Source organism: Castanea sativa, chromosome 5, assembly GCF_040712315.1.
Source record: "Castanea sativa cultivar Marrone di Chiusa Pesio chromosome 5, ASM4071231v1".
Taxonomy (NCBI): Eukaryota; Viridiplantae; Streptophyta; class Magnoliopsida; order Fagales; family Fagaceae; genus Castanea; species Castanea sativa.
The window spans coordinates 15675892-15747980 of record NC_134017.1 but is presented as its reverse complement, the minus strand read 5'-3'; the positions used below and the strand labels follow the sequence as shown (position 1 = coordinate 15747980).

The window sequence follows — 72089 nt, the reverse complement described above, 5'->3', positions numbered from 1 at the left end:
GCTTATATAGGCTGGGAGGATGCCAGGAATGATCCTGTAAAAGCTGTTACCTTTGGAGATGGCAAACCCTTGCCAACTGATATCGTCTATGACTGTCTAAATATCCTTGAAGAGGAAAGTGTAGCCTTTCCTTGGCAGAAAGGTGATGTTCTTTTGCTGGATAATTGGGCTGCCCTTCATGCCCGAAGATCATTCGATCCACCTCGCCGTATACTTGCTTCACTTTGCAAGTAGTGTCGGTGCATCTTCACCCTGCAAGTGGTTTTATTGGTTGGTACGAAATTAGGTAATTTTAGGCTGCGTTATGGAGATGTATAAATGAAGTATTGCAATGGCGTACAAACTATGTTTGCAGTTTATGCCACGTTTGTAGAGAAGTATCAACAGTATCAGTATGCATAAACAAAACCTATTACAATAGCTCCACAATAGAAATTTGGTTGAAAATTTAACCTACCTGTCTAGACCCAAGCCATACATGAAACTAAATGCATACCCTTTTTTTGTTTTTTTTTGGTAAATGCGGAATAATATTAAAGATCAACTAGAAACAGTTTCACAAACATTAGGACAGAGCCTATTACGATACAATACTAGGCAATCAAAAAGTAAAAGGGAAGGGGGTTAACAACAGGGGGGGGGGGAATCAAAACATGCTCCACCATCAGAGGCAAACGCTCCCAATTTTGCTAACGCATCAGCGCAGAAGTTGGCCTCTCTAAAGCAGTGAGACACCTTAACCTGAGGTAGCTGTAGCAAGAGATCCCTACAATCATCAACAAGACCAAACAGAGCTCCATTAGTCCTGTTATTACATGAAACTAGGGAAATTGCTACTGTTGCATCAAGCTCAACTTCAACTGCCAAAGCTTGAATATCTAAACATAAAACTAGACCCTCTCTCAGACCCCCATAGCTTGACAGCTAGGCTTGACTCCGCAACAATCTGTTTTGCAAAACCTTTAACCCACTGCCCATTGTTGTCCCTAATAAGCCCACCACAGCTAGCAAGCCCATAAGCACCATTCATTGAGTCATCAGTGTTCAGCTTATACCACCCATTGGCAGGTTTAGTCCACTTCACTTCCTTTAAGCCCATATCTTTTTTTTCGGATTGGTTGGCAACACAATACATGAACTCGCGCACCTGCATTTCAACATTCCTCAATAGATTTGGGTTGCATGGTCTGGCCTTGAAAGCTTTCTGATTCCTCTAGATCCAGAGGTTCCATAATCCAAGGAGAAAGAAAATATTCCACTCATAGTCTTTGCCCACTGCTGGCCTGGAGCTTTTGGCATTAATCAGAAGCCAGCGGTCAAGTTCCAGAGAAAAGGAATGCCGGAGCTCAGGGGGGCAACCCGCCAAACTCCAGAACCTTTGGGCCAGTGGCGGAGCTAGGATTTCAACTCAGGGGGGGCAAGATTAAATGACACTTCGATACTCATTATTTTGATCATGTTTCTTCATAAGCTCAATTAACTACATGTGTGTGTATGTATTTCATATCATTAAAATAAAGAAAAAAAAATCAAATTATAGTAAATAAAAAAAATCTAAATACATAATGTTGAAATTAAAATAAATTGAGAAAATAAATTAACGTAGGAGTGTTAAGAATATAATAATATACCTATAAAGTTGTATTAATGTTTCAGTGCCTTGCATTCTTTTAAAAATTTTTGTAGAATTAAGCATATGTTTCTTATTTGTTTAAGTAGTTAAAATTAAGATTTATAGAAAGAGTAGTGAAAAAATTAGAAGAAAATATAAGTCATGTCAAGGATACAATAAAAATTCACAGCAATTTCACAACATTCCTCAACTTAGCACATCATCTCATACATGTGGGTCATTAGAAAAAAAATTAAATCATATATTGTGATTTACATCCTGAATGGAAAGAACACAAAGTAGATTTTTTTAATGCTCTATACACAAAAAGAAGGTGATTTCAATTTTTTCATCATTGACCTTTTTTATGTCTAAAAAATATCATTTTATAATTTGTAGTTTGTATTATATACTGTGACCCTGTGAGAAGCAAATAAATTCTATAATGGTGAATTTAACTATTTAAATGGCCCACTAGGAAAAGACAAAAACTAGTATAGTGATTGTTTTTTTCTCTAATAGTAACATGCTTTCTGATATGTGTAGGGGGCAATTTAGGCTTTCTAACGTCAAACTCTATTATTATATTATTATATAAGCTTCTCAAAAAAAAAAAAAAACTATTATATATATACAAATTTTGGGGCAGGTTAGGGGGGCAGCTGCCCCCTCTCGACCCCCCTTGGCTCCGCCCCTGCTTTGGGCTATCAAGTACTCCTTGAGGACATGCAATATGCTCTCTCGAACTTCAAGGCACGAGTCACATCCCTCCAACCCATCAATGCCTCTATCGCTAAGGACACTTTTCACAGGGAGGCTTTGGTGTAGACACTTCCATAGAAACATTTGAATTTTTGGGAGGTTTTTCAACTTCCATATCCACTTCCCTTCGAAGTCAGGGGCACCCTCTTCACCAACCGCCAAGAGATAGGCATTTTTTGGATCAAAGTTGCCTCTAAGATTTGACACCCACCTCCGCTGGTCTTCACTATCCGAGAATCTATGAAAGGGGGTTGCTAGAATTGCATTTTGATGGATTCAAGCAGCTCAAAGGACAGGTTACTAAGGTTCCAGTGCCCATCCACCACTATTTCTTAATCAAGAGACTTTCCTCCCCTCTAGTCAGGGGACCTTCTATCAAGGACCTCAAGCATCCTACATTGAGCCATTTGCTCTGCCAAAGGCTCAAACTACCATTGCTCCCTATGATCCATTTAGAACCCAAGTTGCAAATTGACTCACCTTTCTTAATAGCAATCCAGACCCGAGAGAGGGCCCCTTTCCTACTTGCTCCCCTCGCCTGATATTTCTTTCGCAACACTTCAGCCCAGCCAGCATCTCTACAATTTTGCATTCACCAACACAGCTTAGCAGCTAGGGTCTAATTCCTTCCCTTGGCCTCCTGGAGGCCTAATCCACCTTTGGCCTTAGGCTTTGTTACTGTTTTCTAGTTAACCATATGCATTTTCCTAACCGAATCAATGGATCCCTAAATAAAATTCCTATTGATTCTATCCAAGCTATTGAGAACACGAGAGGGGAGCATGCACCCTTGCATTATCTAAGAAGGGATAGCCGAGATGACTACTTGCGATAAAACAACTCTCCTTGCCATAGATAGCATATTCGCCTTCCATCCTTGAAGCTTAGCTTGGACTCTCTCAATGACAAAATTGAAATCTTGAGATGATGCACCTTGGTCCTTTAGAGAGAAGCCAAGGTACTTGCCAAGATTGGGTGTGGACTTAATACCAAGCACCTCACACATCTCACTTCAATACTCTGGACTGACATTAAGAGAGAAATATACCTTGGATTTAGAGAGGCTAACCTTCTACCCTGAGAGCTCACAAAAAGTATCCAAGGTTTCCCTTATATTACAACAATTTTTCATATCAGCTTTAGCAAAGAGGAGCAAATCGTCAGCGAAAAAGAGGTGGGAAAACTCGAGACCATTCCTCAAAGCTGTCATGGGACTCCACAACTTATCACTACACTTCTCCAAGATAAGGAACCCAAGCATCTCCATGCACATGATAAACAGATAAAGGGATAGTGGGTCCCCTTGTCTGATTCCTCTAAAGGGCAGAAAAGACTCAAGTTTCCCTCCATTTAGAAGCATAGAAATGGATGAAGTTGAAACACAGCTCATGATAAGCTTAATGAGGTGCAGGGGAAATCTATAGAGCTTTAGCATATCTTGTAGAAGGTGCCACTCCAATCTGTCATAGGCTTTCTCCAAGTCTATTTTAATTGCCATAAACCCCGCTTGCCCTTTCTTTAAACTCATAGTATGGATGAGCTCCTAGGCAATGATCATATTATCCATCCCCATTCTCCCAAGAACAAAAGCAGTTTAGAGAGGGGATATGAGGTTTGGGAGGAGAGCCCTTAATCTCTTAACTATCATTTTTGTGACAACCTTATAAATTGTGTTACACAAACTGATGGGTCTGAAGGAACCCAAGGTAGTAGCTCCAGGGCACTTCAGGATGAGGGTAATGAGGGTTTCATTAAGGTGTTCAGGCATGGTACCACATCTAAAAATCTCCTTAACTTCTTTAAAGACAAAATTCCCCACAATACTCTAATAAGCTTGGAAAAAACCCATATGAAAACCGTCAGGTCCAGGCGCTTTAAAAGGTTTCAAACTCTAAAACTTCCTGGATAGAAATCTCCCTTGACACCTGATCCCTCTCCTCTAGTGATATATGACTAATCCATGAAGGAATATCCCAAGTACCCTTGGGTGCACTAACAGCACTAGAGGTAAAAAGCTCCTGAAACCCATTTCGAATAAGGGAAGCAATCTCATCCTTATTGTAAATCCATACATCATGGCTATCTTTAAGGCTAGCAATTATATTCCTTTTCCTTCTGACCAAGGCCGAGGTATGGAAGAACTTAGTATTTCGATCCCCTTGAATAAGCTAGTTGTATTTGGACTTGATGGACCAGAATTCTTCTTCCTACTGTAATACATCAAAATACTCTCTCCTTAGCTTATTTTCAACCTCCAAAAGAAGCTCATTTGGATCATATGCAATACTAGCCTGAATGCCCCTCAATCTAGCTTCCACCCTGTTCTTTCTATAGAAAATGTTACCAAAAACATCCTTATTCCAAATTCAGACCTCCTTAGTGAATTTCTCTATATTCTTTTTAAGAACCATATCATCAACCCATGCATCACTCACCACCTTAAAGAATAGGGGGTAAGACATCCACATAGGTTGGAACCTGAAGGGCCTAGTCAGTCTGATCATAGGAGGATTTTCACACTTCAACAAAATGGGGCAATGGTCCAGGTGAGTACGAGCCAAATGGTGGACTGTTACCTTAGGGTACAGATCACTCCAAGCAGTGTTGGCAAACCCCCTATCCAACCTTTCTTGAATGTAATGCCCAATATCACGTTAATTAACCTAGGTAAATTTCGGACCATGAAATCCCAGATCAACCATTCCACATGCATCCAAACACTCTTTGAATACTTGAACACGCCTGGGATTAAGAGGATTTCCCCTAAGCTTATCGTGACTAGAAAAGAGCTCATTATAGTCTCCTATCATAAGCCAAGGTAGATGGTGGAGCGATGCAACTTTAGCTTAATTTCCCCATACCAATTTTCTTTCCTCAAACCTAGGACTAGCATAAATTGAAGAAAGTAACCGGGAAAGATTTGAGGCACGTACCTTGACCACAACATGTATTTCCTATTCTGTCTTTGCTAGTTGTGTGACTTCATAAAATCAGAATTCCACAAGAGTCAGATACCTCTTGAGTACCTAATAGTAGCTGCATGTATTGCCCCATCAAACAGGAGGCAATCAGTAATTTGCTTTGCCCTCTCCCCTCTTACTCGAGTCTCCGTAACAACCACCAAGGATGGAGCATGAGCATTAACTAAATCTAACAGAACATGTTGAAAACGAGGGTTCAGAGCCCCTTAAGAGTTCCACAGAAGACCATTCATTGGAATAGATTGGGGATAAGGGATGCCAGTCTCAATGGGACTCTGGGCTTCCATCTTGCTCAATACCTTCCATCCCATCTCCCTCATGATTTGCCTGGAGAACAACTCCCCTTTCCCCATGATTATTGCATGTTCCAGGACCCTCAAAGGGAATTCTCTTGAGCTTATCAATAAACTGAGTGGTGGGAGCGGCGCATACACTTGCATCACCATCCTGTTCCTCATATTCCCCTTACATCCCACTGCAACTATCTCTGAGTTCAAGGTTCTCTTTTCCACGGCATCTTCCAATCTATTTGATTCTCTCAAGCTTCGCTTCAGCGAGAGAGGTGATAGCACTATCCACCCGAAGATTTGCGCTTCTACTGCCGTTGGCCTGTCCGAGGGGAAGACCCACCATGGATTCATCCACTCCATCCATGACAAATCGCTCAGAGGGAGCGTCCCTAACTTTTGGCTTACTAGCATCAAAGGAAAAATGTGGCTCCATGCCACCATCTCGTCCTAATCGTACCACCCTCAAATCATTGTTGGGCTTGCTTTTATCTGAGCCATCATCTCTTTTGATAGGACCATAACCTTCCCCTGACGGAGTATTGCCCACTAATGTTTGCTTTTTGCTTCCATGAGGGCTACCCAAACTCTTTCCCTTTCCACTGGACTTTTGCACAATTGACTGACCAAGCGAATTCTCACCTTTAGGTAGCCTGTTCTCACTTATCTTGGAACTAGAGGTACTTGGGGTAGAGCTAGTTCCTATAGCAAAGGAGAGGGAGTAATCCGGGGCAAGATCTGTTGGGATATCCCGAGGAGAGTCAGCTGCTTCAGATGCCATGCCTTGTGAATAAAACCCACCATTCTCCAAAGCACCAGTTGTGAGGCCCTGTTTGCCTTTTTTCCTTTTGTCGTCAGTAAACCCGCGATGGGACTTTGAATCACTTCTGAGGGAGTAATGGTTGGCTCAAGGCATGTAGGCGTCTCTGCTTCCAATATTACTTAAGCCTAGCCTATGATTAGCCAAGGGATCAGAAGCACGTGAGGGTCCTGCTTTGGGCCCTACCTTCGTGCGTCTAACTAACATCCATGGTCCATAATCCTTAGTCACTACACCATCCGGATTTCCCTCCATTCGGGATCCGGGCCCACTGGCCCCACTGCCTATCCCTTCTCCTTGCGTGCCTTCCTCCTCCGGCCTCTGCATATGGCTGCTTGCCTGAACTGTGTATGGGCACCCCTCTTGCTGATGCCCAATACAGCCACAAGAAACACACAGAGAGTTAATACCCTCATACTAGATTTCTTGTATCACCCCTTCCAGCAGAACTCTTCTTACCAAAGGCTTATTGATGTCAACTTGAATACAAATCCTAGCATATCTGCCCCTCATCTTCGAGGCCGTATTCGCGTCAATCCTCAGAACTGGGCCAATGGCTTCGCTAATCTCTTTTAGAACACGAAGCTCATAATATTCAAAGGGGAGCTTAGGGAGACGGACCCACACTGCCACTAGGCTACATACAATTGAGGACAGCTTGAAATTTGGTTCCCACATTCTCATGGTTAGGTAATGACCACCTACAAACCATGGTCCCCCCTTGAGGACCTTATCATAGTCCTCAACAAGTCCAATCCGTATCAAGAAGAAGTCTTTCCCCATGTCTACACAGTCTAACCTGCCTGCTGGTTTCCACATGCTCATCACTCTGGACTGCAAGAAATGGAAGCCCACAGTTCTGCCATACACCTTCACGATCAGGGCATGGGTCCATTTAGCCCTAATGAGATTTCTAGTCTCCGGTTGGAGGTTAACAGCTATCAATCCCTAGCTTAGATCGCCTATATCCGTGGCAGGCACATGATCCTCTCTATTCACTGTTTCAAGGTTGAAAGCCTGCATAAAGACTCCTGGAATCTCACCCAGCAACTTGTCCTTGAAGGAGATCGGGGGTGTAAAAGCTTTAAAGACTGACTCCTTAATTTTCTTGGTACTTCATTGAAGCTCGGCATCTTCCTCTCTAGATTGTTCACGCTCGGAGAACTCACACTCCATTCTTTTCCCTTTTTTTGTTTGCCTCCACGAATTCTTCTCCTAGGATATATCAAATTATCACGGTGCTATCACCTCCTTACTTTTTGAAAAAATACTATTTTTGTGGTCAAATGCACCACCTCATGAGAATTATGGCAGATTTTAGAAAAATGTTTACATCTTAATGTCAAGCACGGATTATGCAAATTCACCACCAACTTGCTACCTTGAAGAAAGAAAACTCCTCTATATAACAGACTATTCTCATCAATTTACCAGTTTTGCCAACACTCTTGCTACTATTGATCAACCACTCAAAGATTTTCGGGTTTTTGGTTTCTTATTGGCTGGCCTCGAATTTGAATATGACTCCTTTGTGACTTAAGTGTCGCTGTGATTTAAGCCACAAAGCAATCATATTTGTAATTGAGGCCAGCCAATAAGAAAGAAAAGGCTCAAAGTCATTGAGCGGTTGATCAATAGGGGCAAGACTTGTAAATTGATGAAAATATTCTGCTTAGAAGAGTTTCCCTTGAAGTTGGTAGTGGATCTGCATTATGCTTACTTGACACTGAGATGTGAATGTTTTTTCTAATGTCTGCCATGCTTCTCATGAGGTGGTGCATTTGACCACTTGCTAGTATTTTTCAAAAAGTGAGATGATAGCACCAAGAATTATTTGATTCTAAAATCATCAAGAATTGATTTTCACCATCTGTTTGAGTAGTGATGGCTTGTGTTGGAATTGGTATTGATCCATAAAGGTAGCCATAAAGGTTTTGCACTTTCAAGTAGGGAACAAATTGAGCCTTCCATAGAAGATAGTTGTCTCTGTAGGTTTTTGATTGAGGGTGAATGGTGTTAAGATTGGTGAGAGAGATGTTTATGGAAGATGAAGAATTGGTGATGCTGATGTTATTGGAGGCAAAAGGAAGAAGTAGCCATATATCAAACAAACAAAAAAGAACGAAAGAAAGAAAAAAAGAAGAAGACGTACGTCAATTATTGGCTTGATGCCATGTAAAGATAATGACAAATGTAATATAATGTGCTGCCTTACCAAGAATGATGGTTAAGGTTACTGCATATATAACTCAACGTTGATTAATTTACAGCGGGAAAGACCAAACAATACAAATTTTCGGTCATGAGTTGTGATTGTAACAAATAATTTCTAAAAAAATACTATTTATATAATATAGGGTTATAGATTCCTAATCAAATTTGGTTATTTTTGCCAACCAATATACTTGAAATACAATGGGCTAGATACTTGGGAGTATGATGGGCCGATTGGGCGTGACTCAATGGGCTGGATTGGGCGTGACTTCAAGCAAATCCATCCGTGAAAAGTTGTAATGGTGTAGTGGCATTGATATATAGAAAATGGTGAGAAATTTAGGGGAAACCCAGCCCCAATCTCTCTCCGTCATTATCCGCTCTCTCTTTGCAATAAAGTGTTTTGAATTGAAAAACAAATTGGAGGAAGCTTATGTAGAGAATGGGGTTTGGGGGAAGGGGAAGGAGAATGGTGTTCGGTGTTTCCAGTCTTATTTCAAGATTTGATAAGCAAAAGATGGATTGCAAAATACCGACCATGAGTATGTGGAATGCTGTAAATCTTGAAGCCTCTTATTGAATGATGCTAGAGTACGTTTGGGGCTTCTTTCCAGTGTGTAAAGCGAGATATTTAGAGGTAGATAGGCGAATATAAGGATCATCCTATTGAACCGTTTCATTCATTGGTCTACTATTCGAACATGAGAGAAAGGTAGGGTCTGCAAGAGACAGTTGGAGAGAGAAACAAGATGACAGTTGAAGGTTTGCTTAATGAATGAGAAGGGTTAAGAAGAGAGAGGAGGGGGAGAAATAGAGAAGAGAGAGGAGATGGAGAATGGTGTTTGGCGTGTGGGATTGAGGAAGGAGTATCGGGTTTGATTTTCACAATTGTGGAAAAAATTTTGGGTTTTAGCTTCTTTTTTTAGCTTAAATTTTTGGGTTAGAAATAGTTTTTTTTTTTAATAATGCTAATGTGTAAAAATATGAGAGCTCTAAAAAAAGTCAAACATTGGTCAGAGGCTTCGGTTCTATAGCATATATAGATTAACTTGTTTATTTCTTAGTAGTTAGAGATTATAAATAGGCTTGTTATGTAAAAGAATAATCAGATTTTTTTAAAATGTAACTTTAACATATTTTCAAACATGGACAGAAATTTTGTTTCTCCGGTCTCTCTATTATTTCAATTCTAATTCTTAATTCTAATGTTGATTGTTAAATACTATTATAGGAGGAGAATATTAAAATAATAAAATACCATTACCATTTTTTATAGGCGAAAATCACATTTTCGTCCCTACATTTTTATGCGATTCTCACTTTGATCCCTATATTTTATTTTCACCACTTTTAGTCCCTGTTTAGAAAAACGCCTTCTATTTTCGTCCTTTCCGTCAGTGCCGTTAGGGCACTGACCTACGTGGCAAACGGAATCATTAAAATAATAATAATAAATTTTATTTTGTAATTAAAAAATGCCACCTCACCATTTAAATTTTAAAAAATAATTTATTAATTCTAACTAAATAAAAAAAATAAAAAACAGAATTAAAAATAAAAAATCACATTAATTGAGATCAAGTGTGTCTTGAACAAGAACAATAAAAACACAAACCAAGATCTAAGAACACAATATTAAAATCCAAAAATTACAAACCCAGAAAATAAGAATAGAAAATTAAACTATAGCATTTTTTTGCCGTTTCTTGTCAACCAAATGCAAATGCACAAACACAAACTGATTTCTAGCAAGAACAAAAACACAAACACAAACCCAACTGATTTCCAGCAAGAACAAAAACACAAACACAAACACAAACCCAACCACAGATCTTCCTTGTCAACCCAGAAAATAAGAAAGAAAAAACCCGAAATTTAAAAAAAAAAAAAAAAAAAAGGGTTGCGCGGCGTCGAACCCACAAATCCACAAATCACAAACCCACAAACACAAAACCAGCATGCCAAAGGGAACTAGGTAAACACCTTCAGAAACCAATCCCCAAACCTCACCTCCCAAAAAACCACCCAAAGCCCCCGTTTCAGACTCCCAAGACGACTCCTTAGACCCAGTTCAAGAAGATGAACCACCTCAAAACCCTAACTCTGATTGGACGGCGGCGGTGATGGGTTAAAGAGAGATCAGAGGGGCAAAATGCCTCTCCTCTCGTCTGAGCGCAGCCATGGCCATTTTGCTCTGTGAATAAACAACACCTCCCCTCTGTTTTCTCTTGTACCAAGCTGCAAAGCCACAGATCAAGAAACAATGCCATAGGAAGAAATTCTTCATGGAGCTCAACGGAAACCCTTTGCTTAACAAGAACCGCCGGTCGAAAATGGCGAAATACCATCGACATTGAAGCTCTAATCGCTATCTCAGTTGGATTTCTGATTGATTGCTGGTTGCTAGGTTTTGAGATGTTTTGGTATTCTTGCTAGAGATCAGTTTATGTTTGTGTTTGTGGGGGGAATGTGCGTATTAACGGTGTAGATGGCATCAATGTAGTAAGTTAGGCAACATTTGAAAGTATAAAGGAAACTAACAACTTGAGTTTTTGAAACTCGAGATCCACATTAAAACTCGAGTCTCCGAGACTCGCTTTGCGAGTTTGTGCTAGAGGAGGTGGACAGAAAATGCCACATAGATCTCGAGTCTCTGAGACTCGAGTTCTAAGAAGCAAAACCATTCTGCACTTGAGCAACAATAGAACTGAAGACGACGAAGAACAGGCCTGAAGAAGAACCAACGATCTGACGACGAAGAGGAAGAACAGGCGACGAAGAACAAAGGAGACAGACAACGAAGAACAAATCTGAGATGCGTTGTCTCCGCCGATGGGTTTGCCGATGGGTTTGCTGATGGGTTTGCCGATGTGGGTTTGCCAATGGGTTTTCTGATGTCTGCGCTTGTCTCCGCCGATGGGTTTGCCGATCGGGTTTCTAATGTCTGTGCTTGTCTCCGCCGATGGGTTTGCCAATCTGGTTTCTGATTTCTGCGCTTGTCTCAGGTTGGGGTTTGTATGTTTAGGTGTGAAAGTGTTCTGGAGATGGGAGGGCGAAGTGAAAATGATGACAAATCGAGTTTTTGAAACTCGATTTCAACCTAAAGCAAATCAAGTTTCAGAAACTCGATTTCAACGTGGTTCCACGTGGATTTTTCTTCCACATCAGCTACCACCACTTACAAATCGAGACTTAAAAACTCGAGTTTTATCTTGGAACTCGAGTTTTAGACACTCGAGATGCTAGTTTTCAACATTGTTTTGAAACGTGGCAACTAACTAAATTTTTTAATATTTAATGTTATTTAAAAAAAAAATTCTGTGTTTGTGTTTGGTTAACAAGAAAGGGTGAGAAAATCTTAGAAAATTTGAGATCAACTTGTGTTTGTGTTTTCTGTGTTTAGTTACAAGAAAAGATAAGAAAATCCTCGAAAATCTAAGTGTGTGTTCTTGTGATTAAATCTGGGTTTGTCTTCTTGTTGAGGTTGATACCATATCAAAATTCAAAAAAAAAAAATATTTTAATTTTTTTTCTTCTTGACAAGTATTCGAGACAATGTATGCACCAGAAGTTGGAAAGTGGGAAGTTGGGAAAAATGTTGTTGGGTTTGTGTTTGTGTTGTGTTTCTGGGTTTGTGATTTGTGATTTGTGTTTTTTTTATTTTAATTTTGTGTTTTTAGATATGAGTTTTTGTTCTTGATGTATTTGTTTAAGACAAACTTAAATTTCAATTAATGTAATTTTTTATTTTTATTTCTTTTTTTAATTTTTTTATTGTGTTCTTAGATCTTGGTTTTTGTTCTTATTGTTCTTGTTCAAGACACACTTTGATCTCAATTAATGTGATTTTTTATTTTTATTTCTGTATTTTTTTTTAGTTAGACTTAATAAATTATTTTTTAAAATTTAAATAGTGAGGTGGCATTTTTTAATTACAAAATAAAATTTTTTATTATTATTTTAATGATTTTGTTTGCCACGTAGGTTAGTGCCCTAATGGCACTGACAAAAATAGAAAGTGTTTTTCTAAACAAGGACTAAAAATTGTGAAAATAAAATATAAGGACCAAAGTGAAAATCGCGTGAAAATTTAAGGACAAAAATGTGGTTTTCGCTTTTTTATATCATGTGAAAATCTCATTACCAATTGGGTGTATTGTGTTTAATATAAGAGGTATAAGTACATTATTATTGCAGAAATTATGGCTCTTGTTGTCAATAATTCTAATAGTCCCACCAATTATTATTAGAATCTGTAGTGCGTTCAATCCTACGATTCAATCTAAACGAGAACAATTAATTAATTATGACTTTTTTTCCCTCCTAGAAATTTTTTATTTTATTTTTTTGAGGAACATCCTAGAAACAGCTAGAAATCTTTGGTTTAACTTTTAAGTATGTGATGTGAATGCATTCAAGTTCGTCATTTATTTATTTACTTGTATTATTGCAAAATTTTGATCTAACCATCCTCTGGCTACCCTAACGACAGCCAAAATTTTGCATATTCATTTGGTTTTGGATTTTTTTTTTTTTTTTTTTTTTGCGTTGAATCTTAGGGTTTCAGAAAGGGGCTTTTGGCTGATTTTTCCTGGTATTAGAAAGAGTAGTTTGGCTTTCTTTCCTCTGGTTTTTTTTTTTGACTGAGAAAGGTAGCTTTCCTTTGGTTTTAAATGGATATATTTTTTTAAGTTCTTATGGATGTAATAAATTTTTATTATTTTAAAGCAAATTAGACCAGCAATTTAATTTAGAAAGAAGCTGTTTGTAATACAGGATGTTTTTCCTTAAATTTTATACATACATTTTTTATTGAGTTTATGAACCACTCTTGTTCCTATTCAAATCCATTGGTGATTATTGTTTCTTTAAAGTTTGGTTATATTTGTAAGGCTTTGAGTGTTTCTGTCGTGATTCAAATGAATTCTTTGTTGTTGGCCATTAAAATCTCTAGAGGCTAAAAAGGTTGTAAAATTTTCTATTAAAAAGAATAGAAAGATCATATCAGATTCCAAAATTTTCATAATCAATAGAAAGATGGTCAAGAAAAAACCATAAACTAAGAGACGTTTTTAGTTAATTTAATTTTATTGTCTTTCTTCTATGCACAATTACTGCTTATTTCTTTCAATTTCTTTTATAGATGCTAGTCCATATCATATGAAGCACATTGCATTTAAGCTCAAGAATGCTATTATGCAGCAACAATATAAACTCTGTTTACAGAACAAGTGCAACTTTAAGTTCTTTCTCATAATGTGGACCTTAAGGGTTAAAAGTGAGATCCAGAAGACTTAAAAAGATTAATATTTGCACAGTTCGTGATTGAGGATAGCTGCTATATAAGTGTAATAGGGATGACGGTTAGTTCAGAAGAGCTATGCAATCCCCATGGAGAAAAGCTGCATTTCTGAAGTGCTTTCTCTATCTACAAATTTGCCTATCTGTTCTTTCAAATGGATATGCAAAGAGGCAAATCATGCTCCTTATATATTGGCTACCTAGTCTCTTAAACACAAGTTTTGGGGTAGTTTTAATGTTGATTCTAGACCCAAGGCCCTTCTTGATGTAATTTCTGAGGATAGTAGCAAGCCCTCTTCTTTTGTGTTGTCTTTCAATTACTGCTTTGTACTTTAATAAAATCTTTTCTCTTAGCAAAGAAAAATGATACAACACCTTGCCACAAGACAAATTTTTTGGCTTGTGGCAAAGAGAGCTTTTTAGAGTTGCTTTGTATATTTAATATACATCCTTCACTATGCCTCGTTATACAGATTGTTTGAATTGGCCAAGTATGTATATATATGTTAGTTGCTACAACGACTACAAATGCAAAATCCATAGCTTATATTCTGTTACCAACCAAGAAATGAATCCATTGCCTTCTCAAAACTCATTGCAACAGTACAAAACAAGACAAAATAGAGAGAACAAAACAGAGAAACTTTTTTTTTTTTTTTTTTTGAGTAGCAAAAAAAAGACCAATCAAATGTAAATGAGATGTCATCTCAAGTGGGCAAATGACCATAAAGTCTCCAATGCAACAGAACTATTTACATTATTCCAACTTTCTGAGATGAATCAATCTTGCTACAATTACTATAAATGCAAAATCCATAGGTTATGTTTTGTTACCAACTAAGAAATGAATCCATTGCATTCTCAAAACTCATTGCAACTGTACAAAACAAGACAAAATAAAAAGAACAAAACAGAGTTTTTTTTTTTTTTTAGAAGCAAAAAATAGAACAATCAAATGTAAAGGAGATGCCATTTCAAGTGGGCAAATGACCATAAGCAACTGAACTGTTTATATGTATTCCAACTTTCAGAGATGAATCACTCTTTCAAACTATTTAACTTCATAGAGTTCAAAGAATCTTGCAAATTAAAATATAATTGTGTTTGTCATTTTCAAATAACAATAAATTAACAATATTTAATGAATTTCCACAAATTAAAGAACAAAAAATAATTGAATAATAAACTGCATAAGTCAAGTTAAAAAATAAATAGTACCTGAGTCAAATGATTATTATTTTGAAGCATCCTTGTAAAGCTAGAGTTTGAAGAACCATCTTTCCATGTGAATAAAGGATTTTGTAGTCCAAATAATCCATACATCAAAATTAAATCCTATGCTTCTTGAAGAAGAAAAATGCATTAATGAATTCTTTAAATATTTTAATCACCTTATTAAACTGTTGGAAATGGTTCGAAACATTGATTAGTGGCATGCCCAAGGAAGAAAACACCTATACAACAATTATAGAAAATCAATACATACAACCAACATAAAGTACTTTAAATTGCTTAGGGACTGAGGAATATGAATAACAAACCTGATCACTAATATTCACACCTTTAGGGAGAGTTCCATCACAGTAATTAATGTCATGTTGTGTATGGGCAAAGTCTTGTGACAATTCTTGCATTGTTAATTGTTCTAAAAAAAGGATAAGTATACAATTTTGTTTGCAATATCAAGTATGAAATTTCAATGTTTCAATCATAAAATTTAAATAATCATACCTGATGAGTTTACATCCATAGGTGTGCTAATATGCTTGCAGGAACTTGCAACTTGTGGTGTCTGATCAAAGTTTTTTGAAGGTTTTCCTTTTGTTACTTTTTCTAAGACAAATGAAACTATAAATATTAGTCACAAAAAATAAGATACATATATAATAATTGAATAATTCATACTAATATTTTAAAAATTCTTACTTGATCTAGTAACATCTTTTGGTGCCCTTCGTTTGCATTTCTCTAGATTATATTTGATTCTCTTATTTGTAATTCCTTTTTGTCGCACATATGGGGGATACAATATTGGCAAGTCATCATGTGAGCTCTTCATTAAACCATCACCATTGGTGGCAATTTCACTTTCATCAATCAAACCATCATTGTTGGCATCAACAACTCTCTCCATATTCAAATTTGCCATATCCTTTTCAATTAATTCTACCACCTCCTTCACTTTCATTTTGCACATTTCAGTATGACGAGTTGTCGCTGCACTTTTGCTAAATATATCATAAATTGAGCGCATTAATTCATTGCGACGCAATGTCACAGACATCTCTTTACTCATACTTGATGATGTTGCATATTTACATGAGGCACTATCTTTTTTTTCATCCTTTGTCCATCGTTTCAAAATATATTGAGCCGGTATTTGAGTTATGTTTTTACATTGATTACTTGTAACGCATGTCGGCATAATAACCCCAAGGATTCAAACATTTTACAACTACATGTAACAACATTATCCAAAGAATTAAATTGGACTGTGCGTACCCTTTGATGATCCTCTTCAATAAGTGCAAAAGTGTGAAGATCTCCATCATGATTAACTTCTTCTATTTTGACCCCCAAGGTAGAAGCAAACTCAAGTTCAAATAAGTAGAATATTTTGCGAGTATATATAGATGCTGCATGCCGTAAAATTCCACTATGCTGGACTATTTTTGGAGGTGCACCTTGATTACAGCGAAAATCCTCTTCCAATTCTTCTTCACGCATCTTTTTCCCTGTAGTCTCATAATGAAGTACAAATTCTGTCAAACTCATTGTTTTAAAGGTCATGTTGTGAAAAACATTATTAGTGCTTTCACTTCTTGATGAAGCTTTCATTTTGGCAGAAAAAATATTTAGGCTAAAAACTGGACACCACTTTTCATAAATTTCATACAAAGATTTAAGCCATTTGTCACCTGCCAAATTATAATCTCTTATCAAGCCATCCCAACAAGAATTGAATTCTGCTTCTGTCCCACACCCATAAAGAATTTTATTGAACCGGCTCTTAAATGCAGAATGTCCATAATGGCTTTCATAATTGTATTGCAGCGATGGCTTGTCTCAGGAAGCACTAATTTTATGGCATTGATCATAGCTTGACGCTGATCTGTAAAAATCATCTTTGGCTTTTGATTTCCCATTGATTCTATAAATGTCTCAAACAACCAAGTAAATGAAACAGTTGTCTCATCTAACAAAAAAGCACAGCCAAACAATACATTATTCCAATGATGATTGATACCTACAAGAGGGGCACATATCATATTATACCTGTTAGTCCTATGTAGTGTCAAAACACACTACATCACCAAAAGAGTCGTAATCAATCCTTGACCTGCCATCCCTCCAAAAGAAGTTAGTCATTCGATTTTCTTGGTCCACCTGAATTGCATAGAAAAACAATGGGTCTTCAGCTTGCCTTTTTTTAAAATGATTAACCAAGCTTTGTGCATCACCTACCTCAACTGGTTTTAGTTTATCTTTATTCACCAAATAATAACAATCCCGTCTTGTGAAACCAATATTGGCAAACCCCCCATTTTCTTCAGCTAGATAAGAATATGCATTAATTGTTCTTATACCAGCTTCTTTAAAAGTTTTTATGACACCTACATATGCATCTGTTATTTTTCGGTTTGACCTCAAAAATTGTCGTTGTTCAGCTTTGGCAAGCTCATGATTATGTTTAGAATTGAATGAGGTCACCTTCCATTCACCATTTTCAATTGTAAACTTAATACTAGCTTTACAACCCGTTCTTGTCTCTAATTTGTTTACCTTTTTAATCTCACAAGGATTCTTGTCTCGTGAAAATCCTTCTTTTGAACACACATACTCTCGTTGACGTATACCATTCTTTGATTATATTATTTTGTTTTTCCTTATACTAAACCCAGTTTGCATAGCATATTCATTATATAACTTATAAGCTTCCTCTTCACTGTTCACAACCATTCCAAGTAAATTTTCACTTTGACCTTCATGATTTACTATCATAAAACTGTCTCTCATGCTAGTTTTTGTAGTGACATCTTCTTTATTTTCAATAGCAACTGCATGTTAAATATTTCACAAATATGAACATACTTGGAAAAAAAAACTAAATTTAAGAAGAAAAAAAAACAACTAACTATTTACACTTTTCACATATTATTATAATAAAATCATATAGCCTTGAAATAACTACTAGATCTTATCAACATCTCCAAAAAAATATTAGATGTGATATCTAGCTTGCGCCATCTACAAACATAACATCATTTTTTTTTTTTTTTTGAGGAACAGCATAACATCATTTTGATTTGTAGTGTTTGACTGGATAGGAGGTTGTTAAATATGGGAGAGTGCTTGATCCTATGTAAATTAAATTTCAAACGAGCTTGTTGAATAAGGCAGAGTGTATGATCCTATGTAAATAAAATATGTAGGCTCTAGTCTCAATCAAACAAGATGAATTTTAACCCAAAAATTATAAGCAACAGCACTGGGCAATCAAATAGTGGCAGACAAAGATGAATTTTAACCCAAAAATTATAAGCAATAGCACTGGGCAATCAAATAGTGGCAGACAAAGGGAAAGCATATCTAGTCAAATGCTACATATCAAAACTAATATATATATATATATATATATACAGATCAAAACTAATATATATATATATATATATATATATATATAATTAAAATGAAGGCATTTGAGTGTCCAGTGCAATACGAAAGCTACAAAGGCAGTGTACGATCCTATGTAAACTAAAACTGATATAACAGCACCAAAGGAAAAGCATACCTTCATCAGCCATTGACAAAAGCGTACCTCCATCAGCTATTTGTGCGTCTATTGGTGCAGTGTAGTAAGAACCAAGAATCAAGAACTGTATTTTCTATTATGATAGAATGAAACACAAATAACTTTTTCACCTTAACATCAGCCATTAAAGAAGAAGGAAGTTTTCCCTTTCTCTTTTTGGGGGAGCGCTTAAACAAGGAAATTTTCCCTCTTAATTTTTTACTGTTTACACAATTCTCTTCAATTTTGAATTTAATCAAATAACATTTAAATATGTTTATCTTTTACTTTAATTTTTATCTTAAAATGAGTCAGCAAAATTTTAAAGAAGTGGAAGTTTTTTAGTGGAATAGTGAATTATCAGGCAAAAATGATGTGGTCCATCGTGAGGACCTTATAATTTCTTCCCTCTCCTTCCCAACTCAACTTCATCCCTTATTTATTTACTTGTATTGTTGCAACTTTTTGATGTAGTCATAGCTAGTTATTGCCGTTTTGTATATGTATGTCCGTAAATTTCAATTAAACTCCCATTTGGCATTCCCCTTCCAATTGTACAGAATTAGACGCTCTATCATCTTTACGCAACATTCAACTAACTAAAAACATTAAAAGCATAATTATATAGGAGTCCAAGTAAACACAAAAAAGACTCAAATCTACTATCATCATTTCCCTGCCCATTATTCTTTGAAAATTGAAATCAAATGATAGCTCACTCTTTCCAAAGTCACAACACTCATTGTTTATATTTTTCAATCTACCTTCTTCTTCTTTATTTATTACTATTCTATATTTCTATAACTATATCTTATATATGATTCATTCCCTTATCGCATAGATTATTGTATTGAATATTATTTTTATAAATATATAATATTAATCTTATAGTTTTTATACTGCCCCAAAGATTGATATTATGGTGACAAATTTCATAAAATAATTTTGAATATATTTTATTCTATTTAATATTCCGTAAGACCATAATTGATACTGAAAATAATTTTAGTACGAATTATTGTATTGAATATCTTTGTTGATTTAATCATGATGATTATTTCAAATTAAATATTTGAGAATTTTCCACTTTATATAAAGATTATTTTATTTATCTTTTAAAAAAAATTATATAAATCTAACAGTATATTTTATAGTGAAGTTTTAAAAAATAAACGTATTGTACCCTTATTATACGCATACCACTCTTTCCCCATTTTCATATTTTTATGCCGGATTTTTGAAACATAATTTTCATGAAAGATACTGCATAATACCCATCTATATACTTACTGTATTATATACATACTACATTTTACCTACTGTACCTTCAATAGTCACCTTCTTTAAAAGCTTATTGTTTTTTTTTTTTTTAAATAACATATCAGTAAGCTATCCCACAAAGCGGAAAAGAGATTATAGATTACTTAGCCTCTTATATCACATAATCTGCAAAGATTGTAATTATTGCTTATATAGCATTATTTTTTTCACTGATTGTATCCTCTTTTAATCCTCTACTAGAAAATAGCAAAGCAAAATTATGTACAGGGTTTCTTTTTATTTTTATTTTTTGGGAAAAAATTAAAATAGCTTCAATCATATATACAAAGGTTACAATCTAGCAAAAATCAAAATAGCTTCAATCATATATAGAAAGGTTACAATCTAGAGCATCTCATCACTAATATTACAATATGTCATTTTCTTCTTTTCCAACTTTCATTCATGTGAGTGTAACTAAAATAACTGAATTTTAATAGTGTTTATTTTTTACAATTGCTAATATTTGAGAAACATATTCAAACTTAAATTTGAAATTTGATATCATGCAAAATTTGTGTTTAAATCCAATTTTTTATGTAGAGCCCTTTCACTTGGGCGTTAATTTTATAATTATCAATGAAGCAGTACATATTCTGTTTATATGCTCTCTATTAAGCTAATTTATAATAATGTATAATTTGAAGGCATGTACTTGGCAATTTGATATGTAAATTTGTAAAATGTTCTATATACGATGAAGATTTGAAAGCTTTATAGGGGGATACTGTTTTTATTAAATATTGACATGGATGGTGGTACATTTTTTTTCTTTTATGTTGATGTCTATGATTTCTTAAACATTGTAAAATGTATTTGTCTCTTTTCACTTCTAACAATTCATGACAAAAGATACCAACTTTGGAATCTGAAAAAATGGCTTGAAAAAATGGCTAGGAACTAAGGTTATGTTTGAATTTAGTTTTACTAGCAAAATTCTAAGATTAATTATGACTAACAGTAATAGTATTGATTAAACCAATGGGTTATAGGATAATTTCTTACAATTTTTTAAGGATTTAGTTTAGGTCCAGTGCATTGGACCTAGTCAGATGGTGACACATGTCTAAAAGTAGACACATATCACTATCTCAATAAGTCCAGTCCTACTAGATCTAAGCTTGACTCTTTTTTAAAAAGCTTATTGCGAATCACGTAGGATATCAGCTAGTTGTCAATAATTGATGGTGCCATATGTTAACAATCTCTATACAAACTTCCCCTATTTTTTGGGGCCTCTATTTTATGTGAGGTCTTGTTGAATTTGCTAGCATCTTGTAGTTGTCATATCCAATTTTCTTTTACATGTAACTTTAATAATAGGGCGTTTCAAGTGTTATTCTCTTTTGTTGGAAGATTAATATATCTTCAACAATGTGAAAATTCTAAAAATACAACTAAGCTCTTGAAAGTAAAAAAACCAGTCGATGGAAATTATCCTAAAAACACAATTGTGTCTATGTTCTGCTACTCCTTTTGACAGAGCATTTAAGATTGGGTTTTAGTTGCAACTTACATATGGGCTAGCCCATTAGAAGTGTAATGCACACTTCGATGGACTGCCATAGTCACATCTAAAAGCCCAAAACCACCATTCATTGAACCTGGACACAAGCAACAAACAAGCAGCAAAGGCTCTTCACTAATTTTCCCACCAAATTAAGTTGACAGAGCAAACAAACAGATTCCCAGAAAAACAAACAGAACAGAACAGAACAGAACAGAGCATAACCATGTCGGAGACATTCTTCGAATTCCAAATCCCACAACAAAAGCTTTTCAATGGAATTCAATTCCCTTTAGTGCTATCACCCAACCCCAAGTCCCAGACCCCTCCTTCCTCTCTGTCTCTTTTCACCCAAGCGATCAAAACCGAGAAAACATTTCTCGACTCTGTTCTCCACAGGTCCGGTGCTGTGCTCCTCAGGGGCTTTCCTGTAAATACAGCCTCTGACTTCAACGACGTCGTTGAGGCCTTTGGCTTCGAGGAACTTCCTTACGTGGGTGGAGCTGCCCCTCGGAACAAAGTTGTGGGTCGGGTCTCCACCACCAATGATTCCCCGCCAGACCAGAAGATTCCTTTTCACCATGAAATGGCTCAGGTATATTCCGTAATTTCATCCCTTTTTTCGGAGCAATTTGCTATTGAGCTTTTATATTGAAGGTGTTGTCGTTTTTATATTAATACTCCTAGTACAGAGTTTATATACAGTTTGTTGTTTCACCATGTGGACGACATATCGTCGTTAAAATTAAATACAGTATCATTTTAGGGTGAGTGTGGTCCACAGGGTGCCAAGACCTATCGTTTTTTATGGATGAATACGGCACATAGTTTTTGTATCACCTGGTTCTAGCAAAAGACGGTGTTGAGTGGTGATAGTTACACAGTGGTATTCGAGCTTTAACTTCATTGTGTAAGATATTTTTATCAGCATAGCTTCTTGAGCTTTGTTTAGGACTTATTTGGGTTTATTGATAGGTTACTACATTCCCTTCCAAGCTGTTTTTCTTCTGTGAAGTGGAGCCTGGAAGTGGGGGAGAGACTCCAATAGTTCTTAGCCATCTTGTCTATGAAAAGGTGAAAGAGAGACACCCAGAATTTGTTGAACGACTAGAAGAGCATGGATTGTTATATACGCGGGTAATAGGAGAAGATGATGACCCGTCATCTCATATCGGGCGTGGGTGGAAATCAACATTCTTGACCAAAGACAAGAGTGTGGCTGAGGAAAGGTTTGTGATTTGGTATTTGAAATGATTTTTATTCCAAGCATTTGTGCATGACAAGCTGTGGTTCCTTATCTGGTAGTTGATTCTTGATTGGGAATGCATGCAATGAGATAGGTGAAACAAGTTAAAGCACAATCTACTTTGGACACAAATCTAGCTCTCATTAACATTCCTACACCATAACAACTTATTAATATTCGTGACAATAGTGTTATTCCAAGACTAGTTGAAAACCACTTCAGTTTATGTTTCTTTTGAAATCACAAGTTGTACGGTGATGAGGGATAAAAAGTTGCAATGTTGCAAGCTGTGATGGCATTTTTTCAGCAGAATTATTTGCATATGACCTGATATATACCTATGATATGCCAAAGCTCTAGATTTTATTTTATGGTGCTCAGGTTCACTGTAATAAATGATCGGTATAGGTGAACTTCTTGTGTTCAAACTCATTAGAGCAACAACTATATTGTTGCACACATTCTATTTGCTGAACTGCTTTTCTTGTAAAGCTTCTACTTGATAGATATTAGCAGGCTCAATGCCTTGCAAAAAGTATTGCATGAGGCCATTGTTCAGGACATTCAGGACTAATCATCTTATAGATGTCCCATATATTCATTTAAGTTCTTGTGCTATCTGTATAGCTAAGATCATCTTTTCTTACGATGGCTTCAAAGTAGATTAGTGTACGCAATTACAAAGCCTTAACAGGTATAATATCTATTATTTGGGAACTGGAGATAATATGGCTCTACCAACACATTTGACAGGGCTGCTAATTTGGGGATGAAGCTGGAATGGCTAGAGGATTCAGTGAAAACAATAATGGGTCCAATCCCAGCTATTAAATTCGACAAGACAAGACAGCGCAAGATTTGGTTTAACAGCATGGTTTCTGCTTATACAGGCTGGGAGGATGCCAGGAATGATCCTGTAAAAGCTGTTACCTTTGGAGATGGCAAACCGTTGCCAGCTGATATCATCTATGACTGTGAAAATATCCTTGAAGAGGAAAGTGTAGCCTTTCCTTGGCAGAAAGGTGATGTTCTTTTGCTGGATAATTGGGCTGCCCTTCATGCCCGAAGATCATTCAATCCACCTCGCCGTATACTAGCTTCACTTTGCAAGTAGTGTGAGTGCATCTTCACCCTGCAAATGTTTTTATTGGTTGGTACGAAATTTTACAATTTTAGGCTGCGTTATGGTGATGTATAAATGAAGTATTGCAATGGCGTACAAACTATGTTTGCAGTTTATGCCACTTTTGTGGAGAAGTATTTGTTGAAGATGATGGTGTTTCTAAATCTGAGAAATCAGAAAAGGGTTTGAAATCAGAGAAGGTTCGAGGAAGAAGATGATTTGGGAGTTACCGTTGGGATTTTTGAATGATGATGAAATGCACCGTATCACTAAAGGTGTTGTTGTTAAATGCATCGTTTCACTTATATTGGTGGGTGAGTGTAATAGACTGAAAACGATGTCGTATCATGAGTTCAAAGATCAGTTGGCAGTGGCACAAAAATCAGTTGAGCTTAGTTGATTTCATTCCTGGTTTTATGGATTTGATCCGCATAATATGGAGATAATTGTTATTCTGTTATAGATAGGATTTATACTATAAATAGAACTCTGAGCTACAGATTGTAATTAGCTAGAAATTAAATACAAGTTTATTCAGTTTCATTCTCTTCCTCTTTCTCTCTCTCACTCAATCTTTCCTTCTCAATCTTTGTTCTTAGTTCTTCAATATTCAATCACAGTTTCTCTTTTGTTCTTGCTTCAATACAAGCTACTGCTTCTGTAGTTTTTCTTCATGGTATCAGAGCCAACGATCCCTGCTCAGAGTTCATCTATGGCTTCCTCAAGTTCAACAATGGCTTCCTCAAGATCAACAATGGCTTCCTCAAGCTCAACAATGGCTACCTCTTCAACTTCTTTGATTTCTTCAACAAATGTGATGAATCAGCCGCTCCTTTCAAACATGGCCAATATGATGACTGTCAAGTTAGACACATGAATTACATAGTATGGAAGCACCAAATCTCAATGGTTTTGGAAACCTATTCACTCTTTGAATTACTGGAAGAACCTTAATTGATTCCTGAGAAGGTCTTGAAAGATCTTTCTGGTGTTACCACAACAATTCTGAATCCAGATTACTTACTCTAGAGGTCAAAGGAGAAAGCTTTGCTTGCATTCATGAGCTCCACTCTGTCACGTTCCATCTTGGCTCTTACAGTAGGTTGTTCATCTGCTATGGAGGTCTGGAAAGTCTTGTGGAATAGGTTTTCGTCCATTTCCAGATCATACATAATGAATCTCAAAGGTAAATTGCATAACCTCAAGAAAGGAGTAGACACTATGGATCTTTATCTGCAAAAAATCAAAGTAGTTAGGGATATACTACTAGCTGTTGGTGTGATTATAGATGATGAAGAGCTTGTTCATATCACAATCAAAGGTCTGCCTAAAGAATATAATGCTTTCAGGTCTGCAATAAGTACCAAGAGCACTCAATTAAGCTTTGATGAGCTTTCAACCATGCTGAATGCAGAAGAGGAATCACTCAATGAAGGTTTGGATGTTAGAGATTCAATCTTTGCTTTGGCAGCTACTTCCACCTCAAAGCCTAATGGCAACTACAATCAATACAATGGAGGAAGGGTTAGAGGAAATACAACAACAGAGGTGGAAGAGGAGGTAGAGGCTCAGATAATCAATCACCTCACTTCAATCAATTTTCACAACTTCAGTCAAACCAGTCCAATACAACTGCTGGTAGTCCCAGATTAGGAAGCCCAACTTGTCAGATCTGTGGCAAGCTTGGACATTTAGCCATTAATTGCTATCATAGGATAGATTATGTCTATGAAGGCAAACATCCACCTTCCAAGCTTGCAGCAATGGCAGCTTCTAATGCTTGCCTTGCACAAGAGCAACCTTGGCTAGCTAATAGTGCAGCCACTGAACATGTCACTGCAAGCCTAAATCAACTCAGCTTTCCAAAACCTTATACTGGCCAGGATCACCTCACTGTTGGCAATGGGCAAAATCTACCAATCACTCACGTAGGTAAAACACTTATCCCTTCTTCATCTTAACATTGTGCTTAGAGTTCCATCAATTTGCTCCAATCTTGCTTCTGTTCACAAAATCTGTCATGACAACAAGCGTTGGTGTTATTTTGATGAGAATATCCTTTCAATTCAGGCTTTGGCCACGGGGAAAGTTCTCTACCAGGGCAAGAGTAAAGATGAAGTTTATCCCATCTATCGTCATTAGGCTCCTCAGCTTGCTTTGTCTTCCAAGGCCTGCAACAATGTGGCTAATTCCACTAGTTTCAATAAAACACTTTTGCACATGAGACCAGGTCATCCTAATGATCAAGTTCTCAAACTTCTTTTTCCTCATTTCAAATCTATTCTAAATAAATTTACTGATGTACCTCACTCATGTACTCACTGCTTATATGGAAAAATGCATAATCTTCCTTTTGCTATGTCTCAATTTCTTGCATCTTCTCCATTTGAATTGATACACTCTGATGTGCGGGGTCCTTCCCCTGTGCAATCTGTTGATGGTTTTAGATATTATGTACTGTTTATTGATCACTTCACACGTTTCACTTGGATTTATCTTCTTAAGTCAAAATCTGAGGTCTTTTCCAAGTTTATAATGTTTAAAGCCATGATTGAAACACAGTTTTCCTCCAAAATAAAAACACTAAGGTCTGATGGAGAAGGTGAGTATACCTCTTCTGCCTTTAAATCCTATCTTCAACAACATGGCATTACTCATCAACTATCTTTTCCTTATACCCCACAACAAAATGGCCTTGTTGAGAGAAAACATAGGCATGTTATTGAAACTCCTATAACCATGTTATCTCAAGCTTCTGTGTCCACTACGTACTGGTCCTATGCTGCTCTCACAACAGTTTCTCTCATCAATTTACTACCTACATCTGTCCTAAACTTTGTCTCACCTTGGTTCAAGCTTTATTCATCTCACCCAAATCTTACCCCACTCACAAGCTTGAACCAAGAAACAAAGATTGTCTGTTCTTAGGTTATTCCTTCACTTCTAAAGGATATCTCTGTCTTGATGTTCAATCTCAACACTTATACACTTCAAGGCATGTCTTATTCGTGTTATTTGATTCCCTTTGGTTGTCAAATCTTCTTAATCTTCACTCTTTTAATCAACCATCTCTATTGGATCCTTACACATCACTTCATCAGTTCCTCTCAATTCCTCTATTGCTCAATTTGCACCTCTACAGCCTGATTCTGCACCATTGCCTTCTCCCTCCACACCTGCCAATCCCTCTCAACCTCACCCTATACCTCCATCCATGGCCACTAAACCTTTGCTATAGAAGCTTCCTTTCTTATCCCAATTCCATCTTTAGTTCCTGGCCCTGCTGCTCCTAATCTGCATCCTATGCAGACTAGGTCCAAAAATGGCATAACTAAGCCTAACACCAAACTATGCTATAAGACAGTCCTAGATTACACCTACATAGAACCTCCTACATACAAAATAACCTCTAAATATCCTAAATGGTGTGAAGCCATGGATGCTGAATATCAAGTCTTACAAAAGCAGCACACTTGGACTTTGGATCCAGCTCCTCCTCATGCCAATTTGGTTGGATGTAAGTGGGTTTTCAAGCTTAAGCTAAACAATGATGGCACCATTCCTCATTGCAAAGCAAGGCTTGTGGCTAAAGGGTTCCATCAGCAGGTAGGTATTGACTATTCTGAGACCTTCAGTCCAGTCATCAAGCCAGCCACTGTCAGACTTGTCCTTGCTATTGCAGTCAGTTGTAATTGGCCTTTGAGACAGTTGGATGTGTCTAACACTTTCTTACATGGCACCCCAAGGAGGAGGTCTATATGCAGCAACCTCCAAGGTATGTAGATGCTGCTCATCCTTCCTATGTGTGTAAACTACATAAATCACTATGGACTCAAACAGGCACCGAGGGCATGGTTTGAGAGGTTTACCTTTCATCTCCTTCATCTTGGGTTCACTGCCTCTGTGGCTAATAGTTCTCTATCCATTTTCCATTCCATCAGCACCATCATCTACCTTCTGCTCTATGTAGATGACATTATCATCACTGGGAACAACTCCAAGCATTACTCACATATCATTGCCGCCTTGAGTGCTGTTTTTTATCGTAAAGATCTTGGTTCTCTACATTATTTTTTGGGCATCTAGATCACTAGAACTCAGTTTGGCCTCCCTCTCACGCAGTCCAAGTTTGCCTCTGATGTCCTTCACAGGTTCCACATGGAGAACTCTAAGCCTACTAAGACTCCATGTTATCCATCCACTAGATTGCTCCCTCATGATGGTGTCTCTCTATCTGATCCCACTGAGTATAGGAGTATGGTTGGGGCACTTCAATACTTGACCTTCACTAGACCTGATCTTGCCTTTGGTGTGCATCAATTGTGCCAATTCATGAGCAAGCCTACTTCCACTCATTTGGAGGCTGCCAAACGGGTTCTCAAATATATTTGTGGTACTTTACATCATGGCATCTCTTTCACTCCCAACCCTTTGACTCTGCATTTTCAAATGCAAACTAGGCTGGTGATCCCACAGACTATCGCTCCACCACTGGTCTTCTTGTATTCCTTGGTCCATGCCCCATTTCCTAGTTTGCAAAGAAGCAAGCCATTGTGTCTCACTCTTCTACTGAGGCTGAATATCGCGCCTTGGCCACCATTGCTGCAGAACTCTCTTGGTTTTGCATCTTGTTTAAAGAATTGTGAATCTTTCTCTCTCATGTCCCTGTCATTTGGGGTGACAATGTCTCTGCTATTGCCTTGTCTATCAATCCAATTTTTCATTCTCACACAAAACATATTAAGGTCGATTATCACTATGTGCGTGCGAAGGTTTTGCGCATAGATTTGTGTATTCATTTTATTTTTGGTAAAGATAATTTGGCTGACATTTTTACCAAACCCTTGTCTGCCCCTTCTTTTCTTCATCAATGATGCAAAAAGAGACAATAGAGAATAAAGGAGAAAAAACGGTAAATATCTGGCATTACTACTCAAACTGATGAACATGGACAGCTACCTATTTTAAAGCCTCAATTTTCTATTCTCTACAGAAGTGAAATAAATAAATAAAATTAGTAAACATCTTTCCTATTAGTAAAGTATTTCCTTTTACCCATAAACAAAAAATAAATCAATAAACAAACTTTTTCCTAAATTAACTACATAGATTACAAATACTCACAGAATCACAGTGCTCTAGGCATAGCTTCTAAAATAGAGAAAACCTCAACCACAAAATCTGGGTTGTTCCCATCTTGTAGTTTCCAAATTGTTCAAAATGATCTTTCAAATATCTCATTCTATCACCAACAAAGCCCATCGTCAAATTCCTCTACCAACCCAATTAAATAAATAAAGCAATACAAATTTTATTTGCTTCAACGTTTTGATCAAAATTAAATATTTTTTTTAACACAGAAAACTCATAGCTTGTCTTCAAAACTCAATCTATCAAAACTGATAAATTGCAGAAAGAAATTTAAGGGAAAAAAAAAAGGAACTAAAATTTCCCAAGAAACAAAGACTTACAAAGAACAAAACCCACATAGCAATCCAACCCACACAATCATATGTTGAACAATCTCTCAAAAATAATTAGAAAATACCCAAGAAATCAAAGAAAAACTAACCTCCTTACATAGATAACCAAAGTTTTCACGACATTGCCTCTGTAATTGGGTCATAGCATAACAAATACTTGAGATTATATATAAAGTATTACAAAAGGTCTAAACATTTGTCTAAATATTTGTTCAAAAGGTTAGATTTGAACACAAAAAAGATATCTAAAATTACTTGATATCTAAAATTAAGTACTAATTTATATAAAGTATTATAAAATGTTAGATCTGAACACAAAAAATTGTCTCTGTAATTGGGTCATAGCATAACAAACCCATAGCTCAGTTTCCACTAAAATTTCAAATACACAATCTCAAAGAATTAGAATTTAACATTCCTTTTGAATTTCAAATTTATATCTAGAAACTATACACTGAAATCAAGTTTTTAAGTGGTAGCCACATGAACCCAGATAAGAATTCACAAAATTATATCTAAAAAAAAAAACTAACAAAAAGTAGCATTAACAATACCCAACAACAGTACTAGCAAAATAACTGAATAGAAAATCAAAATATTATTTACACAATTTATAATCAGAATTACAAAGAGAGCAATAAAAATTTCAAAAAAGAGGAATGAAAAATCTCACTTTGGTTACCAAACAATACAAATTTTCAGCCATGAGTTGCGATTGTAACAAATATTCTCTAAAAATATACTATTTATATATTATAGGGTTCTGGATTCCTAATCAAATTTGGTTACCTTTGCCGACCGACATACTTGAAATATAATGGGCTGGATACTGGGGAGTATGATGGGCCAATTGGGTGTGACTCGATGGGTTAGGTTGGGCATGACTTCGAGCAAATCCATCTGTGGAGAGTTATGATGTTGTAGAGGCATCGATACACAAAAAATGGTGAGAAATTTAGGGGAAACGCAGCCCCAATCTCTCTCCATCATTATCCGCTCTCTCTTTGCGATACGGTGTTTTGAATTGAAAAACAAATCGGAGGAAGCCAATGTAGAGAATGGTGCTTGGGTGAAGGGGAAGGAGAATGGCATTCAATATTTCCAATCATATTTTAGGATTTGATAAGCAAAAGATGGATTTCAAAATACCTACTGTGGGTCCCCAAGGACCGAGGATGAAGGTGAAGGGTCGCAATACTGTTGTGGAAGTACCATGGGCCTAAGAAGGAAAGTTGCCCGAGAAAAGGAAGAGATAAGGCAAAGGACTCTGGGGCACTCTAGGTGAGAAGAAATGTCAAATGAGAGAGAATTAGTGATAATATGTGAAATTTCCAGCTTGGAGTAGCCCGTAGCCTCCGCATTAAATGGTTGACAACAACTTTATCAGCTGCATTGATGAGGAAGTAACTTGAACAGTGTAGTTCACAGCTAAGCAACTCCTTCTACCACCTTCAGCAGATGTTGGAAGGGACAGATGTCATGATGAGAATTTGGTTAGGTAAAGATGAGAGGCCAAGATAGGAAGTAAAGAGGAGTGTATAAGGGAAAGAAAATCTCCAAAGAAAGGGGGGGAAATATCAGAGAGAGAGGAGAAGAGTTAGAACGAGAAATATTGAGAGAAGAAAGTGAACAGTGTATCTTTATGTGCATTATTTGCCTCCTCGGGCAAGTTTGTAATAAAGCGTTTTAAGTCCAGAATCTAGATTCTCTGGTCTATCTTCTCTATTTTCATCCTCATGACAAACCCTTCCTTGTTGTTTGATCCACTCTCTTACAAATATATTGATTTAGGCCTAGTTGAACTGTACACACCTCACTGTTCTAAGTGGGCCTGGACTGTTTGATTAACTAAGTCCTTACACCTACCATGCCTATGTGGAATGCTGTAAATCTTGAAGCCTCTAATTGAATGATGCTACAGTGCATTAAGGGCTTCTTTCCTATGTGTAAAGAGACATAGTTAGAGGCAGATAGGCGAATATAAGGATCATCATGTAGAATCATTTCATTCATCGATCTACTTTTCAAACTTGAGAGAAAGGTAGGGTCTGCGAGAGGCAGTTGAAGAGAGAAACGGGATGACAGTCAAAGGTTTGCTTAGGGAAGGAGAAGGGTAGAGAAGAAAGAGGAGGGGGAGAAATAGAGAAGAGAGAGGAGAAGGAGAATGGCGTTTGGTGTTTGGGATTGAGGAGGAGTATCAGGTTTTATTTTCACAATTGTGGAAAAAATTTTGGGTTTTAGCTTCTTCTTTTTAGCTGAAATTTTCGGGTTAGAAATAGTTTTTTTTTTTTTTAATAATACTGATGTGTAAAAATGTGGGAGCTCAAAACAAGTCAAACACAGGTCAGGGGCTTATGTTTTATAGGATATATAGATTAGTTAGTTTATTACTAAGTAATTAAAAATTATAAATAAGTTTGTTACGTAAGAGAAGAATCAATTTTTTTAATGTAAATTTAATCTAGTTTCAGACCTAGACGAAAATTCTATTTCTCCAGTCTCTCTATAATTCCAATTTTGATTCTTAATTCGCTGATTGCTGAATACTATTATAGGAGAAGTAGATTAATATAATAAAATCCCATTACCATTTTTTTTGTTATGTGAAAATCTCATTACCAATTGGGTGTATTGTGTTTAAGATAAGAGATATATGTACATTATTATTATTATTATTATTATTATTGCAGAAATTATGGCTCTTGTCGTCAATAATTCTAACAGTCCCACCAATTATTATTAGAATCTGTAGTGTATTCAATATAACCACCCACAGTTCATCCTCTATTTATTTGCTTATATTATTGCAACTTTTTGATGCATAAAGCATTATTATTATTATTTTTTTTTTTGAGAATGATGTATAAAGCATTATTTGTTTCACTGATTGAATTCTAAAAGCCCAAAACCACCATTCATTGAACCTGGACACAAGCAACGAACAAACAGCAAAGGCTCTTCGCTAATTTTCCACTTCCCACCAGAGTTCACAGAGTAAACAAACAGATTCACAGAAAAACAAATGAACAGAACAGAACAGAACAGAACAGAACAGAGCAGAGCATAACCATGTCGGAGACATTCTTGGAAGTCCAAATCCCACACCAAAAGCTTTTCAACGGAATTCAATTCCCTTTAGTGCTATCACCCAACCCCAATTCCCAGACCCCTACTTCCTCTCTGTCTCTTTTCACCGAAGCCATCAAAACTGAGAAAACATTTCTCGACTCTGTTCTCCGCAAGTCCGGTGCTGTACTCCTCAGGGGCTTTCCTGTAAATACAGCCTCTGACTTCAACGACGTCGTTGAGGCCTTTGGCTTCGAGGAACTTCCTTACGTGGGTGGAGCTGCCCCTCGGTCCAACGTTGTGGGTCGGGTCTTCACCACCAATGATTCCCCGCCAGACCAGAAGATTCCTTTTCACCATGAAATGGCTCAGGTATATTCCGTAATTTCATCCCTTTTTTTGGGGCAATTTGCTATTGAGCTTTTATATTGAAGGTGTTGTCGTTTTTTATTAATACTAGTACAGAGTTTATATACAGTTTGTCGTTTCACCATGTGGACGACATGTTGTCGTTGAAATTAAATATCATTTGAGAGCAATGGCACGGGTAAAATTAGGAGTGTTCACCAAACCGCATAAATCGCACAAATTGTAAAAATTACACTAAAATTGTCTGCAAATTGACATAACCACACCGTACTGCAAGTAATAGTGTACCGCACCGCAAGTAATAGTGCACCACACCGCACTGCACCTTCTTTATATATTAATATTTTTAATTATTTTTAATATTAAATATATTATTAATAGTTTAATAACCCTAGTTTTCATTAAAAAAAATAACTTGATAACCCTTTTTTTTTATAAGTAGTTTGATAGCCCTAGCAAATGTTGATTAGGAAAACAAGCCCAAAATAAATAAATAAATAAACTAACTCAATAGTTTAAAACCTGGACCAAAACAAAAAGAAAAATTAGTTTTGAGCTGGGTAGAAAAAACCTAAAATTTGAAAAATATACCAACTTCAAATCATTCAAATTGCATCTTATACACCGCATCGCATATGTGACCTCAAAAATGAGGTACGGTTATAGTTTTGGTTAAACTTTAAACTATACCACACCGCACCGCACATGTGATTGCAAAAATAAGGTGCGGTGCAATTATGGTTTTAGTTAAACCGCACCGCAAAGTGTGGTGCTAAAAATAGCCCAAAATCGCACCGCACCGCACCGCACCGCGAATACCCCTAAGTAAAATATTCTATCCATTTTAACATAAGAATATACTTTTTCTATTTTACACAATTACTTTTTCAAAACACTCATATCAGTTTATCTATTTTACAAGATATTTCAATAAAATATTCATTCTTCATCAATTTTTTATTATTTTTCCTAATGGTCATACTTTTTTAATTTAAACTTATATTTTAAGTAAACTATCAACACGAGTGACTTGGCTAGTGGAGCAGCTTGTGGCGGAGGTCTGATGGCCGAACCGTTGAAATAGTGGCCCCGACGAATGCCGCTGAATTGGTCTCGCCACCCACCGTACCGCCAAATAGTGACCCACCGGTGGGTGGATTGTTAAAATAGTGGAATCCATTCTCAACTTCAAGCGGATCTTGTTGAGCATCTATGACAACAACAAGACCAGTCGTAGGAATTTGAAATTCTAAATTTCTAAGTATATGCTTTTATTTAATGTGAACCTTCAATGGAATCTGAAATTTGCAAAGTTTAATATCATAATAAAATTTTCAAATTGCATTCCTTTGATGTTCTATGAGATTATTTATCTGAATTAGCGAAATGAAGGAAGATAGCAAGTTCCTACTGCATCAGATAGTCCAGCCTCATGTTTCAAATCTGTTTCCTCTCCCATATTGACGATAATCTCCTCTGTATCACCACCTTTCATGAAGAAAAAAAAGATAACCAAATGCTTTGTGGCTCTGTGAATCTATATGGCATTAAAAAATGATGCTTTAACTTTTACAAATCTTCAAAAGGCAAGTATGAATAAATTAGAAGTGTAGTTATCAAACCTCCAATCAGAAACCACACACCTTTTACGTAGCATCTAGTGCAATCCAGTTCAAATAAGATGTAATATCTTAGGAGCTTGACTTATAATTTGAGCCTTAGACGGATTCCAATACGGCGGATTCAATGCAGATTCCAGTTCAAATTTAATGCAAATTCTACTAAGGCAAATTCCAATAAGGCAATGTGCTAGTACTGAAATTTATTGCTTGACTTAGAATTGAAATGCACAAATTTAATGCAGATTCCACTAAGGCAAATTTAATCATAAACCCTGCTTCACCCAGAACAGAATGACAAAAACAGAGACATTGTTATTATCCAAGTGCTAATCCTTGCACAAATTATCTTGTATAGAATGACAAAAACAGAGACATTGCTTCACCCAAAATAGAATGACAAGAACAGAATCACAAATTAAATTGAATAACCAAGTGCTACTGTCCGTGCACAATACAAAATTTACAACATTGCTATTTGCTTTGCACAAGTGAAGACTACAAAAATATATCTAACATGATTAGAACTTGAATAATCATGTTCTCTACACAAGTAAATACTATAAAAGAGATGTCTAACATCAAATTATCTATGTCAACCATGTGCTAGTATGTTTGCACTATACAAAAATTACTTGATTAGATATTGTCAGTAATAATATTCAAATTGTGACGGAAATTTAGACCTTAACCTCTCTAAGATATCCAAACGACGTAGACGAATATATTCTTTTTGCTTAGGATCCATGGTTCTTGTATCTTTAATCATAATTTCATCTTCCACTTTTCTCTTTTCTACTTCATTCTTCTCTTCCTTGATACGAATCAACTCCCTTCGTTATTCGGATGCAATGCACATTAACTCTCTTCGATCTTCTAATGCAATGCGCGTACTTTCCTTTTTCTCCTCAAGCATTCTCCTCTTTTCTTCCTTAATTTCATCCAATTGGGAGGAAAGTATTGGGACCACATCATCACTATTCTTTCTTTTCTTTAATTTCTCCTTTTCGGCCTTCTTGCCTATGGGTCTCTCTAAAGTTTCGCTAGAGTTCATCTCATCATTATCTTCGTCTAGATTTATTGAGCTTGCAAAAGTAGGACAAGATTGTGTGGCTAGCTGTCTTGTGCAGACCTTCATGTTATCTCTTAGATTCAACCACTTAGCTGTATTCCTCAAAATTCTCCAACAATGTTCTAATTGAAATGCATTTTTGATATTATTTTTATACATAGTTTTTGCATTATTAATCTACAAAAGTAAAAAATTGAAAATAATGAGAATCATAAAACTAAAAGTGCATTGATGTATAATATATATTAGATGTTGAGTCAAAATACCTTGTCATGCTCAGTTTTACCACTTTCATTCCGGTTCTCAATTTGGGCCAAGTATCCACAAAACTTGTTGGTCTCCCTTTGAATTGTTGACCACTAACTACTTAAAGAGTCCTTGGAGCGGTTAAATTTCTTATCATTGTGGAAGGTGGACCAAATTCTATCCCAAAATGTTGTGTTTTTGGTTCATTAATGTCACGGCATCTAAGCTAACATTGAGCCACACTCACACTAGCTTAATGTCTTCATCTACGGTGAAGTTGTTTCCCCATTGACTTTTCTTAGTAGTTGATTTTTTTGTAATGGGGGGTGCAGATTGTCTCATTTCAACTTGGGGTGGAGGTTGATGGACATTCAAGTCTGAATGTGGAGTGGACATCAAAATACTATTGTCAAAACCTTGTTCCTCGTCCTGTAAAATGTCAAGGAAGAAGGGATTTTGCGAGTCCATCACCTAACAAACACCAAAGTGATTCAAAAGCACCACTTTAACATAAGCAACCAAAGTAATTTAGGGTACTATCTAATGCTAAAACTGAAAATTCTAACAAGTGCAAGATAAGATCAAGTCATTGCCAACTATCTAATAACACAACTCTATCAAGTGCGAGATAAGCAGAGCAGCCAAGAAAGTCAAGCCAAGAAGGTCAAGCATAGCAGCCAAGAAGGCACAAATCTGTTCACCAAATAATAAAAACATCATTACTTTAATTGAAAGTCCATATTAAAATTGTCCTGGCTTTTTTCAATTTTGCATTAAGACATTAAACTACAACCACCAACTCATGGATCTGAATTAAAATTCTTGATGTTTCAACAAAACAAGAGCCACAATTAATGAAAAAGAGAGCAATGAAGAAACCACATGAAGGTAATAACATAGAATATGGTTATGATCAAGTGATTACATAGAATACAAGATACAAATCCTAACAACTCTAGGATTGTGAATAGATAGGATAGAGTTGTTTCCATTTCAAATACCTTTGCATTTCACAGTACTCTTGTATTTCAAACACTCTTGTATTTCAAATTTTGTATCTATACAAATTCTATTATAAAATAAATAAATAAAAAACCTTGAACGAATTCTATTACAAATTCTATTATAAATAAAAAGACTTGAACCGTATCTGTACAAGTCCTAACCTTTGTTTTTTTTCATTAAAGAGGATTTTATTGATAGCTAATAAACGTGTGGCACAGAGACATCAACCAAGACATTAAAATCAGAGTCATAACAAACCATAACTATCAAAACAAAACAATATGACAAAGTCATAACACACTACAAACAGAATCCCACTGAGTCCCAAAATTAACACTTTCATGCCCTCACTTGAATTATAGGTTCACGTTTTTGAGTTCCTGGAACTCAAAATTTTAGAGTAGAACAATCTTTTAATTTACATCGTTTTTTAAGGCTTGAACTAATAGTAAACCCTAAAAAATTATTTTAGAGAAACTCTCAAGAATCGTGCTCTAAACCAAAGAAAAAAAAAACCCTAAAATCTCAATGAGAAAAACTCATACCTTTGAGAAATTTGCCCCAAAATCTGTCAATAGAGATAACTCCAAGCTGATCCACCCTCCTCACAGGGCTGCAAAACTCCCCCAAACCAATCACATTCTTTCCCGTGGTGATGAGAATGAGCAAGAGGAAGAGTTGAGAGCAGCGGACGAAGAGAGAAGACGAGAGGAAGAGGTTAGGAATGAAACAGGGAGAGAGTACTGAGAGGTGTTGTTGATGGGTGTTTTTTTGGTTAAAATGTGTAAAATTAACCCTTTTTTTTGTATTTTGCAAAATACAAATAGCAGCTCTATCACTTATTATAGAACAAGTGCACATAAATTTAAAAAATAAATATATAAATAAAACCCACAGCAAACCATCTTCAGTTCTTGAAAACTTTAGAGGAGATGCTCCAATTTGCACAAAAGACTTTGTTCTGCAGTGACAACTTCACCTTCTTGCAAAACTCAATTCGAGGTTTAACATCCCACTTGATGGAGTTGACAACGGCATCTTCAGATTCAACAAGCCCTCTGTATACCCGAGAATTTCATTGAAGCCAAATATGATAAACAGTAGCAGCCATGACCAGTTTACATAATACAGCCTTTAAGAGAACTTTTTTTTGGCAACTCTCTAGTACCCCAAGCAATCACAGCATCACATTGACACTTAGGGTTCTTAACCAAACACATGCACATTATTACAAAAGATTATGTCAGCAACAAATGTGAAATATTTTGTGTCACTAGATTTATTATGCATATGGAATCCTCGAATGTGGGATTTACACGTGAGTGTTGCACACCTCATTGTGTAAGATATTTTTATCAGCGTATCTTCTTGAGCTTTGTTTAAGACTTGGGTTTATTAATAGGTTACTACATTCCCTTCCAAGCTGTTTTTCTTCTGTGAAGTGGAGCCTGGAAGTGGGGGAGAGACTCCTATAGTTCTTAGCCATCTTGTCTATGAAAAGATGAAAGAGAGACACCCAGAATTTGTTGAACGACTAGAAGAGCATGGATTGTTATATACGCGGGTAATAGGAGAAGATGATGATCTGTCATCTCCGATCGGGCGTGGGTGGAAATCAACATTCTTGACCAAAGACAAGAGTGTGGCTGAGGAAAGGTTTGTGATTTGAACTATTGTTTGATATCTGAAATGATTTTTATTCCAAGCATTTGTGCATGACAGGCTGCGGTTTCTTATCTGGTAGTTGATTCTTGTAAAACATGAACAAACCAGACATGGTCCTGTTTTGATTGGAAATACATGCAACGAGATAGGTGAAACAAGTTAAAGCACAGTCTACTTTGGACACAAATTTAGCTCTCATTAATATAATCATAGTTCCTAAACCATAACAACTTATTAATGTTCTTGACAGTAGTGTTATTCCAAGACTAGTTGAAACCACTTCAGTATATGTTTCTTTTGAAATCACTAGTTGTACGGTGATGAGGGATAAAAAGTTGCCATGTTGCAAGCTGTGATGGCATTTTTTCAGCAGAATTATTTGCTTATGACCTGCTATATACCTATGGTATGCCAATGCTCTAGATTTTATCTTTATGTTGCTCAGGTTCACTGTAATATATGATCAGTATAGGTGAACTTCTTGTGTTCAAACTCATTACAGCAACAACTATATTTTTGCACACGTACCATTTTCTGAACAGCTTTTCTTGTATAGCTTCTATTTGATAGATATTAGCAGGCTCAATGCCTTGCAAAAAGTATTGCATGAGGCCATTGGTCAGGACATTCAGGACTAATCATCTTATAGATGTCCCATATATTCAATTTAAGCTCTTGTGCTATCTGTATAGCTAAGATCATCTTTTCATTCGATGGCTTCAAAGTAGATTAGTATATACAATTACAAAGCGTTAACAGGCATAATATCTATCATTTGGACCTGGAGATAATATGGCTCTACCAACACATTTGACAGGGCAGCTAATGTGGGGACGAAGCTGGAGTGGCTGGAGGATTCAGTGAAAACAATAATGGGTCCAATCCCAGCTATTAAATTCGACAAGACAAGACAGCGCAAGATTTGGTTTAACAGCATGGTTATCGCTTATATAGGCTGGGAGGATGCCAGGAATGATCCTGTAAAAGCTGTTACCTTTGGAGATGGCAAACCATTGCCAGCTGATATCGTCTATGACTGTCTAAATATCCTTGAAGAGGAAAGTGTAGCCTTTCCTTGGCAGAAAGGTGATGTTCTTTTGCTGGATAATTGGGCTGCCCTTCATGCCCGAAAGTCATTTGATCCACCTCGCCGTATACTAGCTTCACTTTGCAAGTAGTGTTAGTGCATCTTCACCCTGCAAATGGTTTTATTGGTTGGTACGAAATTATATAATTTTAGGCTGCGTTATGGAGATGTATAAATGATGTGTTGCAATGGCGTACAAACTATATTTGCAGTTTATGCCACGTTTGTGGAGAAGTATCAACAGTATCAGTATGAATAAACAAAACCTGTTACAATAGCTCCACAATAGAAATTTGGTTGAAAATTTAACCTACCTGTCTAGTTAGACCCAAGACATACATGAAACTAAATGCATACCCTTTTTTTGTTTGCCTCCACGAATTCTTCTCCTAGGATATATCAAATTATCACGGTGCTATCACCTCCTTACTTTTTGAAAAATACTAGTTTTGTGGTCAAATGCACCACCTCATGAGAATTATGGCAGATTATAGAAAAAAAATTACATCTTAATGTCGAGCACGTATTATGCAAATTCACCACCAACTTGCTACCTTGAAGAAAGAAAACTCCTCTATAACAGACCATTCTCATCAATTTACCAGTTTTGCCAACACTCTTGCTACTATTGATCAACCACTCAATGATTTTGGGGTTTTTGGTTTCTTATTGGCTGGCCTCGAATCTGAATATGACTCCTTTGTGACTTAAGTGTCGCTGTGATTTAAGCCACAAAGCAATCATATTTGTAATTGAGGCCAGCCAATAAGAAAGAAAAGGCTCAAAGTCATTGAAAATATTCTGCTTAGAGGAGTTTCCCTTTCTTCGAGGTAATAAGTTGGTAGTGGATCCGCATTGTCCTTAACTTGACACTGAGACGTGAATGCTTTTTCTAATGTCTGCCATGCTTCTCATGAGGTGGTGCATTTGACCACTTGCTAGGATTTTTCAAAAAGTGAGGAGATGATAGCACCAAGAATTATTTGATCCTAAATTCATCAAAAATTGATTTTCACTATCTGTTTGAGTAGTGATGGCTTGTGGTGGAATTGGTGTTGATCCATCAAGGTAGCCATAAAGGTGTTGCACTTTCAAGTAGGGAACAAGTTGAGCCTTCCATAGAAGATAGTTGTCTCTGTAGGTTTGATTGAGGGTGAATGTTGTTAAGATTGGTGAGAGAGATGTTTGTGGAAGATGAAGAATTGGTGATGCTGATGTTATTGCCATTGGTGGCAAAAGGAAGAAGTAGCCATATATCAAACAAACAAAGAAGAAATTATTGGCTTCATACCATGTAAAGATAATAACAATTGTAACATAATGTGCTGCCTTACCAAGAATGATGGTTAAGGCTACTGTATATATAACTCAACGTTGATTAATTTACGGCAATTGCATAACAACTGTACAGATAATAAAATTGAATTTAAACAATAAGATCAGTAGAGATAATTTCAACTAGGATTTATCCTCAGATTTCTGTATGCCATCTCTTCCATTTGAATGTGATTATGATCCCTTTAGTCTTTGAATTTGAGAGTGCCGACTTAACATTATCTTTTGTGGGCTATTCGTTATCATTATCTGTGACAGTAATAAACTTACGCTGCCTGACTTGGCGTGGTCCAGTTATAAATGAATAAAGGAATTAAGCTGGTAATGGAATTGAGAGATATTAAAAAGTTCAAAATAAATCATGCATTCAAATCCAAAGCGATGGCTAAAGTCCTATCCCTTCTCTTTGGTTTTGTTTTTGGTTGTTCTCCTTTCTTTTGTAATAGAATGTCTTATTCAGCCAAAAAAGAGATAATGGTCCCCATAACCATGACTAAAGCACAACAGAATATTCTCTAACTATGCTTTGTGATAACTCAAGCTTTGCATCAACCAGTCAAAGTGGAGAAACAGCATTTTAGATGACGGTATAAGCACGAGGATATCCCTGTTCATATCAGCATCTATGAGGCAGAATGTTTAATTTGTGTTTCATCCACCACAATTTACTTTTGAGAGTTTCATAAGTTTGTGGCAGAAATAACTATGTAGAAAATGTCAAAATATAAAGATTGATGTGAAAATGCTGTCAAAATGAACTTAAATAGCTTGTATTACAAAACGACATACACCCTCAGCCACATTTTACATCAAAATTTTCTCACACTAACTTCAAAAAGAATACAACATTTAAAAAATTAAAAATGATAGCAGAAGAAAAAAGATGCATACTGCCATCTTACCACCTTACTGGGTACCTCAGCTACTATACACAAATAATTAATATGGATCACAAGCTGAATAAAGAAAAGAATACATCAAAAGTAGCAAGTGGGATGAAAAGAAACTTGCTCCACTATGCACTATCTTCCTTGGACAAGACCACTGAATACTTGGCTGTTCCCAGCAAGAGTTGCTTCCCACTCCACAGAGGACAGGAGAATCTGAGACAGAGATATCACAACTTGCTTCATGTCAGGACGAAGGATAGGATCCTCATCCACACATTGCTTTGCCAGCATGGCCAACTATGCAAAGAAAAGCACAATCAGGAACAAAATAATGATGAGGTAAGTCACTATATAGTGCAACTTCCTAGGCAATTTTAAAAAATCAATGAAAGCGCTCATTTCCTAAAAGAGACAAAATGAGAATTGCTTTGCCTGCAAGTTGGTAATATAGACATCAACACCCAGGTTTCCTTATCATGATAACTAGATATAGAAATAAAGCTTAGGATCATATAGGCTTGGTTCCAAACTATTGAAGATATGTTGAATCACCAAGGGTATATAGACTGATATCTCTTTCTTGGGTGGGATATCAAGTGAAAAAACACCACCAGAAGTCCCATATTCCAATTGCTTGGCAGATTTATACAATATCACTTTATTAGTATAGATCATGCTTCCCCTTTGCTTCCATCTAAAGAGAGAATAAGGGCTTCTTTCTTGTACAAATCAACATATCAATGTACTTCATACTTAAAAATATTATCAAATAGTAAGAATTTTCTTTTTTGATCATTTCCTCGTCAGCTTCCCCCAACACCCCCATCCAAAAAAGAATCATTTCCTTGTAGTGGACAAGGTTTAACTATAACGGATTATTGTCCCAAAAAGGTTAAAAGGCTGTGGAAAAACTTTTAAGACTCTTATTGATAAGGCAAATAAAGATTAAATCAAACATCTGCAATAAACATACAATAAAAGAGATCAAAAGGTGATTATAGATTACCTTAAATAGGCAGTCATGAGGATAAAGATCCATCATATTTGGATCAATGTAATCCTTCATGCTTGACATATTCATGGAGTCAGGGGAGTTCCTTAGAGCTCCTAACATCTGCAATTTCACGAAAGCTTTAGAAAAGCAGCACCCAACATGCATGCTTGCACAAGAAAGCAGTTCCAACATAAAAACACAGCCTATGGAGCAACAAAAAATAATTAATACAGGAAGAAAATTGGTGTGCAAGCAAAAAGTGAACCATTCACAGGTCTAAGACTTTACAGAGTGTGTGAATGAAAGTGAACCATAAGATAAATATGCATGAAGAATTACCCCAATTTATCTTCTTCTTCTTTTTCTTTTTTTTTAACACAATGTTTAAGCCCTTAGTTTGGAATTGAAGTATCTCCTAGATATGATAGTTCTAATGCGTGAAGAAATAGGGGCAATATGATTGGGGAATATTTACTTTTTACTGGAAAACTATGCAATCACCCTTCTCAAGTCTTAACCTTTACCAAAAGAATTGAAAACTCCTCAATCCAATTCAACATAAGTGGTAAGCATAGGATTCGGATTACAGAACCAAGAATTGAATTATTAATGAGGCAATTCTCAATCAAAGCCTACTGCATACCCTATCACCTGATATTCCAGATTTGGTAAAATGAGCACCTCAAATACATAAAACATTAATTTTATAGGAGAAAACCATTTCATGAATCAAGACAATATTATGTATTGGACAAATGTTGTCACATTGGCAGAACTTACAATGGATGCCAGTGAGCGTCTTTCAGGATTTTTCATCATCATGCCTTCTGTTCGTATAATCGCCTCCTTTCCAGATATAAGCTCAAAAAGAACAACACCATATGCATAGACATCACTTTTGGTTGTGGCAAGACCATTACTCAAGTATCTGTATCAAAACAAGAAAACAATTGATCCTAGATGAACTACTTGTTAAGGACCATAGTAGCCAGCTATAAGTAGTCACTTACTCTGGAGCCAGATAACCATATGTGCCAACAACTTTGGTTGTCGTAGCTTCTCCCTCACCTTTTTTTCCAACAAGTTTTGCCAATCCAAAATCTGAAATCTAAATGTAGAGAGGGGATAAAAACATATTTAGCAAGATGGATTACATGTATACAAAGAATATACATATTACATCAATGAGATGTACTATGTTTGAACCTTCGCCCTGAAGCTACTATCAAGTAAGATGTTGCTTGTCTTGATATCTCGATGTACATAATGACTTTTGGTGTGCTCATGGATGTATTCAAGACCTCTAGCAGCATCAAGGGCAATCTGAACTCTCATGATCCAAGAAAGTGACGTATGATCTGCAAGTGAATTGAACCATACACAGATTTAAGTAATATATACCCATGCATATATGTCTTATCATATACAGCATCATATTGCAAATTTGAAGTCCAAAGACCAAGACTTATGCCTTGACCTTTTAAAGATGCCAGGTTCACCAAAAGGGCATGGACCAGGAAGTTCATTGAGAGATTGTGCAATTATTTTAATTTCAATTCATATACTTTCCATTTTATTGAGATGGAAAGGGTTGGCAACTGTTGTGATCATGCCTGCAGAAGGCTCAACAACTTCAAGTGGACTTGGATGCATTCCCACTCATTTTCAGGTTTTGGCTGGTGCTAGTAACCTTCAAACACAAAAACTTAGGCTACTAGAAAGTGAGCCCACAAGCTATATTTATCTTACTTACACACACTAAAATTCTCTCACATATAGGCTTGACCAATAAAACTGAACCAATTGCAGGCCTTAAACATACAGACAGAAGAAATGAACAGAATGGGGGCTACCAAGACTTGAACCAAGGACCTCATAGACTAGGCTACAATACTATGTTGGATAACAAACAATTCTAAACACTTAAATTATTACGCTGTTTATCAAGCTAACAGATGCGTAACAGTCTTACACTAACACCTAACCTAGCCTAGCACATAGAAACTTTTGCTAAGCTTGAACCTTGACTGAAGGTAATACATTTTATGTCATAAACAACATTTTAATAACTAAAACGTAAACTTTGCTAGATAACAGCCCACCATCAGGCTAAATTTTTTTAATTTATTACCAATAAATTATTTTTTAAGGACAAAGTTTAACTACAAACTTGGTTGTTGCCATTAGCTACAACTCCACTCAATATATTTTTATTGAATGTGAATTTTGAAAAATCCACCTTTGAATTACATTTTCTTTTTGTATCTCCATGCTTGCAAAATTTCCAGGAAATCAAAAATCAATAGCTATCGCATCAATCAAATGCTTAAATTCAATTTTTTGTACTCTTAAAATCATGCATAAAAAAAGTTTATGGATCGAATAGTAAATATCATCCGATTGGCACGAAATTTCACGTGCATGTTAAGAACATAAAGAACATGCAATCCAATGGTTAAATTTCAAATATGTAGCCATATTTTTTTTAGTGGGAGTTGTAACCATTGGCTACAACCAAGTTTGTAGCCAAACTTTGTCCTTTTTTAAATAACCACAATCAGGCCAGCTAGGGCCTTAATCTCCTATACAAATCCTGCGAAAAATAGGTCAGTATATTGTCAGGCCTGACTTCATAGAACTTTAGGCCCAGGCTAAGCTTGGTTCTAACACTAGGTGTGCTTGGATAGTTGGTTGGCCCAAGCCTAAAATTGCCACCACTAATCACAACATCAGTATGATGAACATTAAATCCTAGAGCAATAAGAAAAGCAGTTTCTCATGTTTGAACATCATCATAGGTTAAAAGCAAAGGATTAATACTAATCATCTTTAATTCATATTATTATCACACTAACTCATTATCATAATTGGTCAACAAATGAACCAAAACGAACTTGAAGACATGTACATCAGAAACCATAATGAAACCTAAAATCATGCCTAAAACAAATTTAATTAAAGTTTTATGTTCCCCGCTTAGTGTTCTTATTTTACAGTCATATAAATCCTATCACAACTAACAAAATGCACTGATTAGTTATTTATTAATTCTCACATAAGAAATCATTTTATCAATTTTTAGAAAGATAAGACTTTAGAAATTAGTAAGTCAGGACAACAAGATCCTTACAGACAAGTACTACATGATACATTCAAAGAAAGCATCAACGTGTATTCTTACCCTTGCTCTGAGGATCATGTAAATGGCTTCTAAGGGAACCCTTTTGGGCAAATTCGTATATAAGGAAGAATTCATCATCAGTAGCCGCATAGCCAATCAATTCTACCTTGACAAAATTAATTCAAAACAGGCGTCAAAGCTTTGAATTGCTAAAAGCTACAAACTCCGAGCTAACAAATACTTTTTGATTATTCAATATACAAAGAGAATTACCAGATTTGTATGATGAACCTTGCACAAGACTTTCATCTCCGCCATAAATTCTTTAGTTTTTGTCGCCGTCATTCTTTTAATAGCAACTTCCTAAAAATTTTGAAATTCATTACTGATGGTCCAATGTGGAAGCTTACTTTATATACTCAGGAAATCTAAGTAATTATAATAGAAGTAGGCAGCTGCAAACCTGGTCATGAAGGTGGGCAAAATACACAGAACCATAAGTTCCATGCCCAAGAAGACTTGAGTCAGAGAATCCATCAGTTGAGGAAAAAATTTCTTCATATGTGAAAACCGTGGGCTTTTCCATGTCAAAGACATCAGTCCCTAGAGCTGCAACAAACAAGATAATAATACCAGTCAGACATCTATTACACTTAATGAACATAAGAAAATTACCATATTGTATTTGTCCAGAAGAAGAATGGATCATTGGAGCAGAACAGCTCAACATCTTCCCAACTTATAAAATTTCACTAATCTTTTATTGAGATAAATGTTTATACACAATTTACAATTATGGATTAGCCATTACGTAAGAAGAGAGTTTAACTTCTTTTTGTGATGCAAACACACAGAAAATACAAGATCAGCAGTTCTCTGAGACTTTTCCAAATCCCATGAGGCAAATAGTTTCTGTCATTCTTACAAAACCCATGAGGCAAATATACACACATTTATGTACACATGGTTATACCAATCATAGTAATATGTTTCCCTGCTACAGAAGTACACATTTCAAATGATTGGACAGCATTACTTAAAGCTGAAATTTCATGAAGTAGAAAAAATTTCAAGTTTAATAAAATAGTTTGGAAATGATACCTTTGGGAATAGGAGTCTGGTGGTTGCTAGGTTCCCCATTGGTTTGCTTCCAATCCCCAGACTTGCAGCAAACATACCTTCCTGAACCACAACAGAAACTTGGCTTTCGTAGAATTTGAAACTTATGAGAAACTTTGCCTTCAGAATCTTTTGTGTGACTACTTTGGCCTTCAGAAAAGCATTTTGACGACCTCAAGGAAAGAAAAACAACCACGCTTAATATAATCAATGCAAGACCAATCCCTAAACCCCCAATAATCCATCCATATGGTATGTGAGCCTTATGGTTCTCTTGATGTACTGCAAACAAATAGCACACAATGCCTTATATTTCTCATAAGAAATAACTCTGGCAGCATGGCACATATGCATGATTAAAAAGCTCATTTGGAAAAATAGAACCAGCAGGAAGTAATAAATCAAAATAGGAAACTAGGAATTACACAAAACCAAATAAATTCTAAACCATATTCTCAAAAAGGAAATGAATTACTCGAATATCACTAACATGATGTTCTCTGCCATAAATGAAACATCCAAAGTAACTGCTTATAATTTAATACATGTCATTCTTCATAGCTAATATGTACTTCCCTCCACAGGGATCTACATGCAGTTTTGCAGAAGAAATTCACTTTGTTTCTAATCAGTTTACGATGCAAATTTCAATTAACAAAAAAATCTGCAATGCATACTTGAATATAGATCTCTCAGAATAATCTAGCTAGTTATGTTTACTTTTAGACAAAATGGCTCTGCCTAATTGGAGTTTCTCCATCTCACTTGAGATTAACTTTGATCAGAACGTTCTCTAATAATATTTAAAGCAACAAATTGCCAACTTTTCATATTAGCACCATAAAGGAATTTGCCATTTCTGTGAAATTTTTTTGAATTTCTTTAGTGAAGATATATTCATTAATTCATACCTGAGATATCGTCTACCGATGGAGCAGGAGCAGGAGCAGGAGGGATATCAATCTTCGAAGGATAAGGCTCACCGGGGACTGAAAAAATAAATCAATCAATCAATGAAATGGAACCAAACAAGGGAAGTCTAACAATGATTACATTCTTAAGAAAATGGCCATAATATCAAGTCTATTTTGCACCCCCAATATGTAAAAGAACATAAATAAAATTGATACTTCATAAAGAACTAACATAGCCTATCAAATCTGCAAGCCAATTGCAGATGTACTCTCCAGCTGATTTAATGAATGGGATTTTTCCCTCTAAGGCTCCACATACAAAATATTAAATTAATAGTAAAATCCATGACAAGTTACAAATAAGCAACAAATTTACTTGGTGGCTTTTGATTCACTACTTCTTCAGTTCTCCTGACAAGTAATGCCAACTCCCCCAATTTACATAACATGGCATCGTTCCTTTCACATAGAAACCTTTAATACATATAACCTCAATAAAAATCCAGATCCAGAATAGAATTTTACCAAATTGAAGCACAACCCAAAATTCAGTCCTTGACTTGTTACTGAACAACCCACCATTACCTACCATTCTTGATGCAAAAAAAAACCTAATGACCACTGCATGTTCTCCCAATGAACCCAATACCAATTCCACTCATCCAATCCAAAAAGAGCAACCTTATAGGAACTGAGAAGTTTAATCATATGTATCAAATTCTAACACAAAAATTCAATTCTTACAATTTCGTGCTAATCTTTAACACTTTCCCCAACAATTGTAAAAACTTACTCAACCACATTTAACCAAAAACCAAACAAAACCCATTAAAGATTTCAAAACCTCATAACTCAAAAGCAATAACAAAAATACCAAAAAAGAGCAAAGAAACCAAACCTGAATTCAAAGGAATATAATACAAAGCACCCACAGTGACATTATCAGGATTGTTAATCCCATTCACTTGCTCAATACTCTCCATAGTGACACCAAAACGACTTGCCAAAGACTCCACACTATCCCCATCTCTCATCACATAACTCATGAAGTAATTCCACAAGCCACTGGAGCAGCCACAGAAGAGCCTCAACGAAACGACAGCCCCAACCCTGGCCTTACGTGTTGTATTGGGCAAATTGAAACCCAACCCATCATAGGCCTCCAACGCTATGTCGTTCACAAACCCCACGTTGGATCTCACCGTGAAAGTTGTGTTTGTGGCGTACTCCCTCGGCGTGTATAAACAAGAACAGTTTTTCCTGATGAAAAGGTAGTTGAAGTTAAAGCCGCTGTGACCGTTGTCAAGGCCGTTGCTTGGTTCAACTGTTATGTCGTTTGGGAGCACATCAAACATAGATTGGATCACATCCAGTGTCTGGTTTGGTTCAGGCTTGAAAGCCAAAAACGAAGTGCAGAGTCGTGTCGTGTCAGTACAGTTCATTGGGGTTGTTGTTGTGTTCGACAAAACAGAGTTTACTAGAAACATAAGAAGAAAAAGAAAGAACCAAATGGGTTGTGTCCGTACAGCATTCATGGTTTTGAGAGAGAAGAGAAGCTAAGTTCTGAGGTGAAAAGTGTGGATTTTGATAGCAAAAAGTGAGAGAGAAGAGAGAGGAGTTTGATGAAGAGAAAAGGGTAGGTGAGTATTGAAGAAAAGGGAGTGAATTGGTGTGGTGTACTGAGGAAGAAAGGAATGACGAGAAGAAGAACAGAGCATGTTAGGAGTGTTTTTGTTTTGGGTTTGTTTTGTTTTGTTTTGGTCTGGTTTGGTTTTTTGACGGGTGATTATGGTTTCTGAAGAGTAAACTGTGAAGTGGCTTATTATTACACAAAGACAGTAAAAAGAGAAAGCGACCTGTTGCAGAGTGGACAAAAGAGAGAGCTTGCAGAGCCACCCACCTGCAGATATTTGGTGGGACTTTTTATTTTTGTTTTTTCTCTTTTACTAAATTAGCCTCTCTCTTTTTTTGGAAACATTACCCAAAAAAAAATAAGTTTTTTGTGTTATAAAACCCTTGGTATAAAGAGAAGGACAAGAAATTAATTTTGATTTAGTTTTGCTTTCACAATTCATTATATTTGAGAACATTGAAATTATTATTATTATCAACTTGGTGAATATCATCGGCTTTTTTTGCTAAATATTATGCTTTTGTAAAAATTTAAAAAAAAAATTATTAAAAAACTTCTCTCGAACTTATTTACGTAGTTTTTTTTTAGAATTCGAGTTCCTAAAATTATGGCAAAAAAAATGCTATATAACTAAAAAAGTTTCAAAATAAGTCAAACTTGAGCTCGAAACTCGAGTTTCACTCGGAAGTTGGAACTCTAATTCAAAAAAATGTGTCACATAACTAAATAAATTTGGACGAATGCTTTTTAATAAATAAATAAATAAAAATCTAAAAAAATGGTATTTGGCACAAAAAAATGCCTTGAATTATGTGCATTTTACATTGAATTTTTTTTAAGGAGTATCTAATTAGCTTAATTGATTGAATTTTTTTATCATGAATAAGAAGATTGAATTGTATGTTTTCCTACACAAATATTTATATATATATATATATATATATATAAAAGATTGAAACCTGTAGTATCTAGTCCATTATGATTTCTCTTTACCATCATGCTAATATATAAATTGATTTATATATATATATAGTTAAAATTCCATAATAAGTTCAAAGTTCAAACATAGATCCAATTGAGTTAATTGGAGTCTAAGTGAATATGAGAGTCCAATTTAATCAATATTAGAAATGTTTTATATTAGAGCTCTTTAAATACTTCATCCAAATGGATTTAAATGTAGATAATATCTTTTGAAGAAACTAATATCATAAAAACTCAACTGATTTTGAATATTTGTATTTATAGTTGCCAGTGGTCTTATGACCTGGTGATATCTACCTTCATATCGAATTTAGTTCCGTGATCAAAACCCTTTGTTTGAATTGAGGTGAAAAAGTGTATTTACAGTCTAAAATCTAAAATATAATGTTGCTTATCTAATATAAAACTTTCTTTTAATATTTGAGAAAATGAAGATGAGCAAAATAATAAATTCAGATCCTTCGCACATAACAAACAATAACAATAAGTGTTTGTTTGGCAAAAATTATTTTTACCAACTTATTTTACTATTTATGAGTCTTATTGTACCTTTTAATACTATTCATGAATCTTACTGTATTATTTCATTTAACTTTTATCTTTATCTACAGTATTTTTAGTAAAAAGTTTTCAGTTTCAGCAAAATAAGCAGATTCCAAACAAACACTAAGTTTAAATATAAATTCTTTTTTTTACAAATTTTATTGTTAAATGATGGACTCAAACAAAAAAACAAAGTTATTCCAAACAAAATAATTTTTTTAAAAACAATAAATCATATCAGTATTGGCTAAAACATTAAGGTTGAGTGGCATAAAATATATTTATATTTTCCAGGAAAATCAGCTGTAAGGCCAAATTGGGAAAAGAAATTCACGGGATTGGTAATGGGTAATGAAGGGTGGTTGTTTATGAGAAAAAGGGTGGGCACAAGTTGCGAAGAGCTGGCAATTGCAAAGAGAAGAGAGGGGACAGTTGGGATGGGTCCCACAAAAGACCTCCAATATCTCCAAAAATTCGCCGATGAAATTGATAGAGTTAAGCAAAAGACTACTCGTACTCGTGCGTCCACTCTCGACTCTGAAAACCCGTTGACTCGAATGGCTTTAACCTTATGGTAACCGACACTTACACTTACACATGCCATTGAGCCTCGATTGAGTACACTCTACTCACACTCACAGACTCACTGTATTTATTGTTTTGTAAAACAAAAGCATACTTTTTCTTTTTCTTTTTCCTTTTTTTTTTTGGTTTGGGCAGAGTGAAAGACAAAAGGCATTCATTGGAAGATCAATAAATGGTTTTGGGGTGAAGCTTCTCTCACAGGACATGATGCAACGCGGACACAACTCTTTTTTGGTGGATTCCTCTTGTTCCGCATAGTATCATATCTCAGTATGCACTGTATAGAAGCCAGATCAATGGTTTTTGCAACTTGTTTTGTAGTGGATGATTTAAGAGAGGATCTAGGAAGAAAATGGGATGAGAGATTGGTGTTACGAGTGGTAAGTGTGGGGGTCAAAAACACTTGATAGATGTCCTAAATAAGAATGCCTGATCAACACAACTAAGTTTTAAAAAGAGGGAGAGAAGAATTCACAATGGAAAGAATAAGAGTCAGTTCGATACATGTGTTTAAAAACTGAAAATTGTTGTTTGAAAGTATTTATGAAAATACGTGTGGATAAAAAAATATATAAAATACGTGTAGTGTTGTTTAAAAACTGAAAATGGTTGTTTGAAAACATAAACCAAACACCCCCTAAGCTTTTAATCAAAGACAAAAAATAGTTGAATTATGTGTTTATATATGAAGAAATGATGTTCTCGTTGTACAAAAAGGGATCCTAAGTGGTAGACACAAATGAAAAGTTCCAACTCTCTTTCTCTCTCTTGTTCTTGCTCAAGTCCTCCTTTTTTCTTTTTCTTTTTATCCCTCTTCCTATTGTTATCCTCCTCCTTTTATAGCCATTTCCTTTCATCCTCTAGCTTTTAGATAAATATGGGGGATATTTGTCTCATTAGCCTCTTACCCTGCCATTTCTTGATCACGGTGGACTTTTGGAGAGTGTTTTTACTATTCGGGCCAGACATTCAGCATTTATTATGGTTAACATTAGATAGGAAAAGTTAATTAATGTGGAAGTGACTATTACATTGTGCTTTACGTTTTCTTTGACATGTTTCTCGGGAGAAAGGTGAACGCCGGGTGGCCCCTGGTTAAGAGGAAAGTCGTTTCTTAGATAGTCTTCGTGTCCTTAGGAAAGTAGTGTTTCTCAAATTACCTAGGTAGTGAGTCCAAATGGGCCTAAGGGAGAATGGGTATAGCGGATTACCTTAGTTATGGGCCAGAATGGTCTCTTCCCATCAGAAGTCACTTTTATTTCTTGTTGCACTCCAGGCCGGGTCCATTCTTCAAATTTCCTCCACGGGTCAAAGTTCTTAGGCTGGATATAGGTCCCCCCACAAAAAGATAAGAATGAAAAATAGAGGGAAAGAAGATAAAAAGAGTGTCATTAAGCTAAAAGAATAAATGGGTGTTTTCTATTTAGGCTTACACTTTTTTATCTGTCCCAGATTTTTTTTTTCTTTTTTAATAAGAAAATTATCATTGATGTCTTAGTTGTGATATCAGAGACCAGAGAATTTAGAATAGGTATGTGATCATCTAGAAGTGGACGTACAATTAAAATGTTTTCATCAGTTCCCTATTTCGCATTTAGGTATCCTAAGTTTATGGTGGGCTCGGTAATTAGTTAATAATGATAAGCACTATGTCCACAACAGTTTTTCACAATATTTTCACAACAAATAAGGTAAATTATTACGAATTTTTAATTTGAATCCACCACTAAATTATTTTCTTATCCATCAGTAACAACTTACATGAACTTATTTTGAAATTATTGTGGACAGTGTGTTTTTCTTAACTAATATGCCTTTTGTAATTTTTATTTTCTTTTTTTTCACTTTTCAGTACATATAGACACCATTTTATTCTTTCTAAAGAAGACAATATGTAACAAAAACATCTCATATTTTGCATAAAATATCTCTCTCTCAAACATAGAATGACATGTTATTCAGTGCGTTTATTTGTTTTATTCTCAAACCTAATTATAAATTATTATTAATTTATAAATTGTTAAATTTTAGGAGTTTTTAGGATTCCAAGAACATGATATTTTATTATCTCTTTCTCTCAAACATTAATAGGGTTTATTTTCTTTTGGGAGATAGAGAGAGGTGGGAGGTTATATTCATATATGTGACAGCGGTTTAAAAATTATTTATTGTCCTAATTTTAAATTATTTAATATATATATATATATATATATATATATATATATAATTCAATAGGTGGAATGAGTGATTTCAATTCTAAATGTTTTCATTTGAAACACTAAAAAATGACAATCAAGTAAGTAATAACAGTGGCTCTAGGAATATATTTTCAAAGCGATCATTAAAATACTTAAATTAAATAAAATTTAATAAAAATAAAACTTGAATATATTGACTTCATCAAAAAAAAAAAAAAAAACAAGTGCAAATACATAAAGTTTAGGATTAATTCGACGCAATACTCCACTAATTTCTTTTTTAGGGACATTATGACCAAGAGGTTGAAAAAAGATTCTTTGTAAATATACTATTTCTATTTCATCTTGATCATTAATATGAAAAGATGAAACATTTTCTCATAGCCTAGGATCTAAAAGAAGATTATTTAAGTCTACTATTTTTTTTAGAATATGAATCTTGCAATATAAGAAATTTGCCCATAGTGCTAGCAAAAGAATAAAGGATAAACTATAAATTCATTCAATATATTCAACTTAGACATTCAACCGTTATATTGTTCCTATTCAATAATGTATATTCAAGCATTATTTTAGTGCGTATGCGTATGCGTATGCATATGTACAAAATGTATCACATAAATCCAACAAATTCAACTAAAGACTAAAGCAAGTACTAACAGCTTAGCTATTTGAAAATGTGCGTTTAAAAAAAATAGTGATTTTAAGATATGCCCTTAGAAAACAAAATTTAAAAAAAAAAATCAAAACTAAACATTTTATTTGGGCTTTTAGGCTAATTTGTTTGTTTGGGTAATTTTTGATAAGTGTTACGTCCACACATTTTCGCAACACTTTAACAATGAAGCTTATATGACAAGTTGTTTACTGGTTATAATATAATCATACCACTGAAATTATTTTTTTGTCCACTTGTAACAACCTGTCATTTAAGATTTGTTATGAAATTAATGTGAAAAGGTTGTGAAAATGTTGTGAGCATAGCAATTTTTTTTTTAACCTTCAATGGACCAAAATTTTGGAGAGGTCAAATTTTTATTTAGGGTGATCAAGTTTTTTTTTTAGAGTCATCAAGTTTGTTTTCTAAGGTGGTTATCAACTTATGTTAATTTAAAATTCAATTTTTGTAATGTATATATAAAAAAAATAAAATAAAAAAATTCAATTCAAGGTGGTCAAGTGACCACCTTGAGTAAGACATGGCCCTACGCCTGCTATAAGGCTCTTGGGCAAAAAAATTATTATTCTTAAAATGGTTTATTTACAAGTTCATAGCTTATAATCATTAAAGATCTATGTAAAGAGTCTTATAATTAAGTAGTAAAGTTTATTCTCATTTATAAGAAGAATTAGGGTTATAACTCCCTCTTCCAACTGTGGAATTATCGAATTACCAAACGAAAACGAAAAAGGCTCATCCCATCTATCCATGCCAGATCTCTTCTTCAATTTCTTGCTCAATTTCTTGCTACATTTGAGTTTGATTATAGACTAATTCTACATGTACAACAATTTCACAATAATTTTTAAGTGAGAGGATGAAATTGATGAGTAAAAAGTATATATATCAGCAAGCAATTCAAATTAGAATGACTAACAACTTACTGCTTCAGGTTTGTAATGCGGTATTTTTTGATGTAATGTTACTCATCAATTACACATGCATGCACACTGAATCACTGACACACACAATAGCATAAAATATTCTGTTTTGGTTTATTACGTCTGTAGTTCACTGGCTGATAGTTTGTGGCCTTATTTGCTGTAAATTCACTAATACTATGTAGGATATGCAGCAAATAGGCCCCCATGGGCCATGGCTTGCCGTCACCGATACATTATTGTCATTGAGTGGCACCGGAAAAATTAATTAGAGACTCGTTTGACTGGGTACTGGGTAGACCCGCACGTGGGCACTGTAAAAATATACCTATAATCTATATCTAGGAGACACATATAAAATCTTAAACCTGCACCAAACGCCAAGAGAACAAACCCCAAAAAATATAGAAATATATATTTATGAATTTTTTATTACTCAAAGTTACATAGATAATCATTTTTTACTTTTTTTTCCCTAACAGAATAATAAAATAAAAAATCATTCTCAACGGGTATCTTATTTTTTAGTTCTTCTAAAATTTTATTGTCACTGTTCACAGAATTTTAAAATGTAAAATTGTTGTAAAAGAAATAAACTAAAATATGAGGGACACAAGTGTTAACACAATTTGGCTTTAGCAAACTACATCCACAGTTTACTATTTAGTTCCTCTGTACCTTATTACACATGTACTCAACTACTCACCGAAGGTTATACATAGGAATGGAATAAAATAAAAATTCTAACCCTAAAACTATTATAGTATACAATATTACAAACAATACTAAATATATTATACAAAACTGTGGTCCATAGTATCTATAACATGCATTCCTATAATATTCTTACATTCTTCTTCAAACTCAATACGAAAGCTTGAACATTACTTAAGTTTGGGAAAAAAAAATCCACTATAGTGGATCAATTAATTAACTCATTACAATAAATTTCATTGTTGATGAATCACACCTCTAATTCTCGACACATGACTTGTAGGAGAAATGGTATGGTACCAGGACCCCTTGACTCAGGTAATCGAAGGTCAGGCCTGGGAGTTCACAAGACATTGTTTGAGGAGAGAGAAGCTCTGTTGAAGCTAGGCGTGTTGCAAATATTTTAGTGAATAAATAAATTTTGGTACAATAGATAATAACTTGAATAAATGCAAAAACATAAAATAAAGATAAGTTTAGAACGACCTTACAAAGTTATAGAGCTGCAAAAGTATTGAACTTAAAGGTTTATTAGTGCCACTTGGAGGAAAACCTAGTGCAACTGGTTCTCTTTGTCAAACAACCCCACTAAAGTTAGACTATAGCATCAACTTTCGTGATTGATATATTTATATTCACAGAGATTCAAGAACAACCTTCTAAAGCATTTCCTTAAAATAAATATAGATTGTAGAAAAATATGTGGGAGAGAAAGAGAATAGCAAAAGACTAATAAGAAAGGGTGTTGTGATGGATATTATATAGGCTACTTATGATAATAATAGCTTATGGTTATTGGTTACTAATAACTCATAAAAGTCTAACGGCTAGTTTACCAATTGTTGCCCAACGACTAATTTTCTCATTTTTGCCCAACGGCCATTTTACCCACTAGTTTACTCGTTAGTTCTCAACGGCTAGGACAAAGTGAATAATAAAAGTGCTTGAAACACACACCATCACCAACAAGTTATAGTTAGGGTTCTACACAAAAGGGGCATAATGCTATGCTAGGTGGCAATGAGCACTCTGAAACTCAAGTCAACTACTAATTCTGGGAAGAGAAGAGTTGAAGTGAAGATCTTGAGTTATGACTTACTTCCTTCCAATAGAGAGGGGGTATTTATACCCTTTACAACACGTGTGGTATGGTAAGAGGCATTATTGTTGTACAAAGCTACTTTTGACTAATAGGACAACCTCCTGACGGGAAAATTTGACAAGACGAGGTAAGTTGGCCACATTTAGTGTGGTCATGATAATCTCGAGCCGATTTTGAAGCATAGTTTTGGGTTGGTCTTGATGCACACAATCTTGGACTAGTCTTAATGCATAGAGCCTAGGCTAATCCTATCTAGAGCAAATTCCCCCCATACCCTTGTGTTTATTTGACTACCTACAACAAGGAAAAGATTTTTCTCCAAACTAGTATGAAGAGAAAACCTTTGAACTCCTTCTATATCATTTTATTATATGTGAATTTTGAAAATATAATTATTGGATTGCATGTTCTTATTATATCCTCCATGCTTGCAAAATTTCAAGAACATCAAAGATCAATAGCTATATCATTAATCAAATGTTTAAATTTCAAATTTTTGTGGTCTAAAATTATGCCTAAACAAATAAGTTTATTGATAATATAATAAATAACATTTTATTCGAATGAAATTTTATATGAATATTAAGAAAATATAATTTGATGATTAGATCTTCAAAATTCACATCAAATAAAAATATATAAAAATAGATTAAAAATATTATCTCCAAACTAATTTGAAAAGAAATCTTGTCCCCTCATCCCACAACCGCTAAAAGAATAATGGATAATGGATACTTGACCAAATATAGGAGTATGGATTTTACCTATGTAGGCATGCAGCGTTTGAAGTTATTTTTTTTTAGAATGAAACTGGTTGTATCATTAAGACTGAAATTGGCATACAACAGAGATCAGAGGAAAGAAAGAAAGAAACTAACAAATACAGAATTAACAATTAGCCCTATCTAACAGCAGGACTTGTTGCAACATTGGTGGCTCCAATTCTTTTCACTGTTGAGTTGTTCCAGTTGCCTTGGCTAATTATGCAAGCTTATGCGCTGCTTTGTTGTAGTCCCTTTTCTGATGCCTTTAAGGGCTGTGTAGATCAATATCTATATATACAAAATTTGTTAAGGGTGATCATTGATTAACTAGTAATTAAAGGACTCCAAAATCGAATTAGTTGAAGCATTTCTGAAGGCATTTTATCCAAATAGAATTTTTATGATTTACGTTAGGTTATGTTGATTTAAGTGGAAAATATTTTCTGAAAAATTAACCCACTTCTTTATATGTTTAATCATTTCATGAGACAAAAAACTAAAAAAACTAAAAAAACTAGCTTGTAGTTATAGGCTAATGAGTGAGTACTACTACTGTCTATCGACAAGACAGTACAATTTCCTAATAATGAAAAATACGTGACATGTCAAAACATGCAAAAAGGAAAGAGTTGGTGTAGAAAAGAATTTTTAGACAGATTTTTAATATGAATTTATGAACTCAGTCTTAGCAGGATGGTGGGGCCTCAATTGGTCACAGTGGGAGCACATGGAATTTGCTGGAACCTTAATTATGTGACCCAAGATAACGTTACATCCTCAAATAGTTTATTATTTTTTTTTTGTGTATGGACCTTGGTCTTATATATGATAAGATGTTAAGTGGTATGGTGGCATTAATTCTGTTTGTTTATTTGTTCTAATTTTTTTTTTTTTAATTTTTTTCTTTGTAGTAAGTAATCAATCATCCAGACTGGACTACCGTACTGAATATGCTAATTAAAGGGTGCACTATCCTTTTTAATTTGATGCATTATTCTTTGATCGAGGCCCCACAACACTTGGATCTTGTCTGTGTGTGTGGCTTTTTCTACGTATTTCATATTTGGATCAAAGGACCAAGGTGGCCCCTGTTCTTAACCTAATTAATCAGGACCCGATGCAAGGTTTGACGGTGAAATGAACGACCATACTTTAGCCTTTATGGTAGTCAAAAGGTTTGGTTATTGAGTGGTACATAGAGCATTTAACTAATCGTACAAATTTTTATTAGAGTAAGTATCATAATTATTTTAATTTTATATATCTTTTATAAAAATTTATCACATTTATTTTATGATAATTATTTTTTATCATTAAACCAAATACTAATAGGATATCATTAAGCCAAGATACAGATGAGTTTCATTTTTATAATTACTCTTTATCATCAAATCAAGATTCAAGACACTTATGAGCTAGGATTTGAATCTAAATTTTTTGTTCGATAGTAATCATATACTAGTGTTTATGCAACTCAAAATTTATAAATGGACCAAATAGTATTAGGATATCACTAAATCAAGATACAGATGAGTTTCATTTTTATAATTACTTTTTATCATCAAATTAAGATTCAAGACACTTATGAGCTGAGATTTGAATCTAAATTTTTTGTTCGATAGTAATCATATACTAGTGTTTATGCAACTCAAAATTTATAAATGGACCAAATAGTATTAGGATATCACTAAATCAAGATACAGATGAGTTTCATTTTTATGATTACTCTTTATCATCAAGTCAAGACAGTTATGAGTTGTTTTTATTTTTCATGTAAAAGGGATTCAAATCTAAATTTTTTGTTCAATAGCAATCCTATACTAGTGTTTGTGCAACTCAAAATTTATAAATGGTAACAAATCACAATGGAGTTGCCTTTGGTACTTGTATCAAAAGTCAGAACACAAAAAGCCCTTAGACCTCTTAAATCTGAACTTTATATTCTTACATAGTAAGATCCTTTTATAAAGTCAAGACACTTTTGAGTTGTTTCCAAAAAAAATTTTAAAATATTATTTTAAAGCAACTTGATACTATAAAAGGTTAAAATAGATGGAGAATGAATCATATCGAAATTTATGTCCTAAATAGTGAAGGGGAAAAAAAAAGGGAGTCTTACTAGATAGTGTGCAATAGCATAAAAGTCCAGCAAGTTTTAGTGAATTTTACTCCTTTTTTTTTGTTTAATTCTTAAGTGAGCATGAATTCAGTCACTTCTCACATCGAACCAACCCTTCAATACAAAATAACTTAATAAGTGAATGAATTCATGAGAGAGAGAGAGAGAGAGAGAGAGAGAGGAGGCAGTACCCATTATTCTCAGTGTATGTGTTTTGATAACAGCTATTCTTTGTAGTTGAAATAGCAATTTGGAAGATCAAAGTTACAAACTTTTAGTGGCTTTTCCCTTTAAGGATCGTTTTGACCACGAGAATAAGGTTGAACAAGAGCCCAAGATATAATCCTAGCAGTTCAAAAAGTAAAAAAAGAAAGAAAGAAAGAAAGAAAAAAAAAGATATGTATAATTCAAGCAAGCATGGGGACACGAAGGATGCTTCGTACTTCTTGTTACGTATCCTCAATGGCATGTTTGGATCTCAACCAGACTTTCCTAAGCCCAATCAGCATCACCTGTCTATTCATGACCAAGAACAAAGAATACAACGCATATGGGTGGGGCTGAAATTTTGTTTTCTTCCTTACGCTTAGGGGCAAATAAAATTGTCAGAGATATGCCTTATCATGACCTTTGGCCCATCTTTGTTAATCTGGGTTACAAAATTTGACCTTCTAGTAATAAAAGCAAAAGCAATAGCCCAACTACCTAAGCCCGGCTAATTATTAATCTACTAAGGTAGTTTAAGTTTGCTTCTTCTTTTATAAATAATAATGATAAGAACAAGTGAGTAATATAATGTATCCAAATATATGGGTGTATGATTTGCTTCTAGAAGAGAATAGTGTCAAAAAAACAAAAGAACAAAGAGAGTATATAAAAATGTAAAGGGAGGGATTATTGGAGCAGTTCTCTTTTGAGTAGCTACTATCTAGTTGATTGAGTATAAATAAAGTCACATAAAAATTCCAATATTAGAGAATTTGTATACGTGTTTCTGACTCTTTAACTATCTTAGTCAGAAAATCATTTTCACCTTGGTTGAAACCAGAATGTGGGGTCATTTTAGAGTTACATTTCACTAGATTGTCATTTTCTACTATTGTTTTAGTTTTCTAGTTGATTTGATACTACTGCTTCTAAGTCCAAGAAATTTCCTTCCCTTTTCCTCTCTCTCTCTCTCTCTCTCTGTACTCAGTGAAATAATTTCTACCATTATGGATATGAAGAGAAGAAACATAATCATGTCAGTGATTTTTTTTTTTGTTCATTTTCTTTCTTTTCATCAGTGTAATTAATGTGTACCTGTGCATAATTTGAATTTACCACTCATACTTGATAACTTACATTTTTTTTAACTTGTAACTCCAATAGTTTGATTTGAACACATTGATCATACAAACAGTGCTTTCTGAAAATATATCAGTTTTAAGAAGTAAATAATTGTTGTTTTCATGCAAATGGGTTGTATTAGAGCTAATATACAGTGTAACACAATTCAAGCTAGATGAAGGAACAACAGGATTCCTGTAACTGGGTTCAGAAATCTGCTTTTTAGGAACTTAGACCCAGTTTGACTCTTTTGAGGCCTGGTGAACTCCATGGGCCTTCTAAGGGTAAAGTACATTATGAATTTTTTGCTCAAAGCCTCAAACATTGTCTTATTTCTCCAAGCCCATAACTTGTTTCCCAACTTGTGCTTGCTCATTTCCAAAAAATCTGTTGTACATTAAATTTGAAAATTTTTACCCAAAGATCCAATTAACACAAACATTTTTATATCATGTCTTTTTAGATGACGAACTTACAAAAATGTGCTACCACAGCAACTTTGGTAGGAATTGACGTAGTTGAATTTCCTTTTTTGATAAAGACGTAGTTGGTTTTTGACATATGATAAATAAAATAAATAATAAAAAAAGGTGGGAGTTTGAAAAGAAACCTCTAATGTTTAATAGTCTCATATGTTAGGTGGAATTTGCATTTTTTTTTTTCCTTCTAGTTAAGGTGTTTAGAGTTTTTCAAGCATATAAATACTCTCCCGAGTGTGCGTGCGCATCCACGTCACAATTGAAATTCATGGGCGTATGCGTTTAAATGTGCATGGCATGCACAACTGCAACTAAATTATTATCATGTAATTGTGGGTATGAGAGATAAGGACCGGAGTTTAAGTTTTTAGGAAAAAACTTTACAAACACATACACCTAGATTAGACTAGCGTAGTAGGATTTCTATCTTGTGTGTGTGTGTGTATATATATATAAGTTATTATTCATGTAATTAATGTGGGGTAAAATAAAAGTTAAGCAAATGACACTTTTTGTTTTACACTTTTGGCCAAGAGTCTTATAACTTAATTAATTTACATTTTTTGTTGTTTTCTTGAGATATTCAAACTCAAATTCTACACTTTCCAACTAAGGAAAAAAAATTGAAGAGCGAAAATCACTTTCAAATTATAGACTCTCTACTGCTCTTAGGATCAACAGACTCTAGTCAAGGGCCAAATATTATAAATAAGATGAACTTTGGGTCACTAACCATGCATAGCCCAAGAAAACTAGTGCTCATCAAAACCCAAATAAAATTGTTATAATGGTTAGGCCCAAAACAAGGGGAAAAGAAATTCATTGTTATTATGATAATAGTAATGATTGTTATCTAAAAAGACTTATGTATGATCAAATCATCAAACCTCTTTTGAAGAACCTTTTTCTTATGGGTGGAGGTCCTCAAACAAACTTTAAGGACTTTGTAATAAGCCTTATAATTATTGTCATAATTTGGTAGGAATGTAGGGAACTAACTTTCCCTCGTGGGATACGAATCGTAGAGGATGCTAGGAGCAATATAATAGAGATAGCGTATTCTTTCTTTTGAATATTTCTATTTTTAATGTGGCGTTCTAACAAGACCTTGACAAGTTGACATAATATATAGTTTTAACTTTCAAGCTATCACCGAACACTTTTGGTGCGATGGTCACTCTACAAAGGCCGGAGTTCAAGTCTTCAGAAAGGAGTTTCACACACATATATACTTAGATTAGGTTAGAGTATAATTTTATCTTATATAAAAAATAAAAAAACTTTCAAGCCAACTTTCCTCTGTCCGGATTAAAATAATTACCACGTTTTTTTACAGGAAAAAATAAAATAAAAGAAGAGATGAGACCTTTTGAATAATTGTTCATCTTTCTTAATTATTTGATTTATTGAAATGGATTTACAAGAGATTTAGATATAATTTCAACATATAACGTCTGTTCCTGATAACTGCTCATATGATGTCCGTTCCAGATAATTGTTCTTTATTATCAAATCAAGACACTAATTAGTTTTTGGTGTAGGTGAAAATTGAATCACAAATTTCTTATTCAACAATAAAAAACTTTACTAATAAAGGAAAATTTATAAACATATATATATATATATATATTTACGTCTATATCATCCAAATGTTCTTACCTTTTCTTTCTAATCAATTTAAACTCAATTATCACCACTAATATATTCTGTTCTTCTTTGTTTTGCACCAATTTCAATTATATTTTATTTTTGGTGTATATGAGCATTACTCATTGTCTCGTGTGAATCTCCAAAAAGCAATAGTTTAATGTCACATAGTGCGTTTCTCACTAGTCTTTCCGAGCATATAGGCTTTTTCGTAAAAGGCAAACAGATATTTTATGCTTAATGATAAAAGCACCTTTAGATTAATATCAACTAAAACATCAGTGTTAAAAGAAAAGGTGCCTAATTAGCTTTGCTTTCATGTACAAAAGAATAATGTAGCTATGCATGGTGTAATGGAAATAAATGGTCATTATTATCCACATTATTCTTAAGGAATACAAGTTAGATGTTGCATATATATGCCATATAAGAAGGAACTAAATAAAATAAGTTTTGCAGTTTTTTTATGGCTAGATGTAGATAAAAAATTCATCCCAATATGTTAATATATTGGATTTTTTTTAGTACTTTAGGTCCGTCACGTAAGTGTTTTCTCAAGCCTTCTATGGAGGTAGCTTGTGACATGGGATTATTTTTAGGTTTTTAACTTTTAAACCATGCATATTCTATACCAAGGAAAAAAAAAAAAAACCTTTAATTACTCCGTTTCGAGAAACTCAAATGTAGTTAAGCTACTTTTGTTATGAGCAGAAGAACCACTTTCTGTCCAAAAAAAAAAAAAACTCATTTTAATTAACTTTTGCTTTTTACGCTATTTTTCAATGCATATGAGACTCAATCAATGCTTTTTTAAAGAACGCTTAAAAACACCCTCTAGTTGACGAGTGTGCTAGAGTATTGGTTAAGATTTAGTTTTATAATGTAATTGATTGGCTTTTTACATTGAATTGACCAACTTTCAACTTAAAAGGTATTCGTTCATTGATACTTTTAATGCAGGTAAAACTCATTTTTAACCTCTTAACGAGTACAATACTAGAACATCCATTAACATATTCCATTAAAGATATATGCTTATCATGGCACAACCAGGAAAAACATCAATGATTGACTTCTCTTGATTGAAGAGGTACTAGAAAAGTGGAATAGGAATCTCATCAGGATTGATTTGAGATCAAAAGAAAAAGCTCTTATAGATGAGAAATTAAGGTCTCTTTGAGCCATCTTAATCATATAAAAACCCCCCATCCTCCAAAAAACAAAAAATTAGCATGGTTAAATGCATTGACCCTATTTTCCCAATTGTCCTAATTAATCATATGTATTACTCTCTTTCATAAGATTCTGGAGAGGAAAATCCCAAGCACCACAACCAAATGTACTATTACCTGCGCATGCCAAAGAAATATGCGTTTTAATATTGTCTTTTACCACCTTCTTATAAAGAGAAAGCTGATTTTCTAAATATAATCTTGACATAATCCAGATCAAGACCAGTGAATGAGTCATAATCAGATTCAAAGCAATCAGAATTCCTGACCTAATCATGTTGGGATTGTTAATCAAGCTGATAAGCTTTTGAATAAAATAATTAAGGACTACATTTTATAAAGTGGGACTCTTTGTTCTGGAAGGAGAACCCCATAGGAAAGCACTTCAGTACTAGATAAACATCAAAGAGTAATAGCCTAACTACCAATAATTAACAAAAGAGGCTTCATGATGATATGGTTTAGTTATCAACTCTCACTTTATCTTTTTTCTTTTTTTCACTCAAACTTCATGCTTCTAATTATCACAATCACAACCAATAAGGCAAAAACACATCCCCACTTCTTTTGCCCCCAATAAAAAGCCATGCTTTTTTCAGCATGCGCCTATGCATCTCATTTTTGGTCCAAACCATCGAATTTAGAGCAGGCAGATCATTTCCGAAAGAAAAATACCACCGTCATTCGATTTTTTTGAGTTCACTTTTCAATTCAATCATGACATGGAAGGAAGATTTATCATCTACAAGTGAATATATATATGACATGAGAAGTGGTTTAGTTACATGGTATGTTTATTTACTCAACTACGTCGTACCATTTATTATGGAGTATTACTGTATTAGTGAGATCAGTCATTTCTCTAATAGTATATCTGTATATGCACTTCCATTACACATGACAATCCAAACCATCTGCTAAGACTCTTGTAGTATAATAATGGCATTCTCTCACTCCCATTTATTTGTAAAACTAAGAATAAAAAAATTCCATACCATCTTTCATATGTGTACAGTAGTAATTCCTTAGTAATGCCAAAGATGCAACTTCAAATTGTTTTATTCCAATTGTTTGATTGACTTTAGTGTTAGGTTCTAGGATTATGTTGGCAAATTGTGAACAATTGTAACACTTAGAGCCTTAATTAGTCTTGGTTTAGTATTGAAAATATGTTAAAGAACAAAATAAGTAAAGACTCATGCTATGAAAGACTCAAGGAGTTCATAAATTAGACTGCCATTGCACTGCATTTCGACACAAGCTCAATTTGTCAAGTTGATCGGTAGAAGTAATTTTCTTGACAGATCGAGATTCATGCAAAATAGATCTTAGACTAGTTTTTGTCAACAATTTGATCTAGGGTTTATGCATTCCAAGACAAGTATAAAAGCAACCCTAGAGCATATTTTTAGCACTTTTTATGAATTACGTTTTTGTACACAATCTGGGAATTTTCCCAACCCTCTTGAAGCATCAAATAAAATGAATTTCATACCGAAAATCTGGTGATAAAGTGAAGTTGTTGCATCCAGTCTACAATCATGAGCAGACGTTCATGAGCAATAGATCCAAAATAAAAGAGTCCGTAAATTTGGAGTTACGTATGATTATGGTACAGTGATTTCCACAAGAGATTGCAATAGATTTAAGGCTAAGTCTATTGTACAAACTTCAATTCTATTTAATTAATCTGTTTATCATGGAATTGTAAAGTTAAATCCGCACGTCTTTACTGTGGGACATTTTGTTCCATTGGTTTTCCTAATTAATTCATCATTTCATTTGGGTCATGTGATCCATGTTTATTGATGTTAACCAATTCAAATCTAGAAGATAATTAATCTAACTATCCTCATGGATAAGAATTGGTTAAAGTAATCGCAACTAGGGCCTAAAACCCTATCAATATGCATCTTTGATCTTTCTTACCTGAATTGTATGTATCAACTAGTACAAAAGGCCAAGCCATGATAATCTTCTTGACAAGGAAAGAACCATCTATTCAATCGAGAAGTTCGATTAGCTAGCTTGATCAAGGCAGGTTTTTCACCTGGGGAAATTACACAGAAAAAAACTGGACAGAAAAAGAGAGGAAAAAGAAATAGTTGAGGGCCAGGAGTGGATCCCACTAGTACTGATTATAACATTTAAACTTGTTTCAATAGCGGCGGATGGGGACAATTTATTTGTGAAGGACACAAAAAAAAGACCACAACAAAACTATCAAAAACAAAGAAAAAAGACAGTGATGGATGCAATCAATAGAATGAAGAAAACTGAGCAAATATAAAAGCCAAGAAAAGGGGATCTGGGAATGTATCTTAGTGAACCTATCATTTTATAAGACCAAAAGAGTGGTGGGGTCTGCCACAAACAAAGTTAGAGATATGCATCAACGTTATATGGTTGTAGTTGTTTTTTGTTATAGTTGATAGTGGTGTGTATGATTTGATGGAAAAAAACGTGAGAAAAAGTTTCTCACAAATGGGGCTCAACACAGCAGCCCCTCCTAGCACGCTGCTTACAGAGCCTCACATACTCTCAAACCGACCAACTTTTCTAAGTGCCAAAGGCATGAGAGAGATAGATAGATTGATGTGGAGAGCACAAGGCATTGTCACATAGAGAGATCATCAAGGATAGGTTTAATAAGCCCAACTTGGAGAGGTATTGTTTGGATTTCGGCAAAGAAATTTCATTTTGGTTTTTTTTCTTGAACTCTATTTTTACCTTCTTTTTTAACCATAGACAAATATAGTTTCATTGGACAACACATATAGAGAGAGATTTAGAGAATCTTTAAGCCATGTGATAAAAATGTATCCTTTCAAGATGTTGATTGCACATTTGCACTTTACAATGCACCGGTATAGCCAGGGCCCAAGTCAAGAGTAGCCGAGTGACAAAATAACAGGTCACCATATTTAGGATCCATGAAACATTGATTGATGTATTTCATTGTACACTGATGTTAAAAGTTGATTGATATAAAATTAAACATTTTTTTGGCTAAATGATTTGAAAGAATATTCTTTTTATAACTCAATTGACACTTTTTATATATATTTCAATAGAAACATTCAAGATTTAAATCATCTCCATGTTATAATTATCGAATTATCAAAATAATAATAATTATCTAATGTGTTTTTAATGAGATGATCTCAAAATAGTTCGGGGTTCACATAAAGAGGACTAAAAATACTTCTCATTTTCAAAAACAAAAAATCATTTCTTTATTCCCAAATCTAAAAAATTGTCTTCTTTCTAAGGAAGTCACTTCAACTAAAAACCAGATCAATTTGTTAAAACAAGTCGATTTCAAGCATGTTTTAGTATAAAAATTCTTTGGAATGTGATACATGTGAAGAATGTAGAAAATCTAGAATGAAAAAAACGGCTCTTCAATGAAAGGGAGAATAGCCAATCCGTGACAAGAAAGTAGTTTATGGTAATCATTGGAAAATTTTCATGATACTCTTTAAAATTATATATATATATATATATATAAAATTTTTTCTCTAAATGATTTGAAAAATATTCTTTTAACTCATTAATTAAAATGATTTGAATAATTTATCTACAAGTCTTGTAGCTCAAAATTGACACTTTCTATTAATGTTTTCAACGGAGATATTTAATATTCAAATCTCTCTCCTTAATTATTACAACTATCAAATTATCAAAATAATAATAATTATGTATATGTGTTTTTAATGAGATGATCTCAAAATACTTTCAAATTCACATAAAGAAGACTAAAAATACTTTACATTTTCAACTACAAAAAATCATTTCTTTATTCCCAAATCTTAAAATTTGTTTTCTTTCTAAGGAAGTCACTTCAGCTAAAAACCAAATCAATTGGTTAAGACAAATCGATTTTTTTGTTTTTTGGAATATGATACATGTGAAGGATGCAGAAAATCTAAAATGAAACCAAAAAAGGCTCTTCAATGGAAGGGGGACTAGCTAATCCGTGACAAGAAAGCAATTTATGGTTATTATTGGAAAATTTTCATGATACTCTTTAAAGTAAAAAACATTACTTTTTAAAGCAAAAATAAAGAAAGAAGAAGAAACTAGGCACTATTCATTAAATTCTAAGATTTTTTTTTTTTTTCTCTCAAACAGAATTCTACTCTAGCTTAATTTAAGCGTATAATTAAATGTGTAAAGCTCCCTCTTGAAAACTTAAACTCTAATCCTTGCCTCCCACACTCCACAGACACTTATACTTGTGGAGTCACTATCATGCCAAAAGTGCGCAGTAGTACTCTAAAATTCTTATTTGGCTACAAATTCATCCAAAAACCTTAATTACTATACAAAGTAGAAATGATTGATGCCTACGTTTATGAGATTAAGAAATGGTCAAAAATTAGCTGCAACAAACTAATTAGTTTAATTGACTTCAAGGGTAGCATAATCGGTTGGGAACCTTGATTGATTGATGAAGGAGAGGTCATTAATTTGAATCTCTTATTCTCTATTCATTGAGATCAAACTTGCTTTGATATAAAATAATAGTAATAATAATAATTCTATTATAAAGAAGCAACTTGGATAGAATCTCATCTCTATATTAAAATAGAAAGAAAATTTTCTTTATTAAGAGAGAGAGAGATCCAATGAGGGTTAAATAAGTGAGCTCTAAGCATATCACGTAGTAACAAATGATTGGAAACACGTGAGTACCTGGCAGTAGAAAAGCCATTTTCACAAGGCTCATAGTCAAGTTTGCTTTTAAGTTTTAACATGATCAAATTTGGTAGGCTAAGGCTCAGCTCAGGATAAACCATTCTTAATCAAGCCCAAATTACAATGCTCCTAAGCCATCCTTGAATCCTGGAATCCAGCAACTACTTCAACATCAATGCCATGCCCGTGTAAAGGGGTCAAGTGCCCGTGACCTTATTTGGCCGTGGGAAGGGTTCTACTTTCTAGTTTGACCCCCTTATCATTATAAGAAATTCACATTCCTTCATTTACTCACATGGAATCCATTTTTAAGGAAATTTTGAATTTTGACTACACTATTCATGTTTTACAATTTTATAGGTCGATATTTTTGTCGATATTTTGAATTTTGACTAGACTCGGTATAGGTCGATATCTTTGTGAGGATTTGAATTAGACAATGATATTGAACTGTAAGGTTATTAACAAATTTGAAGTAAAATTTTACTTAAATAATATCTGGCCAAGTTGATGATAATAATGATAAAATTTTAGTTCCAAAACTTTTGATATCAATTATATCCATCAAACTAATCGAGATTGATAGCTCCTCCTTTGCCATTGGTTTTTTTTTTTTTTTCCTTCACCAATATGTCATCACTCATCATGAGAATCAACCGCACTTCCATGCTTGGTGATCTTTCTCCATGGGCAATACTCTTTTGGTGGATCTTTTCTCAAGATAGTTTGTGTGGGTTTTTTTTGTGGGCTTGTTGCACACTTCTGTGGGTGTCATATACATACATCATGTTCTCACTCTGACATCACATGTTAGGAAGATAATATTTTAGAAAAAATCAAATTTAATAGTTAATATAATATATAAAAATATCATTTTTTTTGAATAGGATATAGAGATACCACTTAAGTCAAAAGTTTAAGCCTATAAGTTTGGGTCTACATATGTTATATTACCTTATTATTACTAGGAAAAGTGAATGATGTTATAAGGACATTCGTTTCAGAAATAGTTTTAGAAACTTTTTATAAAAAAAGAAGAAAGTAACTAAAATTTTTTACTGTTTTTTATATTTTTCATACAGATTGTATTAAAATTTTTCTTAAATTATCTATTAACATAGGAGTATGTCTTAAGGGCACTCATTATTTGGCTCCATTATTACTTAATGTAAAAAAAATTTCGCATGCTTATATCCAATAATCTTTCATACACAATCCTTGAACTGTATGAATTTATTCAACACATCCAATATTCCATACATTTCTTTCATATAGAATTAAATCTCATATTTGCTAACTCGTAGGCAATATCTACATTTGTATAAGAAAGAAGAAAATTATTTTACTAATAAAAAACCCATATTAAAAAAAAGGAATAATACACTTGGTACCGAATAATACACTTGGTACCAAATAATTCTCCTAAACTGCCACGTGTACAAGTTACAACGGGTTTTACTTTTTTTTTTTCTTTTTTTTTTCATTTGTTCCCTCCTAATTAAGTTGTCGCCACTCCACTCAGAAGGTCACTGCAAAAAAGTTTGATCATGAATCACAAGGTCGGGATTATTCCATCAAACTGACTCCCATGATAGGACCCGTGGCCTTAAGTGCTCCTTGTCTGACTTCCAATTAATTTAACATGCTGCTGGAGGAGAGGGGAGGAGGACAATGTATCATCACCAAGATGACCTCCTTCTAATAAAGTTAAGCTTTGATTTGACATTTATTTCACGAGTTGTTCATCAACCTCCAATTCCTAAATCTACGGTTCCTTATCTCTCTCTAATCCATTACTAATTGTAGGCCTGTTTTGCAAAATCTACACTTGGCCCACCCGATCAAATCGACTGGACCCAAATCATCTACCGCTTGACCCAACTACTTGGCGGTCGGCAATAGGTCCCTATTATCCCAACTCAATTTTGGCAGGTCAAGTGGTAGGTCTTCCCTTCCAAAACCCAATTCACCCGACTCAACTGTGATATTACAACCTGCCACTTAGTTTACAAAATCTAGTTCAAATGAATCAAACCCTCACAGCCTCACCCTCAGTTTCTCTTTGTTCCCGCCTTCTCTCAGTTTCTAGATCTCTCACACTTCCTTGATCTCTCAATCTCTCTACAGCCAACACCTTTAGTTCAAAATCTTCCCATCTGCGAACCTTCACCATTGCCAATCTGTGATTCTCCTCCATTACCAAATTGCAATCATATCTCTTGGGTTTAATTTTCAATCATTTTCTCTCTTTATTTCTTTATTTCAATCTCTTGCATGTGGGCTACTGGTATTTGGGTTTGTAGATTTGTGAGCTATTTCTTTGTTTCAGTCTCTTTATTTCTTCATTTCATTCTCTTCAGATCTATTATCATCTCTCTCTATTCTGTTTGTGTTATTCGGATTTGTGGGCTACTAGTGTTTTGGCTTTGTTGATTTGTTCTTCAGTGTAGATTTGTTCTTTTGGATTTGTGAAATTTGTAACAATTTTGGTCTTTGATTTGTGTCTT

At 34.7% G+C, this 72089-nt stretch overlaps 4 protein-coding genes across 4 annotated transcripts in view; 3 read left to right on the top strand and 1 right to left on the bottom strand.

Moving 5' to 3' along the window:
* The window catches only part of LOC142633368 (clavaminate synthase-like protein At3g21360), a 2855-nt gene extending 2403 nt beyond the window's left edge, over positions 1–452 (top strand). Inside the window, exon 3 of the mRNA XM_075807594.1 lies at positions 1–452. This exon is cut by the window's left edge and continues 127 nt beyond it. Within this exon, the coding sequence (XP_075663709.1) occupies positions 1–234 (234 nt within the window). The 3' untranslated portion in view covers positions 235–452.
* A 21284-nt stretch (positions 453–21736) lies between these two features.
* On the top strand, positions 21737–24398 carry LOC142636314 (clavaminate synthase-like protein At3g21360). Its single transcript, XM_075810495.1, has 3 exons — positions 21737–22191; positions 22572–22825; positions 23596–24398. Exons 1-3 carry the CDS (start codon positions 21823–21825, stop codon positions 23954–23956), a joined length of 984 nt encoding a protein of 327 aa, XP_075666610.1. The 5' UTR covers positions 21737–21822; the 3' UTR covers positions 23957–24398.
* Positions 24399–32379: 7981 nt separating this feature from the next.
* LOC142636313 (clavaminate synthase-like protein At3g21360) lies at positions 32380–39860 on the top strand. The gene is made up of 3 exons (XM_075810494.1): positions 32380–32886; positions 38228–38481; positions 39308–39860. Exons 1-3 carry the CDS (start codon positions 32518–32520, stop codon positions 39666–39668), a joined length of 984 nt encoding a protein of 327 aa, XP_075666609.1. The 5' UTR covers positions 32380–32517; the 3' UTR covers positions 39669–39860.
* Positions 39861–41655: 1795 nt separating this feature from the next.
* Positions 41656–49747, bottom strand: LOC142637101 (lysM domain receptor-like kinase 3). The gene is made up of 11 exons (XM_075811382.1): positions 48849–49747; positions 47948–48025; positions 47019–47318; positions 46381–46526; positions 46191–46280; positions 45978–46083; positions 44003–44154; positions 43807–43904; positions 43577–43724; positions 42809–42916; positions 41656–42099 (listed from the first exon to the last, which is right to left on the bottom strand). Exons 1-11 carry the CDS (start codon positions 49483–49485, stop codon positions 41935–41937), a joined length of 2028 nt encoding a protein of 675 aa, XP_075667497.1. The 5' UTR covers positions 49486–49747; the 3' UTR covers positions 41656–41934.
* Positions 49748–72089: the final 22342 nt, after the last annotated feature.

What these genes read in the sequence shown, in the direction of transcription:
- LOC142636314 (XM_075810495.1), top strand. Translation starts at nt 21,823, where the DNA reads ATGTCGGAGACATTCTTCGAATTCCAAATCCCACAACAAAAGCTTTTC. An exon ending in TTCACCATGAAATGGCTCAG is followed by an intron (nt 22,192 to 22,571) that starts GTATATTCCGTA and finishes GTTTATTGATAG; the next exon opens with GTTACTACATTCCCTTCCAA. An exon ending in AAGAGTGTGGCTGAGGAAAG is followed by an intron (nt 22,826 to 23,595) that starts GTTTGTGATTTG and finishes CACATTTGACAG; the next exon opens with GGCTGCTAATTTGGGGATGA.
- LOC142636313 (XM_075810494.1), top strand. Translation starts at nt 32,518, where the DNA reads ATGTCGGAGACATTCTTGGAAGTCCAAATCCCACACCAAAAGCTTTTC. An exon ending in TTCACCATGAAATGGCTCAG is followed by an intron (nt 32,887 to 38,227) that starts GTATATTCCGTA and finishes GTTTATTAATAG; the next exon opens with GTTACTACATTCCCTTCCAA. An exon ending in AAGAGTGTGGCTGAGGAAAG is followed by an intron (nt 38,482 to 39,307) that starts GTTTGTGATTTG and finishes CACATTTGACAG; the next exon opens with GGCAGCTAATGTGGGGACGA.
- LOC142637101 (XM_075811382.1), bottom strand. Translation starts at nt 49,485, where the DNA reads ATGAATGCTGTACGGACACAACCCATTTGGTTCTTTCTTTTTCTTCTT. An exon ending in ATAGTAGCTTCAGGGCGAAG is followed by an intron (nt 43,905 to 44,002) that starts GTTCAAACATAG and finishes CTCTACATTTAG; the next exon opens with ATTTCAGATTTTGGATTGGC. An exon ending in GACGCTCACTGGCATCCATT is followed by an intron (nt 42,917 to 43,576) that starts GTAAGTTCTGCC and finishes GTGAAATTGCAG; the next exon opens with ATGTTAGGAGCTCTAAGGAA.